Below are 72,089 nucleotides of genomic sequence, written 5' to 3' on the forward strand. Positions count from 1 at the left end.
AACGTGCCCAGATTGTGCCAACTCCCAGTATCAAACAGTCTGGAGGGTAGACCCTGGAGCCAGGATGCCTGATCTGCTGGCTCGGCCCCTGCCACCTGTGTGACCCTGCACCAGTTTTGTAACCTTTCTATGTCTCTATTTCCCTCAAGGGTGCAGTGGGAATAATTACAGTATCCACAACCTCATGGGGTTGGGGTGAAAATTCCATTAATATTCATAAAGCTCTTAGTGCCTAACTCAGCAAGCAATCAAAAGATTTTTTTTTTAACGGAATAACTAGATATTCCCTTTGCCTAGGAGTGGGATATTTAGATCTCTTTAGGAATTCTTACAAAGGCAATTTGGTCCATATATTGGTGTCTCCATGAGGGCATTCCTATTCCACTATTGCCACACTTTTAGCTTGCTTTCTTTTCTTTCTTTCTTCCTTTCTTCCTTTCTTTCTTCCTTCCTTTCTTTCTTTCTTTTCTTTATTTCTTCTATTCTTCCTTTCTTTTTTTTCTTCTCCTTTCTTTCTTCCTTTCTCCTTTTCTTTCTTTCTTTTTTGGGGGGATGTTATAAAATTAGTGCCAAGTTTATAACAGGTACCCAATAAAATTGTTGGAATGAATAATGGGTGAAGCGTGCCTGTGACTTCATTTCTTAATACTATAATGGAGGGCTGGAGTGTAAGTGAAGACCTGAGGCATAAGTACCTCCCTGCACACCTGCCGGAAACTGAGATCATCACCAAGGACAGAAACTGATTCTAAGTCCAGTGACCAAGGAAAAAGGTTCTAATGACAGGGCCAGTGGCAGCTGACAAGCAGAGACAGCTATCTGTATTGGGAACAACGCCTGGGAGTCAGGCAAACGCTTCCTACGTGCGGGCTCTTTCATAGCTGGTGTAATGTCTGTGAGGCTTTGTACCTCCTCTGAGACACCAGGGATAACACTAGAACTTTCCTCGCAGGGTCTTAACCCCGCTATCTACTATGCTGGGCAAGTCTTGTACCACCTGAAGCTCAGTTACGCCTTTCTAAAGACAGGATGCTAAAACAGCGGGTTCTATGAAAGTGCTCTGTGATCTGCATAAAACAGAACAAAAAGGAAAGTTAAAGGCGTTGTCATGTCAGAATCAGAAGAAAACATAGGGCTAGCCCTAAGGAAGATGCTCTTTAGATGTCGATGATACACAAGCCCAGGCCAGGTTTTAGAAGGAGATTGTGGCATCTCCATGTGGGGAGAACCTGAAGGAAAGGAGAAGGGACATTTCTGGGGAAGGTGGTGATTAAAGGGACTCTGACTTGCTTTTGGGCTCTCAGGTTCTGTAATTATATGGCCTCGAAGGAATGCACTGGGATGATGGAGAGGTTCCCGTGACGGAGTAGGTGTCACCTCTCCTGTGGCATCCAGAGGCACGAGGGGTGCTGGGATGTGAGCGAGGATGGCGTCTGGAAGAAACAGAGAAGCTAGAGACCAGGCTGGCTTCACAAGACCTTGCTTGATGGGTAATCTCTTTTGTGAGAGAACAGTCTATCCAGGGGCCGTCTCATTTTAAATACTACAACCAGGTTTTGTAGGGCCTGAAGCTTATATAATTTGGGGTCCCCTCTTTGGACAAAAGATAATAAAATTACACTAAAAGTTGAAATGAAGAACAGCTTCTTAAAAGGTATTGACGTAAGTGAGGGAGTCTGAGCTTCATTTGCTGCCTGGTAAAGCAGCCTTGCCTACAATCATATTGTTATCTTTGCTTTACGGATTGGGAAACTGGGGGCACACAGCTCATGAGTGGCTGAGCTGGAGCCAGCTCCTAGTCAGCCACATTTGCATGCCACAGCTGTACTTACAAAAGGAGGAGTCTCTGTTCTCAGCTGTGTAAATATGGGATGGCTGGGTCCTCTTCTTCCATGAGGGGTGTTTGTTCCTGACTCAGAGAATAGCTAAATACTGAACATCCTCGTGTGTGAGGGTTTGAGAAAACCTGGATGCCTGCCCATCTTCCAATGTTTGGAGGCTTGATTATGGGAGCCTTAAAAGAGGGTAACTGACAACACTGATCACCTATGAGTAGTATTAAAAGCAATAATGCTTATGGCTATGATAAAAGCTGTAAGTTCTCGTGTCTATAGCAAGAGTCAAGAACATGGCCACAAAAGGAATCTGAGGATGTGCAAGATGCCAGGGACCAAGTCCAGCTCCATGTTTCTCCAACTACAGAGGCCCAGAGAGGGTAATTCACCTGCTGAAGGTCACACAGCCTCCAGTGGCATCACAGGAACTGAGAATTTGCTCCTGGAGTTCCAATTCTTCATTACCTACATCATCATTGGGGTTCCAACTCCACAAAGCATCCTTCATTTACTTCCTAAATAAGAACAAGAATGCTGCTTTCAAGAGCTGAACACTTAACCACGCATTTTGATTTTTACTTCATCTCAAAGGTAAACAGTCTCCAAGTATTTTTTTTTCATCCTAAATGATGCTTAGAAAAACCTTCAATCATGGTCCTTGCAAAACCATTCGCTATTTATTTCCTGGTGCTTTCTGCAGTTGACCAAAGAGTTAGCCCAGATTGAGGGGGGGAGGGGAGTGTGGTGAAAAGAAAGTTACCATGACCTTTTGCTTTGCTGTGAGTAAAGGACTTATTTTCACGTCCTTTTTATTAACTCTTGTATTAACTGTTAAAGATCATTGTCTATGACAATCCTTAAGACAGCCTGTCTCCAGTACGCTAGCTACATCATTCCCACAATCCCACCCAACAGATAAAGTTTACTGGTGACGAAAGTGATTATTCTTCTCATTTCCTGCCCTGCTTCTCCTTTTTCTCTCCTGGCTACCTCCCAGGCTACTGAAAAAAGCTGGTCCCCGAAAGCTAATAGAGCCATTTGCTATGATGGGAATGTTCTAGATAGGCACTGTCCAACATGGTGGCCACTGAGCACTTGAAATGTGGTTACTGGGACTCATGTACTATCATTTAAATTTCATTTTATTAATTAAATTAAAATTTACATAGTCACATGTGGTTAGGGGCTATCAGATTGGACAGTATAGCTACAGAGCATGTCCATCACAGAATATTTTATGAGACAACATAGATCTAAAGAATTTACCCCTGAGCAAGAGCCCTGAGAGTCTGCCCCCTGTCTGGCCCAGAGCTGGGCTTCATCTTTTGGGCCAAGCTGAGAGATGGGCTTGGGGAGGGATTCCTGGGACATCCGGTGAAAGGAGTTAGGGCATCGGTTCTCAACCTGTGGGTCGCGACCCCTTTGGTGGTCGAACGACCCTTTCACAGGGGTCGCCTAAGACCATCCTGCATATCAGATATTTACATTATGATTCATAACAGTAGGAACATTACAGTTATGAAGTAGCAACGAAAATAATTTTATGGTTGGGTCACAACATGAGGAACTGTATTTAAAAGGCCAGAAGGTTGAGAACCACTGAGTTAGGGGGAGGGTGGAATCATCTCCTGGGTCCTCATACAATAAAACCCAAGAATACGTAACAGAGAAGAGACCCTGAGTCCCTGCTGCCCCTCTTTACAGATGAGAAAACTGAGCAGCAGAGAATTAGTGACTTGGCAAAAGTTAACACAACCAGTTAATAACTGAGTCAATCTCCCGACTCCCAAGCCAGTCCACTTCTCCGGTAAAGCGCAGACCAGTCCTGAGACACATGGGCAAGTCATTCTTCCTTTCATCCTTCAGCATATCCATGCATGTTTCTTCTGGGCAGGGTTCTCGTGTGCAGGACGAACATGGTGGGGATGTGAGTTGGTGCCTCTTGGTGGGGAAGGGGGAGGAGCGGATGGGGTGGCCTAGCATCCCCGTTGGCTGACCCAGTGTTAGTACTGAATGTCCCACATCCCAAGAAGCAGCTCAGTCCAGCGCAAATCAGAATAGTTGTTCGCCCTACAACTGATAACGACATCACCGATCTTTCAGAAGCCAGAGGAAGCAGAGAACCAAGGCAAGTACTACACTTGTGTGAGTGGCTCATGCCTTTGCTGTACACATTTGCAGAGTTTCCTGGGTAATATCCTGGTATTTTTCCCTTCATCTGCATTCAATTGTTCTTCTCCACCAGCAACCCGCAGGCAGCCCTGCTTTTAAATGGACCATGCCTCCTTGCAGAACAGTACATCTTAAAACACACGTTTAAAACACCATAACATGATTTTAAAACAGAGATATGGAGTGATTAATCCACACTGTAGGACTCTGTCTGGAGGCTGAGACCGGCTGTTACAAGGTGAAAGCATTTATACAGTCGACAGTCATCTGCAGCAAACCCTGCGTTAGTGGAGGTCTGGGGATTTCTAACGGCCTCTTTAAGAATCCTGTTTCCACTGGAGTCAGTCCCAGGCAGAAGCATTATTGAAGACCTGCCTATGGCATCAATTGTCTAAAGCCCCACGTTGAGGGAAACAGCAGAGCATAGCAGAAAAAGCCCAGGGTAAGGAGACAAGAATCTAGGGTCTATTTTTAATTTTGCTATAAACTGGGCTGTGTGACCTTGAGAACGTCACTTGAAGTCTCTGAGCCTCAGTTTTCCTCACGTGCAAAAGCGAGGTCCCAATGCCTGCCCCAACTGCTCTCATGGGGAGATTGTAATGACGCGAAGGCTTTGAAAAGTACAAAGCATTACACAAGGACAGAGCCATAGTGCAAGGCCTCTGATACATCTAACCGGCCTTTGGAACATGTAACTGTAAGCACAATTGCTGGGCCCCGAGATGAACCTTCACGGAAATCGCCCGCCTCCCTGAGGAACGAGAAAGGAGAAGCATGAAGACAGGAAAGGAACAGCACAAGCAAGCACTGGTCCAGAGAGGATTCAGCAAAGGTCGAGGGAAGTCAGAAAAGCCACATTTCTCATCGTGGCATGTTCTTCTGTGACAAAGACATGACCACAAAGCGGGTCATTTAAAACAAAAACAAAACAAAACACCAGAACAATGGCAAGATCCCAACAAGACAGAAATATGCACAAGACACTTAATTCTATTAATGTGTATTTGTGTATGGAGTCTCTAGCCTTGGAATGCATGTCAAGACCTTTCTTTCTGGCTAATTCTGTTTGCACACAGGACATCACGGCAATTAGATTGTCCTCATCTGAAGCCAAAAGGAGCTCCTTTTTTCTAGAACTTTTTTTTTTTCTTTTACCATGGCCCCATATTATTTCTGTCACAATAATATTGCATAACCACCACCAAAGCTCAGTGTCACACACTAATGAATATTTATTTTTTTCTCATGATTCTAAGGGCAGTTCTGCCGATCTTGGTTGGGCCCACACTTGCACTTGTGGTCAGCCATGGGCTGGGCAGACAGATCTGTGATCTTGGCTGTGCTCTCATGTCTGTTAGGGGTTGGCTGACTGATGCAGATTAGAATCATCTGGGATCTTCTCAGATGAGTTAACAGATGAAATACAGGACACCAAGTTCAATTAGAATTTCAGATAAGCAAAAAATATTTTTTTTAGTACTAGTGTCAAACTATATATAGTATATTTTATATAGTTTACATATTAACTAGAGGCCTGGTGCAGAGTGGGGTCCTTCGGCCTGACGGGCGATCAGGGCCAATCGAGGCCGTCTCGCCCAGTCCCTATTGGGATAATCGGGGCTGACTGGCAGGGGGAGAGGGGGCGGGGAGACTGTGGGAGGGAGGTTGGCCAGCCAGCCTGATTGGGGCCGATCGCCAGCTGGGGGTAGAGGGGGTGTGGGAGGAGGGATTGCAGGAGGTTGGCCCACCGCGCAGCTGCTGGAGGCTGGCTGTAGGAGTGCACTGACCACCAGGGGGCAGCTCCCGCATTGAGCATCTGCCCCCTGGTGGTCAGTGCATGTCATAGCAACTGGTCGACCAGTCAACTGGTCATTCGGTCATAATGATCACTTTGGCTTTTGTATATATAGATTGTATATGTAATTTAAAATATATACATAACACATCAAATACATAATAATTTTTATAATGAATCCCAAATGTTTGCTAAATCTGGCAACACTACCCATGTGTCTCCCCTGGCCCTCTAGCAGGAGAGGCCTCGCATATTCCCACAATGGCAACCAGAGAAACAGCAGAAGAAGCACGTGCAGGGCTCAGGTCTGGGCTCAGGCTGGCACGTCTTGCATGCTATTGCCAAACAAGTCACCAGCCCAGTCCAGATTCAAGGACTGTAAAGTCACATTGAGAAAAACATGGTTACTGGGAAGGTGAGAAATCAGGGCCATTTTGACAGTCAATCTACCACAATCCCCAATGGCAAAAATCACCACCAAAAGACATCGGCATAAAACCCGACAAGAAAATGTACTCAACTCTCACTCACCCTTCAACTCAAATGCAGAAGAGGAGTGGCTTGGTGAAGTGTTTACAGGAGAAGGCCCATTCTACTCTGACTCGGCAACTTCCTTCCCTTTGTTTCCTTAGGACAACCACTTCTTCTCTGGGGCTCAGTTTCTTCATCTATAAAATGGTAAATTTGCACTCTCGGGGCCTTGCAGCTCTAAGATTCCATATTCTTGAATATTTTAACTCGAACCACTTGCCTTCCTCCATCATTTCCCTGCAGCAAAGTCTTCTGGCCTAATCGACTTTATGACTGTGTTAGCAATGCTCTAACTTAAAACTGCCCATTATGGCCCTCATTGACTGCTCCTGTATTCAAAGTAAATTCAATCACCATTACATATTCGATAAAAAAATGGAAATCTCCAGGCCAAGGGGACATCAGCTCCTGGCATGGAAAAAGGCTCTTGAATAAATAAATCTGCTTTGCCCAATATTTCCCCCTCTTGATTTGAAGAGGGATAGTAACCCTTTTTCTGTCATTGAATTAATTTGCTAGAAGTGGCTGTAATTTCTATATAAATCCTGAGATTGTTTCTAATTTACATGCTGTATATGAATGTTTATGCATGTGGTGCCGGCCTAATGTTCTCCAGGGATCTTCTTGGAAACTGTATGAATCATGTAAACAAAATTAGACTGAAATAAAAAGAATGTATGATATTTTCTTCACTAGTACTAATTTTTTTCTAAGTTTGGTTTTCTCCATAATGGTCTTCCTGCTGACTTTAATTATATTTATGGCACAATTATCTTGCGCTGGGCACAGCCTCACGTACCCGCTGCTCATTTGGCGTCTGTCTGGTTTCGGGGGTTGCCCTGCAGACAGAGAGGTGCTGCGGCTCATTTGCTATTTGTTCTCTTTGGGGCTGGTGAGGAAGGCGGGGGACAGAAGGCATTATAGTGGCATCTATGTGGCTTCTTCTCTCTGCCCTGTCCCACCTCCCTGCTTTTTGATGAGGATGAATTCAGATCATGGGCAAAACTGAAACCAGGTTCGGGAACCTCTCTTTCTGTGGCATCCCCAGAGTGCCATTTGAAGACCATTATTGCCGTTAATTAATGCTTTGCCAGCTGTCTGAACTAATTTTATAGCATTTATGTATGCGCATGCATTGTCCTTCAGTCCATTTTGCAGACTAAACCAAACACAACAAATGTGAAATATGCAGGGAAGTCTCTGATCTCTGCTTTGGGCAAGAGGCCTGCTTAAGTTGAGACGCTTCAAATGTGCAGAATCACAGGGGGGCTATGCCCACCTCGCTGGTTGGCAGGGATGTGGCCTTCTGAACCTCTGCCTTCCTGGGACAGCCCTTCAGGACCAGTGTCACAAAGAGAGCAGGCAGCCGCTCCTATAAGGGGGTCAACATCAGCTCAGTATTCTGGATGGGAATGTCACAGCTCTTTTCAGAAAATTAAACTGTCCCAGGTTTCTCCCATTTTGTCAGAAGTAGGTGTGGACATCTCCCTGGGGCCCTTTCTGTGTCTAAACAGTAAATACTGTCTTTGTGAGTGTTTTTGGTCTAATTACTGGGGCTGAGCAGTCACAGTGCCTCCTAGAGACTGTAGTACTCGTGACATGAGAAGTTTGCATTGGCTTATCTTCAAAGTTCCCTAAACCCTGGGGTTGAGCATTGTGGAGTGTTTTGTCCTGAGTAGCTTGCTTTCTATCACTTTGTCTCTTTTCCAGGTTAACCTACTTCATACTGGGTCATCCCCATCAAGCCTTTAACCATCCCCTTCCCAGAAAAGCAAGGAAAAGTATCACCTGCCTATGATAACGTAGGATACAGCATACGGGGTTGGTTTTTGCTTAGCGTTTCAGCAACAACAACACACAAAAACACTTTGTTTTACACTGTGAGATGGAGAGAGAGAGAGAGAGAGAGAGAGAGAGAGAGAGAGAGAGAGAGAGAGAGAGAGAAGAGAGAGAGAGAGAGATAGATGTGACATGGTCCTTAGGAAGAAGGGAGGGGCCACCAACGTTTATCCAGCACTTACAGGAGCCAGGCCTTGTGCTGTGTCTCCTTTCAGCTCCGCAGCTCTGCATCTCTGATCATTTTGCAGACGATGAATCTGGACTCGAAGGAATTCAGTTATCTCTAGGGGAGAAGAAATACAATGGAAGAGAACGTACCATTATTAAGTGCCACGCCAGGCCGTCCCCGCCAGAAATGCAACAGAGGCGGGAAGAGAGAAAGATGAGCACCAGCGGAAGTCGGTGGTCAGGGGAGCACATGGGAGGCTTCGGTCAGAGCTGGGCAGCTGTTCATCCCGTAAAAGAACCTGAGCGAGGAATGGACAAAACATGCTCTCCAGGACAGCGAGGGTGTCGGCCTGCTTGAAGGCCCAGGTTGGTGTGGGAGCAAGCTGGTGGGTTTGAGGGTCCACATTCCAGCCTGCATTTAAAATGGGAAGTTGGCCACATGGCTGAGCTGTTCCAAGGGCTCAGAGAAGGAAGCAGTGACCCACAGGGACACACAGTCACACAGGTCCTTCTGCCTCTAGGGAGAGGCACACAGGTTCTTCATCTCACCAGAGTCCTTTCTAGACACATCGGGGCAATTGAAGTCAGCACATGGTTGTGCACGTAAACACTGCTACTCCCCCAGGCAAGTAGTAAAGGCAGTGCCCACAGTGTGAGGGTAAAGCTGGACCTTACTGTCCGGGGGGCACGAGAGCAAGCATATTGACGATGGCAAGAAAGCTGTCTCCCAGCCCAGCATTACCTTCCGGAGGCTGCCCTCATTCCCAGGCTTCTGTAGCACATTGCAATTAATCCTGATGCATTTACGTTCTAGTCCAATGCCCCGCACATGCTATCCTGTTTACTCATCTGCCGTTAGGACCGTGAGAATTTTGGGAAAGATGGGAAAGAAGCAAAGTATTTGGGGGAGATAGTAAGGCAGAAATGCCTTTTTTAGAGTTTTCCTTTTCAATATTGAATCCATTCGAGAAGAATGCCATTTCCAAGGTCAAAACGAGGTCACATAGCCTGACTTCCTTACACCCACAGTGTAATAACCTAAAAATAAAAATCAATTCTTGTCTGAGAGTTGTGAAGAGCTCATAATTGCTTTAGAGTGAAGCTCAGAATGACGGCGCCTTCTCCGCCTTCCATTTCTTAGAGATGAGAATGTCATTTGTCAAGTCCGAGGCACTGTCGGTATGAGATTGCATGGTAACCAAGTAGAAAAATCTCTGTTTAAGATGAAATAATTCTCATCATTATACTCTTTAGGTAGAGATGAGGTCCCTTCTGTAATGCCGCCTATAAAAATGGCAGAGAACTAATACGAACCAATTGTGGGTTAGAGATGTTTTCCCTTAAAAACAAATTGGTTTACAGTCGTTTTTCTCTCTGCTGTCACGGTAGTATTTTGAATCAAGAACTTGCTTTGATTTTTATAGAAAACGGGTTGCCCCTCTCCCAGCTACTGAATTTCTCTCTCTCTTTAATCTCAAGATCAGATGGGTTCGGAGCTTCATTACAGCACCCGCGTTAGCTGTGAGCCCGGCTGGGTGGAATTTCTGATTTGTTTGCTTTATTAGATTTTTGTGCCATTCAATAAGACCTTGGACTTCTAGAACACTAATGTGTTTTCCATCATAGCTACCCATCCATTTGCATATGTGGGTATTTGTAATAGGGACAGCTCTCCATTTTTATTAGCACCTTCTTATAGAAGTGTTCAGCCTTCCAACCAGTTTTTTTAAAAAGCCAATTCCTGGAGTTTTCATGAAATTTTAAAGTACCTATCAAGAGTCTTTTAACTGTAAAGATCAGCCTTAAGATGGAAATGGAAGAGTCCATTAAAATCTCATTATAGGAAGAGCAATTCTCTGCCACTTTTTCTTAATTCCACCCCCACAGAAATGTGACTGCCCTCCCCCCACCCCCCGCCGATATCTATATGACCCCCTATTAAATCCAAGGGCTGGTGTGGGAGGTGTCAGCGGAGACACGGGCACGCACATGCTGTGGTCTGCTGCTCCCCATCCTTGCCCACCACCCCAACCCTCTTCATCCGTCCTCCACCCACCCCCATCCTCACAAAGAGGGCTCCACAGCCTGGGAGAAACAGAACATTCATCCCAAACCCTACTTTCAATAAAAATTTAGACATTTCCACAACCTGACTTCGTTTAGACCCAGCCAACTTTCTGTTAAGCCCGGTCTGTTCCGTGAGGCCGGCTAATTAGCCTGCCTGTAGCAGAGGTGCTCGCTTTTTATTACCTTCAGAAAACAAAGCCAGGCTTGAGGAAGTGTTGGATGTAAGCTGTCTCCAAAACCTCAGGAAGGGAACCCCCGCCTTCCACACCCCCTCCTCCGCCCCGGGAAGATTTGTGGTCTGGTTAGAAGGACCATTTAGATGATGAAAGGAACCAGTGGACAGCCCCTGATTTATAACCAGTGTGATTTTTTTTAATATCCACCAAATTAATATTTTTATGTCTGTTCCCCCATCAAGTTGCTTCGGTTTGAATTTCAACGAGGGGAGCCTGCCAAGATCATGTAGTAAAATGCGGACTGGATCGTAAATCCCAGCAGGGGTGGGAGAACGCAAGACAGATTGCCAACACCTTCAGAAAAAACACAACATTTAAACAAAAAAGGCAGGAATTTGCTTTAAAGTACAACAGGCCCAGAAGGGACTGGGAGAGACACACGTGGGAAGCTGGTTCGCCTTCCCCGTAGCCCTTCTCCGAGGACTCCACCCCACAGAAAGCCTGGCCGGCGGGTAGGCGGGCACACTGGGCTTTCCACCCAGAGCCGGTGATGCCTGTCCCGGATGTGTGCTAGAGATAAGGCAGAGGTGCTCTCAAATGAGCACCTTCCCCAAAGCCGAGCCTTCCTGCATCCCTCCCTGTCGAGTGGCCACTTACACAGCTCATCAAACTCGCCTTTCATTAGGTGCCAGGCCAGGGAAATAGGCGCAGCTGGCAAGACGGGGTTTGAAGCTGTAAGAAGAAAGCCATGTGTTTCCTTCCTAAGACTCAAATCATTTCCCTACGAGGAATAAAGAGCTTTTACAAACGTTCTGGATGGATATGTCTTTCAGGGAACAAGTTGATTACTCTCCCCCGCACACACACACACACCCCAACTGGGTACCAGCGGGAGAAACAGAAGCCCTCATTTGCTTGGTTTTATAACAGGTTTACTACATGTGAGCATATATGGAAAAGTAAACACCCTTATAACCTAGCTTATTAATACACCGATTTGGATAAACCACAGGTCAAATCACCTCAGCTGCAACATAACCGCTACCCCCAGGGGAGGCCCGATATCACTCGGCTGATAGCCTATAAAACAGACGCTAGTCCTGTCTGTCAACGCGGCCATTATAAAGGTGTTTCCCTAATCCTCCTCGGTGGACAGCACTAAATCCTGGAGCGATGGTGTCTTTTCTCCTGTCACTAGCCTATCTCCGGGGCTCAGGACACACAATTCGATCCCGGGAGCAGGGACCTGCTCTTAGCAGCTCTGATGAGTGACATCTCCAGCGTCACCACTGCACCGGAACTGAGTTTCACAGAAACCCATTTGCAGGCCCAACTGCCCTTGCTCATAACACTGTGCCCAGAAGCCCTTCGGGCTGTTGCGTTACCCACTCTGGGTTCAGAGCCCAGTCACTGCTGAGACTTGGGAAACCTCTGAGCAGCCAAAGGTGCAGCTCCCCAGGGGAGCCAACAGAGAGGCGGGGCTGCGGGCAGAACCCAGATTGGGTCCTGGTTTGCGGTTCAAAGATATGAAGATTTTCAGTCATGGATATTTAATTACAACCATAGAAAGGGAATATATATATATATATATATATATATATATATATATATGGTTTGTATTTAGTATTTTAGCTTAATAGTCTAACACTTTAGCGAACTCACACAAGTCCCCACAAGGGAGATACAAGTTTCACACAAACCCAAAGTAGGTAAAAAAAAATTTTTCTTAAACAATAAATTGTAAGAACAATTACCAAACTTTGAATAAGATTGATAAAGTTAGATACTAATACTGTAGCAATGTTGCTTTCCTGGATTTAATCATTGCACTGTGGTTATGAAAATGAATTTATGAAATACACGCGGAGGTTTTTAGGAATAAAGGGGCGGCAGGAACACAACTTGCTCCCAAACCATTCAGAAAAGTGTTCACACACACACACACACACACACACACACCCAATAACGAAGCAAACATGGTGAAGTATTAACATTTAAGGAATCTGAATAAAGGGTCTACAGGAATTCTTGGTACTATTTTTTGCAACTTTAATGTGAATCTGAAATCACTTCAAAATTAAAGGTTAAGCCAAAACCGGTTTGGCTCAGTGGATAGAGCGTCGGCCTGCGGACTGAAAGGTCCCAGGTTCGATTCCGGTCAAGGGCATGTACCTTGGTTGCGGGCACATCCCCAGTGGGGGGCGTGCAGGAGGCAGCTGATCGATGTTTCTCTCTCATCAATGTTTCTAACTCTCTACCTCTCTCCCTTCCTCTCTGTAAAAAATCAATAAAATATATTTAAAAAAATTAAAAGTTAAAAAAATAGCCTTTCTATTTAGGCCTCCAGAGATACTGTTTTTTCTTTTCAAATTTTCATTCATTTTTTAATTGAGGTATAAAAGACATATAGCCTTATATTGGTTTCAGGTGTACAAGATAATAATTCAATATTTGTGTCTATTGTAAAACAATCACCACACTAAGTCTAGTTAATTCCCACCACCATAGTTACAAAATGTTTTTCTTGTGATGACAACTTTTAAGATCTACTCTTAGCAACTTTCAAATATGCAATGCAGCATTGACTACAGTCACCATGCTGTACATTTCATCCCATGACTTATTTATTTTACAGCTGGAAGGTTATACCTGTGACCCTTTCATCCATTTCACCCCCTATGCGCCCCCCCCACACCCCTGTCTTATTTAAAATAGAAACCTAAGAGAGTGTATTTGTAAGTCCTTTATTTGCTTCCCCACATCAGCCTAAAAAAGGATTTACCATTTTGAATATCTTTTAGAACCCTTCGTCTTTTTAAATTTCATTTTCAATTACAATTTACATTATTTCGTATTAGTTTCAGGTGTACAGCATAGTGGTTAGAAAATCATACCCTTTATAAAGTGATCCCTCCTATGTAGCCAGTACCCACCTGGCACCATATATAATTATTACAATATTATGACTACAATTCCTGTGCTGTACTTTGCATCCCCAGAACTATTTTGTAACTACCAATGTGTAGTTACACTGTTGATCCCTTCGCCCTTTAGAACCCTTAATCTTGAAGAAAAACAGAGGCTAGGGGAGCCAGCGACAAGACTGGCAAAATACCAGTTGCTACCAGTTAAGCAAATATTCAAGAAAGAGGTGTTCTGGAAGCAGAGGACCTGAAATCTCTAGGCTTGGAGAGTTCCAAACGATGGAACAGGACCCCTGTGGCCCTCGGTCGCCTCATCTTTAAAATGGGCATAAAGGTCGGGCTGTGGTGAGGACAGCGGAGGAGGTTTTGTCTCGTGGTGTCTAGTCTCAGCTCTCCCACTCCTCCCAACCTGGAGTCTCCTTGTCTGGAGCAATGGGGTGGCACCCATGCCATGTGGTCGGGGTCACAGTGGACCCCAATTTTCCGAGTGTCAGTGAAAGCCCGCTGGGGAAAGCAGTGCTGACTGTCCTCACCCCCCTCTGACAAGCCTGTCCCTGTATCTCTTTCTTGGGTAATGGAAACATCCCAACCACATGGCTTCCTGCTCTCATGAAATCCCATTCGGGCTGAAGGCCTGCTGACATTGATCAGCCCGAACCTGCTTTTCAAAGATTTCCACTCACTTTGAGTCAAACATGTGGGTCCCAGCCCTGGGCTGAAATGAAGACAGTGCTTTCTCTTTTTGACCAGAAACACCGCTGCGCAGCCACTGGAAACGGATGCATCTGAGTCAAAATGTCTGTCTGTTCCCTACACCCTGTAACACCCAGGCTCCACGCAGTGCGCACGCACACATAGGCACGTACAAGTCAACCCCACACTGAACGTCTAAAACCCACCACTCAGCAGGCACCGCCTCCATTCTGGAACTTCTGGGATGTAGACAACGTCCGGTCATGGAGCGCGCGTGTGGCTTGGCCCGGAGATGAATTGAGACGCTAATCCCGATGCACAACAGCACCTCCGGTCACAGGGAAGCGCGTCTCCGCAGACGACGCACATATAAATCACATTTATTTTCATAGCACATTTAAATAACATTTTGACCCTGGGGATTTTTTTGCCAAGTAATGAAGCATCACCCAATGAGAGTCTGCAACGTTGCTCAGGTCTGTAAAGCCCCTCACAGCAGAGGAGTAAAACCTGTGATTTATATGGGTGTCATGGGTGGCGTAGGGGCTTCCTTCCCTTTGCACAAGACACTGCTTTGCATTGGATTAGAGATGAGATTTATCTGCAAAATAAACAAAGAACTGGCCCCTGTTTTCTCCCCTAATCACACCAGACGAGCTATCAAACACACACGCACTCAACAGCTCACACCCACCGCTGCACGCACGCACACACACACACATACACACACAGGTTTATTATTTGAGAGGAGAGAAAACAATCTTGATAAAAGATGATCATTTGTCCACCGATGAATATTCGTGTTATCAACGGTTCCTTGCAAGAGGCGCCTAGTGTGTGGGCTTCAGCTGTCCCTCTGCGGTGATGTCTGTCCATGTCAACGTGGGTGCCTGAGACCAAACCCATGTGGAGGGAAATCAAATCTCCTCCACACATTGCAAGGTGGGAGCACTTCCTATTCACCTGCCGTGTTCCCTCTTCCTGTTTTGAGGGAAAATATGGCGATGGGTGGTTGCCCCTGGTCCCTCAGAATGAACTGCAAATTGTTCTGCTGAAACCATCATGAGTTCTTACTCCATTTCCCCCTCCTTCCCTTCCTACCTTATTTCCTTATTCCCTTCCTTCCTTCCTTTATTTTCTTGGCAGCCATATAGTTTCTGGAACTCACCAGGACTCTGTATGTGTCTTAACTTGAGGCTACTACCAAGCTCGCTAAGTGGGAGCAGGGAAATATGTAAACTACATTTCAGTGGCGCATGACCACGAGGGAAAACGGGATTTATCGTGCACGGATTTGGATATGCTATAGTTCATTCTACATCTACCAGAATATTTCAACTCCATCCAGAAAACACTGAATTACTGAATTACGAATAATAACTCATGTTGCTACGGTGCTTTACAGTTAGCAAAATATGTCCGTATACTATGTATTATTATCAGCCGGTCTTCAGACATACTTGAGTGACTGGTAGGGCAGTAGGCAGGGCATATTCTTGGCTGTATCCTTGTGCTTGGAGAAATCACTGTTGCTTCAAGGACCCAAAAGTACTTTCCTTTCCCCCCCTCAGGTTTATGTGTTTCAGAATCACTAGAGAAACCCAAAGCATAAAGGCGCAAACTCTAACACAGAAAACCATTCCTTGACTAGTCAAGAGGAGATGATGGATGGCTGGTGGCATCCTTGAAGGCAGGGATACTAAGCAGCCGGTTCCACTTGAGGCAACCTGGTCAGGATCTTAGATGCTACCTGGATCTTTCTAAATGAGAGCTATTTTCCGGAAAAACACGTTCTCATGTTTACTGATGGGCATTCCATTTCTAGGCCAAAGGGTGAACTTTTCATTTGCTCAAATCTGACTTTTGTGGACTGGGAAGACGCTAGAGCAGTGGTTCTCAACCTTCTGGCCCTTTAAATACAGTTCCTCATGTTGTGACCCAACCATAAAATTATTTTCGTTGCTACTTCATAACTGTAATGTTGCTACTGTTATGGATCGTAATGTAAATATCTGATAAGCAGGATGGTCTTAGGCGACCCCTGTGAATGGGTTGTTCGACCACTACAGGGGTCGCGACCCACAGGTTGAGAACCGCTGCACTAGGGTATTACTTTGCGCAAAGTTTCCAACACGTAAGGAAGAAGATAAATACGTTTTCACATTCTGGTCTAGATTCCAACTTTGGAGCAAAGAAATGCCAGCCCTGTTGTCCCCTTTTCCTGGGCAGAGTCAGGTCAGAGAAAGTCCCAAGCCACAGCAAACGTCTGAATGTAAATATACTCTTTGCTTCTTGTCGTGTTAGTGTCTCAAAATTGTTCTGAAGTTGCAGGGCAGCCATCCATACAGCAAAGGGAACATTTTAGTTTATAGAGAGGATTGCCCCAAATTAACCTTTTATAGAAAAGCAGCATTGCCTAGCCAGACTAACTCATGATTGTTGGAGAGGGGTGGCCTGACCCTAATAGTAGGGTCACCCCCTGTGGTAGTTTGTCTGGAGTTCTGGCTTATGCGATTGCCCCGGCTAAATTATTAATAGCCTCTCACTTTCACAATCGTCCCAGTTTGGATGCTAAATTATATAGTCATCCTACCTAAGAGCTGTAGGAAAATGAAGAAAATAAAAGAGTTGAAGTAGGTCATATTTTTAAGGGCACTGAAAAACAACCTGCAAATGAAACTGAAGGAGTGAAAAAAAAAAAAAAAGGAATATGTGCAGTCAGCTCCATGGTTCAGGCACAGAGCACTTGGTGAGATTGTATCTGTTTTGCTCGTGTAATTCTAATTATGAACCAATAATGTGGGCTAGAACTAATTTCATTATAACCACTAGTCTGCAATCAAGCGAATGCAGAGAATCATTTGTTGAGTCACAAGGCCCAGATGTAGACGAACTCAAGGGCTCACGTGGGCGGCCAGAGAAAGGCCCATCACTTCACATCTCCTCTCATGTGGGTGTGGGTGGCAGGTGGGAGGGCGCCTGTCTGCCCGGAGTTGGGCTGGGGAATTGCAAGCAGATGGAGATGGCATCCTAATTAGATTCTGAACAGTGTGAAAGCCGGGCTCACGGGATTCGCCCGCCACCGACCCAGCACGCCTCCCCACCTGGACCGCGCCTGGCACGCCCCGGGGGGCGGGGGCATGACCCATGTGCCCCTAGCGATGGGTAAACTCTGGCTTCAGCAAAAGCCTGGTGACGTTTTTCAATGATGGGCGTTTGGTTTCCCCTGAAGGAAAACGAGGCTGTGCCTTGTTACTCCCGCTGGCAGCAGATGCCCTGGTTAAGCATCAGTGTGTTACCTGATCCCCCTGGTAACCACCTGGGTGCCAAGTGCGCAGCCAGCGCCCCCCAGTCACGATGTCGGCATTTTACACTGAATGTGCTTAGTCCCGGGCAGGGCCCTGCTCCAACCAGCTTGAAGCTGACCTCTTCCCATCTTTCCTCCCATCAGCGGTCCTTACCCGACAGCCCCTTTTTATAGCACCGGCCTTTTCTCTCCAGAAATGAAATTCATAACCTACTTAAACACTTACGTTCAACACCACCACCAAATCAGTATAACACTCTATCGGTCCTTTGTGCTAAAATATAGCGTGCCCCCCCTCCCCCCGCCCCGAAAATGTATACACATTTTAACAGTTGATAGCTCGATTGATGCTTCCTGCTTTTCAGATTTAACCCACTGGAATTAATAAGCATTCAAAGTGTGTATCCATGATTGCCCTGTATATAGAGGCAACACGTACATGTTCCAGTCGAGTCTGAGGCGTGGACGCAGGGAGACATGCGGGTGGGGGACTCGGACGCCGTGGGCAGCGCTTGTTGGGTGCAGCCGAGAAAACTTAGCGAGGCTCTGAGCACGGCCGAGGTCGTCTTCTCGTCACGTCCATGGTGCTAAGCTCCGAGGGCCCACGATAAAGCACCGCAAAGGTAAGCCTTTCTGTCTCCATATCAAACCAGGCTCCGGCCATTAGAAACAGGCTCCCCTCCGGTGCCAGACCGTCTGCTGGGACGGGACGGGACAGTTGTGCCGCAGGGCAGCCCTTTGCCGGGGGCCACAGGCGGAGCTCTGCTCCTGGGATTGGATATTTTCTTGGCCTACAACTCCTTGGCGTGGAGAGCCGCTGGGGGCTCCGGCAGGCGGGTCCCTCCCGCCCGCCGCACACCCTCGCTGAAAAGCTGGTTCCTTTGTCTGTGTGGCGCCCGCTGCTACCATGTCCTTGAGCCTCTTTCCCATCCGGCCGGTGTGGTCTTCCCAGGCCACGTCCTCCAGGGAAGCGTCCCGACTCCTCCATCCCCGGAGGCTCATCCTGCAGGCTCGCCCCCTCGCCCGGTTTCCATCCCAGGGACTGGAATGGCTGGTGTTGTCAGGAGTCTGCCTCCTGGGCCCGGGGCTCCTGAAGGTCAGAGACCCCGCGATGCCCCGGCCAAGGACAGTCCCTGCTCGGGGAGCCACACAGGCAATACCTGCAACCTGGGTCAAACTGACTTCCATCCTCACAGAGAGGGCGGGAGAAGAACCCCCCCCTCCCCATCACATTTCACAATTTTGGCTGCAGCACTTAGAGTTCAGCTGGATTCACCAGGAAATAAGTAACCACCTCAAACTCTTAACAATTACCTTTCACCATTGTCACTTGCCAAATATGTGTAATGTAACTCGTTTCCCATTCCTGGAAATGTAAGTATCCTCACTGGAATAAATTGCAACAACATTTTTAATGAAAAAAATACTGTCTTTTACAGTATTATTTTGTCCACAATCTTCATTCTTAATTTTATAGACTAGCTCTGTGTCTTTTATTTAAATGAATAGGTCTCAAAAATAAAATAAAGAATGGCTCAATTACTGCACGTGATAATTAATCTCGGAAATTAAAAACTGTCCTCTGTCCAACTGATTTACAAAGAACCTCTTAATGGGGAAGAGAAACTGCTTAATAATCTGCCTTCTGAAACAAAAGCCAATCATGTTTTGGAGGTGAAAGAGCCTTTTTTTCGAGATAACACATGGTTTCAGTTTTTAAATCTTATACCAGGGTGAGTGTACTGATTATTGTGACATTGTGGTGGAAACCCAGTTGAAAGGGATCTGAAAGAAAAGACTTTCATCCTCTACTCGCTCTCAGAGTAAGCCTGCCCCCCCTTCCCCTCCCCCTGCCCCCCCCCCCCCCCCCCAACTCCCAGACTCATAAATAAATCAGAATCATGCTAATGACTAGAGCCTGGTATTTTCAGGCTTTGACAATTCCAAGGACGAGGCACCAGGGGGCACTACAGGACCACGTTTGTGACTTCAGGCGCCATTTTAGCCTTGGATTTTTGGAAAATAATTTCTTGAAAAAACTGTTAACCTTCTGGGCCCCGGACGCGGTTTTATTTATTACTTTCAATATGCTATCACCACCCGTCTTAGCTAGCCATGCATGGAAGGTTATGTTAAAGGACAATGCCCTGAACAGGGAGACACGATCAGGCTGCCTCTTCCTGCTACCTCCCAGTAATAATGCTGGTGTGTGTGTGTGTGTGTGTGTGTGTGTGTGTGTGTGTGTGTGTGTGTGTGTGTGTTATTGTTAGCTTTACAACTGAAGACACCATTTAGGAAAGCCATAACTAAAATGCAGAGGTTTCCCCCTCAAAAAATAAATCTTGATGTCTCGGGCAAAAGGGTGCTTTCATCAGTATTACCTCTGTAACGATCTCTGTTCACTTATTAATTCAATATCAGCAAATATTGATTGCAGCCCTCCATGTGCCAGCCCCAGATATGCTGTGAGGCGGAGCCATAGTGAGGTTCCTTCCACTCGCAGGAGCCAGGTTTCCTCGGAAAGCATCAAAATCCGCGTGTGGCAGGTGACACTTCTGTTGAGATTATTTCTCTTCCCGCTGCTCTCCAGAAATACATATTTTTCCACAGAAAAATAGTAAAAATCACTGCTTTCTTGAGGTTAACAGTCTCAGACCGAGCACAAAGGCTTAATGCTTTCTTGCTGGAACTGTGTGCTAAGGGACTGAATTTTCATTCATTCGTCATATAAAACAGATGCTTGTGGGGTTTTTGTTTTGTTTTTCGTTTTGTTTTTTTCTTTCAAAGGCCTATGCTGATTAGAATTTAGCAAGAGGTGGAGGAACACGCCACCACTCTTGGCATCTAATGGGACATGTTTTCTCAGGGACTCCGCTGGCCCTGCTTGGCAGCCCCGGCACCCAGGGTTGGTCAACCTGGGATACACAAACTCAGCAGGTTTCCATCACTCCACACCCCTCCATCTAGTCCCAGTGGCTTGTAAAAACGAGGTGAGACTGTACTGTGACATAGATATTTTACATCCATTATTTCATTTAATGCTCACAATGACCACCATCTCCCCCCCACCCCCCAAGCCATCCCCATTCCAAGCTGAGCAAGCTGAGGCTGGAAGAGGTTAATTCCTTGTCCAAGGTCATGCAACTAGTATCCAAACCCAAGTACATCCACTTGCAGAAAGCATGTGCCCTCTGCTACCGAATACAGGGGTGGGCAAAAGGTAGGTTAACAACAATAATAAATAATATAATCATTAATAAATAATAATACAAGGATAATCTGTTTTATGTACTCACAACCATAAGCTTATTTTTGCCCCACCCTGTATAAACTTCCCAACGACTGAAAATGACTGCTGTGTGCTTGCCTAAGCCTGTGGTCGGCAAACTGCAGCTCGAGAGCCACATGCGGCTCTTTGGCCCCTTGAGTGTGGCTCTTCCTAAGCCTTAGGAGTACCCTAATTAAGTTAATAACAATGTACCTACCAATATAGTTTATGTTTAAAAATTTGGGCTCTCAAAAGAAATTTCAATCGTTGTACTGTTGCTATTTGGCTCTGTGAGTTTGCCGACCACTGGAAACCCATCCATTTTCTTCTTGGGCACATAGCGGACTACATTTCCCAGCTTTCCTTGCAGTAAGGTGTGGCCTTTTGAGTCGCTTCCTGCCAGTGGGATGTGAATAGAAGTCAGACACCCCACTTTCACAATCCACTTCCCCTCTCTGCCTGTCTCAGTCCAACAACTAACTTTGAGACCTTGGGGGATGGAAAAGCCACAGAACGAAAGACGCTGTGTCCCTGAATTACTGCATGAAGGTACCCACCAAATACTGACATGTAATGCTTCTGTGAGCAAGATACAACTTCTGTTGTGTTAAGACACTGAGTTGGAGTTATTTAGTAAATACTTAGCCTTCAGTAAGTAATACACAAGGAAAGATTACGGCATCCATGAAGGCTTCTGCCCGCCCACCCAGGGGCCCTGGGGTCTTGCTCTAATTCTGCGATACTGAACTTGACACAATCTTCCTGGTCAAGAGGAGAGTATTGAACCAAGTGACCTTGATCCGAAAAAGTCCTGTAATTGTGTGGTGGCCCTCCCTCCCCCGCTGCTCACTCTAAGAGGTGGGAGCAAGGTTGCCTGGACCCAGAAGGACTTGGCCCAAACTCTGACCCGCCCAGTTTTACTTTTCACAAACATCTTTCCTCCCCGCTGCTGGGCAGCTACAGACAGATCACCCCTCTCCACCTCGGCAGCAACAGGAGATGTAAGGTGCACCAGCAGGAGGCGGTGTCTCCGAATGGCTCTGCCCTGCCAGGTCATCAACTCGCTGCCCTCTCCTGCCTCCTCCACAGCCTGTGTGGGAATATAAGCATCTTCCACCAAGAGTAGGGCTGACGGAGACCAAGACCTTAAAGCTGTTGGGCATCAGAACAACTAACAGAAGGACATCTGCTCTTTGAAAGCATTGATTCTTCTAATCATGTCCCTTTGACATCGATAAAACACTACTCTCGAGAGACTAGGAATATCTTGAGTGGTTCAGGCGATATCATTTTCTGCCCCTGAATAGGATGTGCTCAAAATAATGTCAATATAGACACAGGAGGGACTGAGAATTTCAATTGCACAGGCTCCTGGCCAAATCAAGAAAGAAGCATGTCATTTGCAGCATTGGTGATTCCAGCTGGGTCTCCTACTCGGAAATTAATCCCGCCCTCTTCTGGTCTGTCCGGCACTTCCAGAGAAGAGATGTGCAAGCTCACACTGCATACCTTGTGTTATGAGTTCTGTGCCTGAGCTTCTGCCCCTCCATAAACTCCCTGAGGTCAGGGATCTTGGCACTTTCATCCCCATGGCTTCACTGTGCCCACGGCAGAGGTTTGCTGCATAAATACCATTGGGGTTTCTAGAAAAACCAGTGAGACTTGAGGCAAATTGAGGGTAAAAATCCAGGGCTCAGTTGCAGCTGATGGCAGTATGTGGCTGTCTAGATGTGTTAGAAAAGAAAGGAGCAGAGTAGGGGCATAATATGTGCTCTTAATATTAAAATTAAAATAAATTTGATTATTATGGCAGGCACTGTTTGGGGGCTGGGCACTGATATTCTCCTTCCCCTCTTGTCTGTAACAAATGACTCCCTGTCTGACCTGAGGAGGAGGGGCTGGGGTGGGTAGGTGGCTGACTGACCCAGGCTTGGCCATCCCTCACAATCGTTGGCCAAATAAAATCAAGACCGGCATCAGGATTGTTTAAAGCATTAGCACCCGACTCAACCCAAATTATAAATTACCATAATTACCAAGGGTAAAATCCAAGGTTAATGATGAAACAAATTAATGTATGCTTAAAGTATAGAAACGTGTTCTATAACTATATAAGATGAAATAAGGTTAATTAAAGTAATTTTAGAAATATTAACAGAACCAGAGTTCCAGGGAGTGCAGGAACATTATCAGCACATTTGAATCATAAAAGGATTTAAGCAATTTATAGAGGCATGGATAGAGCTCGTATATTTATGAAGGTCAGAAAAAGAATACGCTAGCTTTTGTGTGTAGGAGCCAATTTTGTTTTTACATACCGTGGCATTACGATATATAAGATTTAAGCTGCTGCAATATTATTTGTAGATTTCTATTCATGAAAGAGGTTACCTTGCTTATCGAGCAAATAATTGATTATGTTTAACCATTCACACATGGACAGCTGCTTGTCGATCCTGTCACGTGAAGACCTACTACGCAAGCTGGTGGTTCATCACATGTGGTGCTTCTCTGACTGCCTGGGCGAGCACAGCTGAAAGGAAAGCAGCGCCATTCGGCTGTGCTCCCTCTGCTGTGATCGATAAGGGGAAGGTACGGCTACCATTTTTAATTTTTTAAATGCAAGATTATCCTGGAGTAAATTAACCTAATCACACAGTGCAAGTAAATTAATGTCAGATCATTACCTAAGAGCAAAAATAATATTAACCTAGAGAATCTAAATCCACTTCTGACACAAATTCAATTTTTATAGGGTCGCCTTGACAGTCTCTTCTGGATTATATGTGTTGCTTTCCGGCATTCGCTGCTCTGCTAAGTGGAAATGTGGGGAGGAAAGACACAAAGGTTCCGGTGGTGCTGAAGAACTGATCTAGTCGCATCACAGTGCCACACCTCCTCACTACAACACCGTCGGGAGCTATGCAAGGCCAGCCGGCTATCAATTCCTCCAAAGGAAAAGTCTTGCCTGGCTGGTGTGGCTCAATGGTTGAGCATCCACCTATGAGCCAGGAGGTCAAGGTTTGATTCCGGTCAGGGCATATGTCTGGGTTGCAGGCTCCATCCCCAGTGTGGGGTATGCGGGAAGCAGCCAATCAATGATTCTCTCTTATCATTGATGTTTCTATCTCTTTCTCTTCCTCTTTGAAATCAATAAAAATATATATATTTTTAAAAACACAAAGAAACAAAAACAGATGTAGAGACAGAGAAGCATTGATCAGATGTTCAAAACTCAGAGGGAAGGTAGGAGAAGGTGGAGGTGAAGGGGAGAGATCAACCAAAGGACTTGTATGCATGCATATAAGCATAAGCGGTGGATGTGGACAACAGGGGGTGAGGGTGAGGGCAGGATTGGGGGGACGAGGGGACATTGGGGGGATAAGGACACATTTGTAATATCTTAATCAATAAAGGGAAAAAAGAAAAAGAAAAGGTCTCAGGGCTTTTGCTCACATGGCATTAAGGGGATTTTTGCCAAAGCAGCCCAGCAGCTCTCATGTGGAGAATTTGGGTTTTCTGGCTCTTGCCCCTTCCCTCTGCACCCCTGTCCGCCTGTCTCCTGCAGCACCCCAAGGGGCCCGGCCTGTGATTTCCCCAAATGGAGCCGCACGGAGGTCACAGTGACTGGAGGAAAGGCCCTGAACTCCTAAAATGTCTCCTCGGCCTGCATAGCTTTGGAAGTTGGGAAACGCATGTTGCAACCTTGAGAAAGGCAGCGTAAATACAGAGCGTGCCAGCTATTTGTTTTCCTGTCGATGAATGCTCCAAGTTTGGACTGGACACCCTCCAAGGACTGAAGTCGCCTCGAAAAGCAACATGTTAACCCTGAAGCCTTCAGCTGCTGCCCCCCTCCGGTTCTGGGCTTCTCTCTCTCCCCCACAGACAGTCCCAAACTCTCTGGGTGTTTGCTCGCTGTGTCTGCTGCCCTCTGATGAGTCGGTTCCTCTTTATAAGGCAGAGCAAACCAGGGCCAAAGACAGTGAAGGAAGCAGCCGAAAGTACCTGGTGGAGGAGCTTTTGAGACCTGTAGCAAGGCTTCCTGGAGCCCAGCTCCGACGTGGTTACTAAAACTTGCTCGGATCATGGAAGTGAGTCACCTATTTAGAGCCAAACTTTTCTAGCTTCAAATAGTTGTCACACATGCTATTGCAATTGTGCTTTTCATCTTATATCATAAACCCTTAATCTTCTCCTTGGAAACATAAATTCGCATTACAATTATTTCTTTGTTTTCTGAACACAAGACATATAGTATATAATAAACAAGTCTAGGTAAAATGATGATTTGAAATCCCTTAATCACTCTTTCTTTTTAGCGTTTACTCTAACCAACTGTTTTTACCATTTAAAATTTTTAAAGTATCTTTTTCTAATTATAAAGTCATTACATTCTCTTTATAGGAAGCATGGGAAATGAATATAAATAAAAAGTATTATTTGTAATCTCATCACGCATAGTTAAGCATGTTAACATTTTGGTATATTTTTTTCTCTGCTATCTATACTGTCTGGATGCTGACTTTTTTCATTTGACCTTATATCATAAATATCTTCCCAATATTTATTTACTATTAATAGTCTTCAAAAATGAGATTTTTAATGACTTCAAGAATATCTCACCATTGGAATGCACCATAATGTTCTTAATTAATCTCCTATTGTTGATATTAAAGGTATCATTCCAGTAAATATAATTCCATGTAAGCCTTTGGTCAGATCTCTCATTAATTACTCAGGGTAGATTCCTAGAAGTGGAATTACTGGGTCAAAGTGTAGGAACAGTGTTACGATTAATACGTTTTCCCAGACAGTTTTTTCCAAAGGATGCCTATCAATTTATGGTCCCACCAGCGGTGACCAAGATGCCTGTGACACACACTGAGGAGTGGTTTTTCGTCTTGGCCAATACAATAGATACTTCTACTGTTGAAATAAGTGATGTGGCCCAGCGGTGGGGAAGGCCGAAGACTGGGAGTCAAGGGACCTGGGCTTGAATTTGGACTGCCATTGCTCAGTTCTGTGACTTTGCAGAAAACCCTTGGCGAAAAAGATGAGGATTTGGCATGGTGTTGACTGCCCAAATGAAATAGTGAAAATGCTTTGTAAGTGTAAAATGTAAGGTGTCCTTATTACTGCAAGGTGCCTACACATTGCTGCTAGCACTCAAGAAAAATTAGGAATTGAGTATGCAAATTATTCAAAACAAATGAAATGTTATGGAAATATTGCTTTAAGATTCCCTTTTAAAAATAAGAGGTGACTTTCTTATTAGTGTATTTCCTCACATCTCTTTCTGAATTCACACACACACACACACACGCCTGAAATCCCAGATGAGCCTAACTATACTGTCTGAAATAAAGTTGAATACTGTCTTGGATTAAGCAGCCTAACCCAATAGTTAATATTTCCATGGGAGGTGGATTCGGGTGTAAGTGAGATTTAACGGAGGCGGCATAAACTTGGGAAATCTTCCTATTTTAACCACCGCAACCCAATAGAAAGCTTTCCCTCCAGTCGGGCCACTCAGTTCCAGTCATTTCAACACAGGATCCTCCATCCGTATTCTTTCCTTCTCCTCATTGTAGCTGTAGCTCCTTCAAGGTTTGCCCAGGATTACTTTCTCCTGAAGTCTTTCCCAGTGACCCGAAGTACAGAGAGCAGAGGGCTCTCCTCTCCCAGGATTCTCACCTGTGAACTCACAGGCCAGCTTTGGACACCCTGCTCTGCAAGGCCCTTTCGTCACTTCTAAGGCACAAACGTGTCTGTGGCGAGCTGGCACGGCCATGGCATACTCAGCCCCACATTGGGCGCCTTATGTGCCGCGCCAGCTCAGCCAGGTCCAGTGACCCTGAGAGGGGGCGGTGAAGGATTGAGAAAAGACAGACAAGAGAAGAGAGCTGGGTCTGGGTGGGACGCTGTCCTCTCTGATGGAGAGAGACAGCACCACGGACTACAAGCCGTGTCTTTATTTTATAGCCAGATTCCACGAGGCAAGGTAAGGGTGTGGTCAAGATGTTTACAACATTCTGGTGGGTTTCGATCCTACTCAATTACATGCACCTGAACTCTATCAAGCCCACATCGCTCAGGCACGTGGGGCCAAGTGTTCGGACCATAGGTTCCAGCTCACAACTACAGCTGTTGGCTATAATTGTGCTGGGAGGGCCCTGCCTTCCAAGCTGGGACTTGCACGTGGCCACAAGAGGACTGTGCCCTCTCATTAGTCCGAGGCTTGAACCTGTCCAAACACTGTAGCCACTCTCCACATATCTCCTCCCCATCCACACTGTAAACAGGGAGAGAGGTTCTTCCTTCCCCTTTGCAGCGACGTGCACACCCCTGGCCCTAAGTTAACTCTCCTCCCGAGGCTGATAAAGAGAAAGTTTTACCCGGGACCAAGGAGTCACTTTCCCAGTAACTCCCACTGGGGAGACTTTCTCTAGACCTCATCCCCCTTGGTGTGAGGGGGATGGAGGGCAGATCGGTGCCTCCAGCCGCATTTCTTCTGGGGACTATTTTTCCTCATTAATTTATGCCGACGGGATAAGAATAGCTCACAACCCAGAGGCAAAGGCTAATATGGGCAGTTTTGTTCTTTCCTCATTTTTTCCCTCACCCTCCACCCTCCTTGCTAAATATATATCCCCTTTCTGATTAAATGTCGCTGTTTTTTTAGAAACAAGCCCAAAGAGGCCATGTTTTGGTATAATCATTATGATTCCCCAAGAAATACTAGTGTTCTGAGGGCAGCGATGCCATATTCACATTTTGAGAGGTGAATCTTGACTATGTTTTTTTCAGTGCCAACTCTAGATTCATTCCAATTTCCAGAGGCTTAGGTAGGGCATATGTGATTGTAAGAAACAGAAAGCTGCCCAAATTATTCATGTCAAAAGACAGAGTAGAGGTTAAGGGAGCTGCACGAGCCTTTTGCGGCACAGGGAGCTGGAGTTCTGTGATCTGTAAAGGAAACACTGGTTTCGAAAGCAGGGCTTTCTATGAAAGAGAAAGACTTTCTGTGCTGGACTAAGGAATCCCTACAATAACCTATAATAATAAAAGCATAATATGCTAATTAGACCGGACGTCCTTCCTTTCGGACAAAGCTGCAGCAGGTGGGGGGGGGGGGGGCGCAGCAGAGGTGGCAGAGGCCCCTGGCTGTGGCGGTGGCGGGCGGGGGCCGGGGCCAAGGCCCTTGCACGAATTTCATGCACTGGGCCTCTAGTAGAGAAATAAAATTCTTTACTTCTCCTAGGCAACTGATAGGGTTCAGGGAACCTTTCTAGGTATTGAGAGTCCCCACATTACAGGGGGAGAAGGTGGCCCAGGCCTGGTGTCAGCTCTGATGGAGTACACAGATCGCAGCCATGTGTGTCTACAATTGGGGCATTAGGTCCTGGGCACTGACCCAAGACAACTTTCCTCAGACTTTACAACACAATTACAGAAAGAGCATTTGGCAGCTATCCTGAGAAGGAGTTCTGAGAAAAAGCGCCACAACCCAAACTATAATTGCATCCGAAAATTAGGTCAAAGTTGTCAGCATTAGTTGAGGACCTAGAGGCTAAAGTCAGAGCACTGGGCAACCAATCCGTAAACAAATTCACTAGTGGTCTTCTTCAGAAACTAGTCCATGGGCTCTATCTGCTCTGCTGGTAACCATGTTTCAAGACAATACGTTAGGAGCCAAAGCTGAAATCTGAGTTTGCCCTCACCACCACCAAAGCAAATCACTCCACAATCCAGAACTTTCAGCTATTTACGTTTTTCCAACCCATTTCACATTTCATTTTTATTTTAGTGCCATTTTAATTTTAGAATCATCTCAACTTTTTTTTATATATAACTACTGAAACAAAGATACTAGATAAGGCTGTGCACAGCTCCCAAAACCGGGCTTTCCACAGTTTGGGGGACAGAATAGCTCTACCCTGACTCCCAGATTCAGTCCACACTCCCATGCTCCCCACATCCTTCAAATCTGCCCTCCGACCTTCTCAGGTTCCACAAACACACACAAGAGGAAGCCGAATCTATTGCTGATGTCACTGATACTGAACAAAAGAAGAGGCAGCAGCCTGCCAAGATTTCGTTCCAGTCATGAAATAAATACTGCTCCTGGCTGTGGCCCTGGGTGATAGACCAGCCCCAGGGGTTGAGCTAACAGGATAAACCCTCCTGAAGCCGTAGACCTTGCTTCCCAGGTACCACAGCTGTCGAACCTGAGAAAATGGAAAGGAAATACAGCAGTCCCCTTGTCTATCAGAAATTCTCCTTCTGCTGCAATCAAGTGAGATGAAACCCGTGAAAGGACTTTGAAAATAATAAAGTGTAAGGGAGGCCATACAAGAAGTATTACAAGGGGTATCATGTCACCTATTTCAAGTAAGAGTTGGATACATGTTATCACTAACATGTTGAATTCCAAGTTTAAAAGAGACAATTAAAATCAAACCAAAGCCAGCCTATGGGAGAGGCATAAGGTCTCCAACAGGTCCGCATGCTTACCAACATTCCCAGCTTCCACTGCAGTTAGTCCAGAGCCAAAGACTTTAAGCAGGAGGGCTGATGGGCTGTGCCTCACTTTGGTTCAGAGTACTTAGCAACAGGAATGTGTCCACACTTGCCTGCCTCCTTCTTCAGTTACCTTGGAAACCTGGATCCCCGAGTCACTAGATGGAGGAGTGCCTTCCAACATGAAATGCAAAACTTAGTATGAGGGCTAAGTCATCGAGGTTCCAGTGTTTATTTAATATCTTAGCATAATAAAGACTATCTTTGAAAATACACTGACTTTTAAAAGTTTATCAGGACACAATAAAAGAAAGGGATTGCAAATGGTGTAGTTCTTGTACTAGGTCTACACCATCAATGATCTAGGTATTAAAGCAAAAAGAGTCAAGCCCAAGTCAGCTAACCCCTTATACAGCGAATAAACTTCAAACCTCGTGGGTCAGTGGGTCGGTGGATTAAATAAAACAGCTGACTTTGGCACTCAAAGGTCTCATTCTGATCCAGTCGTTTCTTCTTTCTAAGACCCTGAGTAGTTTAACCTCTTCTCTCTGATTTGGTTTTAAGATGTAGGGAAGGACCTGCCTCAGAGGGTTTCGGTGAGCAATAAAAATAACTGTAAAGCACTTTCCTGGCACAAAGTGCTGCATAAATGCTTAATGATTTCCTTTAATGATATCATGGACAGGGAGGGGTGCTGTACTTTCAGGTGAAATGTTTTCATTTGAGTTATAGCATGTAATACGCTAGATGGCAAGGCCTGATGGGTGGCTGAAATAAGGATCCTTTGTTTTTTTGGAGCCCGGATAATGTAATCATTTCTCCTTCATCTCCAAAAATTGCATCTAATTAAACACATGCAGGACTCAGATCTCCCAGAGGAAGCTAATGATGGCCTGCATAAAGAGAGTAGACTGTCCGGTGCCATGAATGAAGGCCAGCAGCTTTGTTCGTGAATTCTGCTTTGGACAAAAAGTACTCAGGAAAAGTGAAAGAAAATATTGAGCTTTCTTTTCCCTTTCTCCTTGGATTTAGACAACATAGGCTTATATTATACCGAGCCCAGGTCAGAGTCTCAAGGGAAAGTCATTTACTTTCTAATGCAGGTAGTCACATTATTCTCTACAGCAGGAAAGAGAGCATTCGGTCAAATATATCCATCCATGATGGAGAGGCCACATTCTTGTCTGCAATTATTATGGCCAAAGAGTAAAAAGTAAGAGGGAAAAGGCAGGGATGTTATATATAAATGTTATTATAGAATCCTTATATTATTTTCTATATATGTCATAAAATGAGTTTGAGAAAATCTACCCTAATGTTTGTTTGCAAACATCGAAAACTGTTCACATAGATGCTTCCACCTCTGAGTCATTCTAATTCTCAAATGCCAGACGTGCCCCTCCTCTTCCCATGAATCCTCTCACAGCAGCTACCATGTACTGAATGCTTACTTTGTGCCAGATTTTGCACTGTGCAATGAACCTGATCTCATAGACTCCATGCAGTAATCCTATAGGCAGGAAGTACTTATCCCATTTTATAGAAGAGGAAGTGATGCTCAGCAAATTTAAATAACTGACCCCAAGTCATATGGCTGGTAAGGAGCAGATCCTGGATCTAAAGCCAGTCTAGCTGCTCCCACAGGGGAGTTTGGAATTTGGACAGAAAGTGGGGCAGACTGCAATTGTAAATAGGGTTGCCAGAGCAGGCCTCAGGGTGAATATTTGAGCTTCTTTGAAGGAAAGGCAGTTCGCCTTGTGGATGGCTGAGGGAGAACATTCCAGCAGAGGGAACAGTTAGTACCAGGCCATGAGGTAGGAGCTGTAAGCTGGCCTGTGTTGCGGAAGCAGAGTGAGCAAGAGGGAAAGGGGAAGGGAAGAGGTCAGTGAGATAAGCGTGTGGGGGCCATTGATCATGCAGTCCACTCTAAGGGCCTGGCTTCACTCTAATTGAAATGGGGTGTCCCTGGAGAGTTGTAGGTGGAGGAGTGAGATGATGAGATTTAGGCTTTAAAGGGATCACTGGTTGCTGTGTTGAAGAACAGACACACTGTCAGAAGACCCATCCGGAGATCCTAAAGTATCTAATAGTGATGCTGTGATTTAAAAAAAGAAATATATATTTGGTCTTCAACCTCTTCCTGGCACAGAGGTTCCTAAAACCCCTAGAATTTCCTAAGTGATGAGAGGGATTAAAGGTTGGTCATGTTACTGAGGTGACCTTTGGAATGCCCCCAGATCACCTGAGGATGGGACTCCAGAGGAACCACCGGGTGGTAAAAGGCTTGGAACTTCCAGTCTGACCCCTTAACCAGCCCCCTTCCACCCCACCTCTGGGGAGGGGAGACGGTTGGAGGTTGAAAACATCACCAATAGCCAATGATTTAATTAATCGTGCCTACGTAATGAGGCCTCCGTAAAAATCCAAAAGGAGGGGTTTGGAGAGCTTCTGGGTTGGTGCACCAGAGGGCATGGCAGCTGTGCGCCCTTTCTTGTGCCTCACCGAGGCATCTCTTCCATCTGGCCGTTCCTGAGGTACATCCTTTTATGATAAACTAGTCACCTGGTAAATAAAATGCTTCCCTGAGTTCTGTGAGCTGCTCTCACAAATTAACCTACCCAGGGAGGGGGTCTCTGGAACCTCCGATCTATAGGCCAGTCAGAGCACAGGGGACCACCTGGGCTTGCTCCTGGTCTCCAAGGTTGGGGGGTGGGGACAGTCTCGTAGGACTGAGCCCTTCACCTGTGGAATCTGATGCTATCTCTGGGTAGAATGGGTCACAATTGAGTTGAATTGTGTGGACAAAGAAGGGGCCACATTCTAAACCTGACAACGTCAGGAAAGGCTCGCATGGTGGGTCTTACAAATCAAAGATACCACACAGGGTGGTCTGAATGTAAGAAGTCCTAGCTAGAAGTGGGTCATGGCGGGGAGTCCTGTGCGAGTCATGTGACTTTCTTGTATATTGTCTTTGTGCATCTAAGATAACATGCCTTTGAAATGTCAGAGTAATCTTCTTTTCCAGACCCCTCGAAGGCACAACCGCAGGCAGCAGCGCACTAGACCACACTGCTATCTTGTTCCCGACATACCATCATACCATCTCTATACACTGTAAACGTTTATTAACTACCTTGTACCCATCGATGTAAAAGAAGTATGTTCTCTCCGTTTTACTTTTTATCCAACTCAGAGATCTCCCCACTTTGCTTCCTCCTGCCCCCTTAACAGACCACCAATGGATTTCACATAACACTCTTTACATCTCCTCCTTTGAGTCTAACATATAAAATTAGCTGCAAAACTGCCATTTTCTGGAGCATTTTCTCAATCTGTTGACATTTTGCTTCCCCACTGTTGTCATCAATTTGGCTCAAATAAACTCCTATAACACTTTTTCTTAGGTGGGGCATTCATCAGCAATTGTAAAGTACTCAGCTGGTCAAACAGTTACTTGTTGGATGTGTGGGGAAACCTCCCCACTCCCCCACCAGACACATACACATTGGAATTGGGTCCAGATTCTTCACTAACTGAAGTAATCCAGGTGACAGATAAAGGTGACACAGACCAGAGTGGTAGCAGAGAAATGGCTGGATATTGGATGTATTTTGAAGAAAGAGTCATAGATTGTCCTGGCAGACTGGAGGGTGTGGGGAAAGGATGAAGAAAAGGGAAGAGTCCAAAATGATGACAAGGTGTTTCGCCTGAGCAGCTAGAGGGCTGAGGTTGCCACTTCCTGAGCTGGGGGAACTGTGGGTGGCGCTGATTTGCAGCAGTAAATTCAGGAGTCGGGGGTGGTCATGTTAGAGATGCGAACCTGTCTTGGGAGGAAGGTCTGGGCTAGAGAGGTGAATATGGGAGTTAGCTGATATGAAAGCCATGAGACTGGACGCTGAGTACACTAAGAGGCTTGTGCTGTCTGGTCAAAGTTGGTGAGAATTACCCACCCATTCAACTGGAGAATTTCATTTCCCCAAATTGGTAAGAACAGGGAGGAATGATTAAGAGCAAAAGGGTTGCCTGAAAATTAGGGAAGCAAATTTAATTTTTACATTTATTTTTTCTCAATTATGGTAATTGAGCTTTTGGCCCAGGGCCCCAGGCCTTTGTACGGAATATTCACAGATGTGTGGGCAAGGAACAAGCCTGCATTTCTTGTGTGCATGAAAATGTTGGCACCAGACAGACCCAGAAAGTGCAGTAGGCTTCCAGAGGCCACACTCATTAAGTAGTGTCACCAGGAGACCAAGGTTCATGTCTGCAGAGCTGGCCTACCATCTGACAGCCCTGACACAGGAGAGAGGGGACACACAGATCCTTGGTGAGAGACACCTAATTAAGTCCCATGAAACCTCTATTACACTGGCAGATATTTATATTGAAATTTCTACCCCTTTGGCATCTACCATCATTACCATCATGAATAGGAGGTGGAGGACCTCCCACTACACTAGCACCTCAAAATGGTAGGATTCTGAAGGTAGCAGTGCCGATCAGTCATTACTGCACTGGTTCACTAAGCAGCCATGGAAAGCCAGTTCAGCTCCACCCCCGTACAAGGGAGAAGGGAGCCTGTCCTGTAAGAGGCAGCTGGTATCTGTCCCAGGAAGACGCCTGCAACCCTTGCTCAGCCAAAGAGCCACCTTTTCTCAGTCAGCTTCCCACTGACCTCCCCTCTGCATCCTGTCATCTCATGCTGCCGACACAACCAACTGAAACTTTAATATATATATATATATATATATATATATATATATATATATATATATATATACACATTTCAGAGAGGAAGGGAGAGGGAGAGAAAGATAGAGACATCAATAATGAGAGAGTATCATTGAATTGCTGCCTCCTGCATGCCCCCTGCTGGGGATTGAGCCCACAACCCAGGAATGTGTCCTGACTGGGAATCAAACCGTGTCCTCCTGGTTCATAGGTGGATGTTCAACCACTGAGCCATGCCAGCTGGGCCAACTGAAACTTTTTAGCAAGGAACCCAACACTATTCAATTTGCCCTCTTAAAGTAAACAAACATGCGTTCAGGAACTCGCTCCATTGCTGCCATGGTTCAGAGGCCCTGGATGGATTTGCTTCATCCCCAGAGTTGCAAGCAGTGAAGTGTGCAGGGTTCCATACTGTACAGCCATGCAAACCAGATCCCAGCATTCTTCGGCTCTGCACCCTCCCGATGAGCACTTGGGTGTTTCCTTCCCTCTACAGGGCTCCAATTGCTACATATCAAAATCTTTCTCCCCCTCCTTCTTTCTTTCTCTCTCTCTTTGGTCAGATTACACAAGGCAAGGTCTACAATTGCCTGATCACCCAGATGTTGTGTGAGTGAACCCGACTCTCCTTGCTTTGTAACTCTACATTCCCCCCGGTGAGCTATAGATGGGAACCCTGCGTGCCTGTTTCCACAGGCCAGTCCTCTCGTTCCAAGCAGTTCTCCAAGGAAATTCTTATTCTGCTGGCATCAATGCGGCTGCTGTAATTGCTCATAAAGCCATCCTTGGGACTTTGCGGCAGGCGCCTTTACTAAGCTCTGTAATTAATTCTTGGAAAGCCTTAGAAGGAGCTTGTTCAGAGCACATTTAAATCAAAAGCAGGCTTCCTGTTGGCCCAGATGGAGCCCTGAGAGTTTAAAACAGATAATGAAGCAGGCTGAAGAACTCTCCTAACAGCCATTCATTCCTCCAGCAGTAGAATCTATGCGCCACCCAAGACATAAATAGCATGCCTGGGCCACATGCTGTGGCAAAGTTCACTGTTCTTCCTTCCCATGCAGAGGCTTTGGAGCATGAATTTTAACTATTGACCAGACACTTGCTTGATTCACATTATTTTCTTTAACTCGTTTGTTTGCTTGTTTGTTTGTTCATGGACACAACTGAGGTTGTTTTGATAAAAACATTTCAGAAAGATGTAGGGGTATGGCGTGTATCATGAGCTGAAGAGGGAGACTAGTCAAGCTGGTTGATGGGCCCTTCTCTATATGCATGAGCTCAGTGTGCATAATAGTAATAGTAAAAGCTACAATCTATTGAGTGACACCTCTGCCCCAGCACTCTTTGACTCTTGTGCACACATTCTCCTAAGAGCTCCAATGAGCCCCTCCATTGTACAGATTGAAGCCTGGTGTTATGTCAGCATCTACCACAGATGGCTTCATGAGGGTAAGGCAGAGTACGGCTTTCTTTCTCCGTGCACAAATAAAACTGCTCTGGGAAACCACAGTGCCTGGTAGGCATTAAAGACTCAATGCATGTGCTTATTGACTCAGTGAAACTCACACTCCGTCACTGGTTTTAAAAGGGAACTTGCCATTTCTCTATAGCGCTGGTTCTCAACTGGGGCTGATTTTGTGCCCGAGGGGACATCTGGCAATGTCTGGAGACATCTTAATGGTCACAGATGAGAGGAGGGCTCTGACACTGTCATCTGGTAGGTAGAGGTCAAGGATGCTGTCAAACATTTTCCAATGCCCAGGCAGCAACACCCGCACAACAAGCAAAAGTTCTCCGGCTCAAAATGTTAACAGTGTTGAATTGGAAAAACCTGGATCTATAACCAAGGTCAACCAATAGATCATTATTTATTGATTAATGTTGAAATTATAAAATGTCAAACCCAGAAACCAAAATGGTTAATCCAGAGGCTAAGCCATTAGCTTGCATACTAGAACTGGCCAAAGACGTGTCCTTTACATTGCAAAATCCAGACAAGTATCTAGCACAAATATTAATGCTACACACTTTGATTTGGGAGATATCTGAGAATAATTGGGATGCCAAGTCCCATCACACGTATGGGCATTCATTTTGAGATATCACACGAACTGTGATAAATACTGGCTGCCCCTTGGGCCTGTACCAAATCAGAAGAAAATATCAATAAATTCCAAAGAACCAATATCATAGAGACTATGTGGTAGGTCCACAATAATATAAAAATTACAAACCAAAAATGAGACCAAAAAGTTTAAAAACTATATTTTTGGAAAAGGAAAAATACACCTCTAAATAGTTCTTATATTAAGGGACTCACACTTTATCCTTTGCTTTTGTCACTTAATAATTGATCATAAACATTTCTCTCATACCTTTACTAGTAAAATCTGTTCTAAAATATGATTTTTTAGGGCAGCATATGGATGGCATCTGATTTCTTTAACCAATTTCTTATTTACGCACATTTACAGAAGTCTCAAATTTTAGCTATTATAAATAATGCTATAATGGACATGAAACATTAATATTTTTACCTCATTGTTCCCAAATGTGTTTTTCACCATTGAGTTCTTCTTCAACCCAGGTACATGCCCTTGACCGGAATCGAACCTGGGACCCTTCAGTCCGCAGGCCGACGCTCTATCCACTGAGCCAAACCGGTTTCGGCTCCATTGAGTTCTTCTTATGTTTCTTAATTAGAATGTTTCCAACTGGAGACCAGTTTTACCACAACTTCGTCTGAAGGAAGAATAGCCACTAAAAACAACAACAAAGAAAACTCTTGTATTTTAGATCTTTCCAAAAATATCACATTGCTCAGGAAAACATTGAGCCAGGGGATAATGGTTTGTGTCACCATTTCAGAAAGAATAAGGAAAGGGGCAGTACTGATACTGCATGATCAGATGCCACCATTATAATTTTCAGGCCTCACACATCAATATGCAAATAACATGGGAGTCACTTCCTTTGCAGGCTGCCGGCAAATTGAAGGAACAACTACATTACTGAAACTAAGCCAGCTAGAACAGCAAGGATGATCAATCAAACAATGATATGGGTTTCATTTCACACCGAGAAAACAAGCATTTCTAGATATCCACATATCATGGAAGACAATTCTGGAGACAGGAAATAAATGGGTAAAGCAAATCTAAGAGGAAGAAAATTGGATGAGGTTCATCAGGACTGAAAGTGTTGGCAGTTCCAGGGCAGGGGTATTAGCTGAGTGACCAGGTGAGATGCACGTGAATACTGACACAGTCCACACTGCCTAACTCTGAAGGAAGTCACATGCAGCAAACTGCCTTGGCTCAAGCTTGGCAGTAGACTTGGGTGGCCTTGGCCAAGTTCACCACGCCATAGCATCTCATAGGGATGTTATGAGAATAAAATGCAAAAAAAAAAACCATATGAAGGGTTGTGTGTGCCCAATAAGTATTAGTAATTATTACATAAACTGTGAAAGATTAAGGAAAGCCAGATGGCCAGCTGGGGAACACGAACAGGAACTAGATGTTGTTACTATGCCCCTGTGATTAACTCTGTAGTTCATTTTGACACAAGGACATAAATTTGCTTCTACAACCACTTTTAAAACATTCTAAATTTAAAGTGCCATGAAATTTATGTGCACGTTTCTAGTATAGAGTCTAGTCGCTTAAATAGATACTCAATGTATCGTGGCAAGCCGAGCTGTGGAACTGAGACCATAAGGCATAGGTGCAGGTAGACCAGCGACTTTAAGGGACATGAGATCAGGTCACCTGGGCCACCTGGAATGGGCGGCCTCTGATTGGAGGGTGACTGCATTCTTTTAAGTGGTGAGGATACAGACCCACTCTCCATGACTTGGCAAAAAATAATAAAATTGGTTTATATTTGCCAAATGCATTCCCTTGATGATGGCTGGATGCCAAAACATTGCTTTCTGGGGATTTTTGTTTTGTGTTAAGAGTTTGGCTTTGAAATATGGAAATTACCCTGAGGAGAGGCCACTCAGTAAGAACTGACGATCTCTTAGCATTATCGCCTATGGAGATTCCTTTCCACCAAGCCCACAGAACCCTTCCAGTTTCCACCAAGCCCACAGAACTCTTCCAGTTGGAGACGGCTTTAGTTTCCTTTCCATCGGAATTCAGTCTACAATGGACCTTTTTTTGGTTTTAATCCTCACCCAAGGATATTTTTCCATTGATTTTTAGAGAGTGGAAGAGAGAGGGAAAGACAGAGAGAAATATCAATGTGAAAGAAACACATTGATTGGTTGCCTCCTGCACGAGCCCTGACCTGGGTTTGGGCTGGGGAGAAGCCTGCCACTGAGGTACATGCCCTTGACAGGAATCGAACCCTTTGGCCTTCAGGATGACGCTCCATTCACTGAGCCAAACCGGCTAGGGCTACAATGGACCTTTTTTTGACTTCGTTATTTTCCTAGTGAGTATTTTAAAGCATCTTATTCATTTACACAATTAACCAACAGGTAAACCATCTTTCCCTTTCTGAAATCAAGTCTGATCCCTTTGTTCTTAAACCCCAAATATTATAATCCTAGAAATTGTGCATGAACAAGACTTATATTTCCAGAGATTTTTTTAACTTAAAAAAAAAGTGCTGCTTATGGAGTGACTGTCTCCCCATGAATGGAGACTGCTTTCTGCCCAGAGAAGCGAAGGGGAAGCGAAATGGTTGCCTGGGGTTTGCTCTTTGCCCCCTCCCCACCCCTCCCCAGCGTGACTTGGTCTGTTTTGCACCTCTGGTTAACAGCTGGATGCTTTGCCTTGGCAGAGAAATGTATTGTCTATTTTAATGCTGACCTGTGACGTTTTATCCACATTTTAAATCTTTTATCGCCTGTGGCTCCTGGGAGCCTTTCCCTGTTGTTAGCATTTATTTTTTTTCTGATTGGTATTGATTCTTTATTTTACCAAAGGGGTAGGAACCTACTGCCCAGTTGGCGTGATTGCAAAGAATTTGACTGCTGTTTTCCTCCCACAAAAGAAGTATCTATAGCCATTTAATTATATAGTTTATTTTTAAAGCAAGAATGAAAGGATCACCTTTCACTTAAATTCAGCTCAGCATGTTCTCAGAATGTTAAACATTCTCCGTCCCTTTGGATATTGAAATGGGAGGCCTCATCTGAAAGAAAATCAATGCTTTGGGTTATACCCAGTGTAACGTCACAAGCTTTTATTATATCCTGTTTTCTTTCTCCTGATAGAAATAGAGTGCATAACCTCACATACTGTCAGAGAGAAATAAATATGCTCTGTGGGAAAAATAACTCTCAGAACAAATCCCACACCTTCCTTCCATCAGACACAGACTGCGTATCATGGTGACTCCAAAACACCTTAAATGCCCAGACTGAAGCTGTTCCTGCATCTTATACCCAGAAGATAACAAGGTGTTCTCTGGCAGTTGAAGTGAAATATAATAAAAAATGGTATGCACAGGTAAGGTCCATAGAGGATAAGCAGGAATAGATGTAAACATTCATGTTGTCAAAGGACAAAATGGATGTATCCAGAGATAGTTGACCATCTAGGTTAGAGAGAAATGTTTCTTCAATGGGGAGTGACCCGTTCTGGGCCACCTGCTCCCCAACCACCTCCATTCACACACGCCACTTACCCGTGGGCTTGGTTTTCCAGGAGTCTCCACCTTCCAGAAGCTCTGAAGCTCCAGCTTACTGCATGAGGCTGTGGCAATTTCAAAGGCTTCGTAGGTGGATGAGTCACAGGGGGGAAGCTTGAGGACCAGAGGCTGAATCCTGCTGATGAAGGGGAGACTCCTCTGCACACATGGAAAGGAAGTCGTCAGTCTGGTGCTTCCTGTGTTCTTGTCCACCCCAAGGAACAGACTCAGGTCTTGGGTTCTCTGGGAATGGTGGAAGCTTCACAGTGTGGCCTACAGCTCCCAGTCCTTCCGGGTCTCTTCCAAAACTCACCCACACCCTGGACTCTCCAAAGAGAGTAGTAGATACCTATGTTGGGGCCAGGATAGGGAGCTGACTCAGATGCCTGCTGCACATCTCCCGCACTGTCTGGACAGCAGAAAACACCAAGACACTCCCATTTGGGGGCAATTTCAACAGCTCTGCCAGCTGACTCTTCCTTCAGGGGAAAGGGCGATTCCCTGATGTCTAGTGGAGAGAGAGACACACAGATCTGGGCAGAGCTAGGAAAAGAAGAATGTCTTGCCCTAACCGGTTTGGCTCAGTGGATAGAGCGTCGTCTTGTGGACTGAGGGGTCCCAGGTTCAATTCCGGTCGGAGGCGTGTACCTTGGTTGCGGGCACATCCCCAGTAGGGGGTGTGCAGGAGGCAGCTGATCGATGTTTCTTTCTCTCTCATTGATATTTCTAACTCTCTATCCCTCTCCCTTCCTCTCTGTAAAAAAATCAATAATTTTTTTTTTTTTTAAAAAAAAGAATGTCTTTACCCATGTCTTCTAGAAAGATGTGGCTCCAAAGGCATCCATTGAAGCCACAAAGGTGCTGGGGGGAGACACATTATGGGTGATGCTTTCCTGCTATTTTGCAAATTTTTGTGATGGTGATTTAATCATACTCAAGTCTTACCAGCTTAACTGTAGTTAACATGTATACCACATCCAGTAACCCTATGAGGACTCGCTTGTCCAACTGAAGGAGAAAGGAGCCTCAGCTATTTGCTCCCAAGAGAGAACACTTTCTCGGCCACCCTTTTGGGCACCACCATTGCTCCTTAGTCCAATAAGAACCTACACTTGAGTTAGATCTTGAAGGGTTAGAATTTGCCAAGTGACATAGATGGGGATGGCATTCTCCGAAGTAGAAAGAGCATGTGCCAAGGTATATAGCTGTGAAAGGGCAGAGCCCATCCTGGGAAATGGGAGCCATTTGCACTGAACAGGCCCAGCAGTCATTTATTCCTTTGCTGTTCTGGACGCATGATTGCTTTGGCAGCAGCCACTGGGAATAAGGATGAGGGAAAGGATCAGGACCCACTCGGGATTCTAACCCATTCTGTGACACTCAGGGAGAGGATTTCTCCCCTTTTACGTGAAAGGAAATCTTAGTCACAACCACGGGAAGTATATGATATGAATTCTAAATAACATAGCTTTCTTAACTACAAGCTCCCAGCTCCAAGAAATATTTTATTTCTTTTTAAGCATATAATTTGTGATGGCATCAGGAAGAATAAGGAGAAAGGCTTCTTTCGAGTGTAACCATTCTTGGCTGGAAACTTCCCAATCCAGGATCCACCGAAAAAGAAGTGTTGGGAGAGAAATGTCTGCGTGGACAGAAGAACTTGGGAAGCAGGTGTGTGGAAGGATGTGGTTATCTCGGCTGTTATCATATCAAACATCTAAGGATCCAACCGTGAAAATAAATGGAAATTATGTTAACTCTCAAAGTAAAGATCCTTAAACACACACACATAAATGTCAGGGCCCACAAACTCATTCATACTTTCAGATGTTTACGGAATGGCCAGGATACACCAGGGACAGTAGGAGGTGTTGGGATATAACAACAACAAAAAAAAGGCACAGTGGCTCCCACCGCCTGGAGCTTATCACAGAAGCCAATGTGGCGAATGTTCTAGGTCTTGTGCTACAATATATGTTCAATAAGTCATATTCCAGAAACAAAAAAACCTTGTAATCTGCATTGGAGAGGATGAAATAACTTAAGAGAGTAAACATGTCCTGCTCTTTCCTGTTTTTCTATTCAGATTCAGGTTTTCAAGGTAAATTATCCAAAATCAATTACACAGTGAAATGCCTAAAATAACTTCAAATTCACTGTTTGGAAGCTAGAAAGACGAACTGAATTCAAAGCTCAGTTTTCACAGGGTACAGATAAATCCTGACTAACTGTTAACATCAGCTGGTTTAACAGCCGGAGTGGGTCTTACTGAACCATCCTCTTCCTTTTCTCTAATCCCCAGACACGACGTCATGACACCCTATCAAACCCACCCTCAGTGGCCTTTCCAAGGCTGCATCCGTCCTTTCCTCTCCCCGGAGCAGGCGCGCACATGCTCTCAGCTTAGGAAGGCTGAGAAAACCGAAGGCGTGTTTCCCATAGCACTTCAGCGCATGGCCAGAACTTCACTGTCAATGTTGACTCACAGGGAAAGAGTAGCCAACCGGAATTGTAGCTGAAGAAATGAACGGCAAAGCCAGAGCTTGTCTGCAGATGCCAGTTCTTTTTCTGTGCTGTTACGGGGTTCCTCCTCACCACTAACGTGGAACACATCTTGTGGACAGCACGCAACACAATCAGAAAAACAATTCAAAAGGTTCTCTCGTTAATGGGGACATTTCCACCGGTGAAGACGAACCCAGGTCCAACCCAAGAAGTTGTGACAGACACAAGTCCCCTCCTAAATAGGTGAGTGAGAATGGCACCTCCAGCCCCTTCTCATGAGCCCCCATAATTAATGTCTGCAGTTGTCACATCCTTTCTTACAGATGCCCTAACCCCAAGCAGGGGGCTTGTGTGAGAACCCTCCAGCGGAGACACCCGATGATTTCAGCGTTGATGAGGAGCTCTTGAAGATAATCGTCTCTTCCTGTTTCGTCCCCTAGCAAGATTTCCCCTTCTTTAATTTGGTCACAAAGTGGTTTCCTTTTAAAAGGACTATTCGACTTTTGTAAAACCCACAAGAAGAAGCAGAGAATATGCACGCACCACAGAAAATGGGTACTCAAGTGCTAATAAATTTCATTGTCCTCTCGTCTCCGACGCTTCCACCACCAAACAAATCAAGTTCATCTGAAATCTGAAGTCCTACTGTCCTTTGAAATCAGTCAGCTCTTGTTCAGAAAGGGAGAAGGGCAGGCGGGGGGCAAGGACGCCAGAGGGAGGGTTAACCACTCAGCCCTCCCCAGCCCCTAAAACAAAAGGTCATTTACAGTTTAAGCACCAAGAAACACAAGCCTCGGCATGGGACCTGGCGCAGACTCGCTGCCGGCTCTTCTTGAGACGGAAGCTTTACTTCACTTGTCAAACCTAAGTTTTATTTATAAAACGGTGTGAGGACAATGTCCAGAGTTTCATTAGTGCTTGGTCAATGTTGGCAGAAATGCTTTTAATAACAATTATTACAATCGTGGGTAACTTTATTCATGTTTTACCGTGTACCAGGCACTAAGAATATCAATCTGCTCACCAGTTCTGTGAAGTAAATACTATCATCATCATCGGTTTTAATGACTAGACCCCTCGAAGGAACAAAGATTAATAACTTGCTCAAAGTCACATAACTACAAAGAGACGGAGCATACTTGAACTTAGCACAGCCAGGCTGAGAGGGGTACAGTCCCATGGACCCTCCTGCAATGATTGAAATGTTCTGTAATCTAAGCTGTTCAACACAGCGGCCCCTGGCCACGTGCGGCTGCCGAGCTCTTGAAATGTGGCTAGTGTGACTGAGAACTTGAACTTTTCATTTTAATTCATCTAAATTTAAACAGGCACATGTGGTTAGTTGCCACCATACTGGACAGCCCAGCTCAACAGGCTACACTGTTAACTACCAACGAGTAAGCACACCCCTGTGTGGACATGAGACCTCAAAATAGGATAGTAATAAAATATTAATTTACTTAGACATGTGGCTGAATGTAGGAGGGGAATATTATCTCATTACTAGCAATATACTATTGCCATAGTCATATCCTATCTCCTTCTCCATTGGAACACACTTAATCTTTTAAAGTCACAAATTATATTGTGCTAAAAAGTCAAACAATCAAAAGTATATAACTTATTAAGTGTAAATTCTCCACCACCACCCATCCCAATCCCCTTCAGACCAGAACACAAACTCTATGTCTATTTTGATTATTGTTCTACATTTTCTTTACTGAAACTACATATCATCATCCATCCATGTTGAATGCATACATATCTAGCCCACTCCTTCCTAATAACTATTTTGTACTATGGCTGCACCATAATTTATTTATCAGGTCCTCTATTAATAGACTTTCTGGTTAGGTCTAAAATTTTGCCTTTAAAAATAATACGGCAATGAGTGTACAATCACGTGGAGTGGCAGCTTTGGAAGACTGCTCCTAAAAGTGGTTCCACAGACATTTTCCTTCGTCTGCTCAAAAGATAGCCCCTCCCCATGTCTTCTTCGCTAACAGAATTGATTTGGTTCCGGGTCCACCTCCACTCCTCATGAGTCAGAATGAAGTCCTGATTGGTGTAGGCCAGCCACAGGGTCCCATTCTCATTGGCAGTCATTGGTTCGTGGCTGGGCATCCAACTCGATTCCGCCCAATGGGAAATAGCAGAAAGCAGATGGGACCTTGAAAAGACAAGGGGCTCAGGGACATTCTTCTGTCACATCTAGAGCTGTGCAGCCTTCACAAAGCCATGAGAGGACTTAGTCCGAGAATGAGGCAATGAAGCTGAAGATGGCAGAGGGGAAAGGTGGAAACCACCCGGGTCCTTAATGCCCTGGTGAACTGCCAGATTAACCAGCCCTACAACCTCATTTCTCGGAGCTTCTTGTAAAGTCAAATAAGTTCGCCTTCCTTTCAGCCAGTTGAGTTTGGGTTTATATTACCTAGAGCCAAAGCTATCTTAACCTAATACAAATGGAATTACTGGTTGAAAGGGTATGCATGCATTTTTTTCTGATAAGCATTCTAAAGTCATTTCTGTTTAACCTTTTAATAGCATGATGCAGAAAGGAACTCAATGGCTTGGATCAGTTTCGATGTTTTGGATCAAAGAGCTTTGCTGCTTCATTAGTCCAAGGGTATCTGAACAGGTCTTCCATCAGTAGCCCCTGCTTTTTGATGCACACAGATGCTGCTGCAATAAACATAAAATAAGAAATCTGGCTAAAGATGAGAATCTTCCAAAGTTGTGCTTCCCAGCCCTTCTGACACGACACGTTTTAGGGCGCATGGGATAAATGGATAATGCTATGCCAAGCTGATGGTTTTCAGCCCAAGGGTTTCCACTGCCCTGGGTCCTGCCTGGCCTCCCTGAGGGCAGAGAACAACACTTTGACCCACCTGAAACCCATCTATGGGGCCTGATTGTGATTTGCTACTCCTGGGAGATTCATCATTTTTTTAGTTCTAAGCAACATATTTTTCCACATTTAATGTCTCTGAAATTAGGATGCGTCTTACAGCTGATGCACACCTTACAAGTGCTGTGAGTCAGACAGCAGCCATCGTCTCATTGACATTTTCTCCCTTTGCACCAATTCAATCTGGAAATCTTCTATTGGTTCCTCTGAGAAGCTCAAGACAGCCCCTGCATCAGGTGGAGTTCTTTTTTTTATTTTTTATTTTTTTAATTCATTTTAGAGAGGACGGGAGAAGGAGAGAGATAGAAGCATCAATGATGACAGAGAATCATTGATCAGTTGCCTCCTGTATGCCCTACACAGGGGATCAAGCCCACAACCTGGGCATGTGCCCTGACTAGGAATTGAACCATGACCTCCTGGTTCATAGATCTATGCTCAACCACTGAGCCATGCTGGCTGGGCTCAGGTGGAGTTCTTGTTTGATGGGCCCAGAGTTTCATGTTGAGATGCTGGAAAAGTTCTAGAAGATAGATAGATGGTGGTCATGGCTGTACAACAGTGGGCATGTATTTGATGCCATTGAAATGTACACTTAACAATGATTAAAATGATAAATGTCATGAGATATATATCCTATCTAATAAAAGAGAAACACGGTAATTAGTGTACAACCACTACCCTTCCCATTGGCTAATCAGAGAGATATGCAAATTAACTCCCAGCCAAGATGGCGGCCGGCAGCCAGGCAGCTTAAACTGAATATGAGGCTTGCTTGCTTCAGTGACGGAGGACTCCAACGTTCCCTGCCTGCCTTGCCAGCCTCTGAGCCTGTAGTTTGAAACATTGTAACAAATATAGAAGCTAAACAAAACCCCAGAAACCAGCTTTCAGCGAGCTGGGATCTCAGAGCTGGAGTTGATACAGAGTTTCGATTATAGAACCTAAACAAACCAGATACCTGCTTTCAGCAGCTGAGGCCTCAGAGCTGGAGCCAGGCTAAAGCTGGCCCAGAAAAAAAAAAAAAAAAAGAAAGAAAGAAAAAAAGGAGCAGTTGGGAGCTTCAGTCCCAGCCTGAAAACAGCCCTCAGCCCCTCACCCAGACTGGCCAGGCACCCCAGGGGGGACCCCCACCCTGAAGGGTGTGTGACCAGCTGCAAACAGCCATCATCCCCTCACCCAGGCTGGCCAGGCACCCCAGTGGGGACCCCCACCCTGAAGGGTGTGTGACCAGCTGCAAACAGCCATCATCCCCTCATCCAGGCTGGCCAGGCACCCCAGTGGGGACCCCGACCCTGATCCAGGACACCCTTCAGGGCAAACCAGCCAGCCCCCACCCATGCACCAGGCCTCTATTCTATATAGTAAAAGGGTAATATGCCTCCCAGCACCGGGATCAGAGGAGCCGTGAGGCCTCCCGGCACCGGGATCAGCGTGACAGGGGGCAGCACCCAAACCCCCTGATCGCCCTGCGGCTCTGTGTGTGACAGGGGGCAGGGCCACAACCTCCCTATCGGCCCTGCTCTGTTCCTGACAGGGGAAGGCGCCCCAACCCTCTGATCGGCCCTGCTCTGTGCGTGACAGGGGGGAGCTCCCCAACCCCCTGATCAGCCCTGCTCTGTGCGTGACAGAGGGCAGCACCCCAACCTCCTGATTGGCCCTGCTCTGTGCGTGACAGGGGGTGGCGCCTCAACCTCCCCATCGACCCTGCCTTGAGAGTGACAGGGGGCGGTGCCCCAACCCTCCAATTGGCCCTACCCTGAGCGTGACTAAGGATGGCATCGCAACCTCCCAATCTGCCCTGCTCTGTGCATGACAGCGGGCGGTGCCCCAACTCCCCAATCGGCCCTGCTCTGAGCCTGACCAGGGGCTGCACCTAGGGATTGGGCCTGCCCTCTGCCACCTGGGAGCAGGCCTAAGCCAGCAGGTTGTTATCTCCCGAGGGGTCCCAGACTGCGAGAGGGCACAGGTCAGGCTGAGGGATCCCCCCCCCCCCCCCGAGTGCACAAATTTTTGTGCACCGGGCCTCTGGTATATATATATTACTACAACTTTTTTTAAAGGCTCAGCATCAACCTTGCAGAAAGAGGTTCAGGGGCTTAGATGCAGAGGCAGGAATGGGGCACCCTTCTCAGGAACTCTTCTTTTTGACTTGTGCTCTTAATTAAAAAAATATTTTTTTATTGATTTCAGAGAGGAAGGGAGAGGGAGAGAGAATCATTGATCGGCAGCCTCCTGCACACCCCACACTGTGGATCAAGCCCACAACCCAGGCATATCCCTGACTGGACCTTCCTGGTTCATAGGTCGACGCTCAACCACTGAGCCACACCTGCCGGGCTTGATTCTCACTCTTGATGGCACAGAGGATGAGACTACGTGAAATGGTTAGACCTTGGAGGACTGTGCATATGAAGGGGTTCTAGGACTACTTCAAGCAACTTATTTCTCTGATAGCTTTCCTTGTTAGGTACACACAGGTGGGACACAAGACAAAAAAACTCTGGTCTGGCAACTTTTGACAGTATTTGACCCTCCAGATGCACTCTCCGCCCTTTCCTACCCCCTGGAGGCTGATCTCGGTGAACTGTATTGGTCAGGCTCCTTGCTCTGGCTTCTAGTTGGGTTCAGCCAATAGGAGGCAATGGCGGAAGCCGGGAGAGCATGAGGAGAGGTCAAGGCTGTGGTTGGCAGTGGCTGCCTTCCTCCACCCAAGGCCACAGCTCTGGTCAGGCAGCTCTGTGCTTCCTCTAATCTGTTCTTCACCCCTGGTGGCCTGGGAGTGGTACCTGCTCCCACAGCTGCCAGCCAGGCACCTCACTCCTCCTGGTTGGTTTCCCTCAACCCCACCCACACCCTTTGTAAATATCCTTTTCCTCAAACCCTCTTCAGTGCCCCCAGCTTGGGAGGGTGCTCTTTGTTTCTTGCTGGGGTTCTGATTGATTTTTTTTAAATGCACCACTAAAAAAAAAGAATTTTAAGAGGAAAAAAATCTATACCTACATAAATCTAAAATAGATCTTTTTAAAAATTGAAAACCTGGTGATACATAAGCACCGTGACATAGTTTAATTAACAGCAATGCTTCTTTCTTAGTGGTGCATCTTACAATCATTGTCATACGATCTGATGAGCGAGGGTAAAATCTCCAATAGGCCATAAAGGGTTAAAGAAATGTTCCCAATATTACACTTCCAGAATTAACCTGGGATTATAGCCAAGCAAGTTTAATATTTCGAAATATCATACACAATGCAGCTTAGCGCCAATTTTATTCCCCAGGCGAATACCAGCAGCAAAATGTATGTAAGGGCCTCAGGAGCAGGCTCCCTGGGAAGTTCTTCCGTGTTGCCCCAGGCCCCTCCACCCCCATCCCGGGCACCCCACTGTACATCACCCTAATAGCTTCATAACTGGCTAGTCCGCCTCCAAACAATTCACCCTTCCCTTTGCTGCCAGATGTATTTGCTAAAAAAGCAGAGCCGATCTGGCCATTTCCCCGCTTAAGATCCTTTAGCTGCTTCCCATGGCTTTCAGGATGAAGTTCACATTCTTTAACATACCACACAAGGCCTTTCAGGGTCTCCTGCCAATCTCCATAGCCTCATTTCCTGTCGCTCACTTACACGTGACGTGTACGCCTGCCACACAGAAGGACTCGCTGACTCCTAAACACACCATACGGTTGCACATTTCCATGAGTCTGTGCTTGCTGTTTCTTTGGACTAGAATGCCTTTCCCACCCTTCATCCACCTCCTCCTCAGCCCTCACTATTCAGCTTAGTGACCCCTTCCTCTGGGAAGCCTTCCTGGATATTCCAGGTCGACTTACCGGTAGTTCGCAGCACCCTGTGCACGTCACACAACCTGAAACTGCTTCCATCCAGGGGCTTGCACCTGGTGGGAACTCAAAGGCTGTTGACTAAATGCATGGGTTTAGTCATTTTCTGCTTCTATGGCTTTCTTGTGCTGTATCAACCAGGACACTTTTTGAAGAAACTATTCTCTTTCTCAAGAGTCAATTCCGCCCAATGACAAAAGTGGCTGGTAGAGTCAAAACAGCAAAATAATCCCCAAAGCCATGCTACCACAGGGCCCTGGAGATGAACCCCACACGCGATGGGCAGGCTGAAGGTCTGCCCTGAGCTACCCCCCACTTGTGTGCAGTGCTTTTAACCTTGAGCCTAGACTCCCAGGCTTTGTACTGCGCTGGAATCAGGTAACTGGAGTGATTGGTACCCAGCACAGCATAGCTGCTAAGGTCCTGGACTCTGGACCACACTGCCTGGGTCTGTACCTTGCTTCTGCCACTGACGAGCCATGTGCCTTGGGCAAGTTGTTATGCCTCAGTTTCCTTATCTGTAAGATGGGAATGATATCAGCAGTACTGACCAGAGTAAGTGACGTAATATATGTGAATGCTTACAACAGCGCCCCGCACAAATTGCGTGCTGTCTTAACTACTAGCTGCCCCCACCCCCCCTATTGAATGGAGAAAGGAGAGGCAGATCTCTGGGAAGTTCTTCCGTGTTGCCCCAGGCCCCTCACATCCTACACCCCACCCCCCGGGCACCCCACTATACATCACTCTAATAGCTTCATAACTGCCTAGTCTGCCTCCAAACAATTCACCCTTCCCTCTGCTGGTAGAAAGCTACTGTTGGCTGTCCTAGTGCCCATGTACGCAAGTCCCAGATCAGAATCCTGAGCCCCGTGTCTAACACTGCGGGGTCTGCTGAAGGGGCAGCGTCCTTCCACCTGGTCCTTCTAAGGCAGTGGTTCTCAACCTTCTGGCCCTTTAAATACAGTTCCTCATGCTGTGACCCAACCATAAAATTATTTCCGTTGCTACTTCATAACTGTCATGTTGCTACTGTTATGAATCGTAATGTAAATATCTGATATGCAGGATGGTCTTAGGCGACCCCTGTGAAAGGGTCATTCGACCGCCAAACGAGAACCACTGTTACGGCTACCGAAGTGCACACATTTTTATTCCTCACATGTCACACAGAGCGGTGTGCGCAATGAGCTCTGCCTTGTTCTCTTCCTGCCCGCAGCTTTTGTTAGTTGTAAGGTTTCTGCGTCTGGAGTGGTTATCCATGAAACCTCTCTGGGCAGACAGCCACACGATTAAGAAAAATTTAAGTCAAATAACGAGAAGTTTAGCAAAAAATAAATAAAAGTAGTTCCTGAAATTACATGTAACCTAGATCGTGGACTCCTCTGTCTCCTGGGGATCCCAAAAGATATGTGTCCAACCCCCACTCCACGATTCCAAGGATGTTTGAGAGCGCCTGGCAGTTCTTTGGAACAAACACTCAAGGTTACCTAGAATCTTGCTGCTGAAGATGGGATTAGATGGCACACAGGCGAGGAACCAGCAATGTGGTTCCCTCACCCCTCACGGAAGATTTTCCAGTACCTCCCATTTTCCAACCTTTGCAATTGAAATTAAAAATGCTTTAAAGAAAGGGGGGATGTCTACCAATGCTTTGTGAAAGTTTTTGCACCCATTATTTGGTTTATTCATCCGAAATGTTGAAAACAAAGACGGGAGGGCCTGGACCCCACAAAGCAGGCTGCGGGTGAAGTTGTCCTTCGGCCCCGAGCCCCGTTCTAACAGCACCTGCCTCCCCCGTGCTCCCTGCTCTCCCTTCCCCAGCATGCTTCCATCCTGGTTATATTTTTATTGGCTGCCTCTGGCGGTATGACCAAGAGGACTGAAATTTTTGGCTTATTTTACTCACTGCTGCATCCTTAGCATCTAGAGTAACACCTGATACCCAGGCGGTGACAATACACAGGTTGCTGAATGAACTCTGAGACAATGCAAGGTTTTCAGTAGCATCCCAGACTGCCCATGTTCCTAGCTCCTACTCCCTCATCTCTGCACCAGAGTTAACCGCGGCCCTCTTGTCTGGTGAGTCTTATTCACCAGTGGTCACAAGCAGGAGACAAAGCAAAGGATTTCTCAGCAAATCACATAAGCATACGTCAATCGTCAATCCAGATACAATCACGGCAGGGGCTCCAGACCTTACCCTCCTTTGGGGGCTCTGAGGCTCATCTCTGCTTGGGTGACGGCTCTCCCAGTCAACCGCTCCCCCCTTCCCTCAGAGAGCCACATGCGTTCTCTCCCAGATGGTTTAAGATTTGTCGGAGGGCCATATTTCGAGTCTCTCGTGGACATTTAGACACAAAACTCAGGGGAGAGAATCCTTTTTACAAGCAAGCACATCTTACATCTCAAATGAATACAAGGACATGAGTTCGAGTCACTTTATTTTACGGCACAAATATAACTCAGCCACCTTTTGGGTAAAGGATTGAGAAAATGAAGCAAAACAGTCACTGACGCAAGGTGGGAGGATGGGAAACAGCTGCGTAAAAGAGGACACAGGTTGGTCCTTTTCCCGGTATCACCCCTCTCCCAGTCGGCAACTGGAACAGAACCAAGTAGGAAGATGGTGACTTTTTAAAAATCAAGAACCTCTCAGAGACACACACAGGCACCCTTCAAGCTTCAAAACATCCCACAAATTATGTCAGGAGTGAGGCCCTCCCTTACTGTATCAAACGCATGGCACAGCAACCATTTCCTTCTTGGTCACCACCTGTGCCCAGTGCCTGGCACCCAGCAGGCACGCCATAAATATTTGTTGGATAAATGCCATTGTTAATAAGGAGTTTTTGCAATTCCTTGGATCAATCAGCTCTCCAGCCTAAAGCTCATAAAATCAAAATAGGTCAATGTCGATGGAACTGGACTAGAATTCTGGGCCAGTCCCTGACCCACTGCACAGAGCGGTGGGTCTATGGCTAGGAACTCCCCACCCAAACCCACATTCCAACAGGGAGAGCAGCGCAGTCTCCAGGCAAAGTATCTCCACCGCCCCAAAGTGTCCGTAAACCCCCAACCCCCACCCTCTCATAAAACCTATTTTAAAAACCAAAAGTGAATCGGACCTAAATCAGAAACAGGATTGAGAAGAGACTGCCAAACTCAACCCTTGCAGGATCTCATTTACCTTTCCCTTGAGTAAAAGGACCATCATCCCTGGCTTTGCACATACATTGCCTTCTAAGGTAGAGTTTAAATTCCTGTAAGGAAGGCACTCCACACCCACACACCCATTAATAAACACGTAGCTCTCCTCCCTCAAGTGAGGCCGGTCTTTGGAGCACCTTTTAAATACTCTTGAAAAGCCCAAAGGTTTGCTGTTGTTGTTTTAAACCAAAACATTCTGCAGTCAGGAGTCCACCAAGGTAAGATGAAGTGAGGGAGATCTGGGACGATTTTGTTCCCATTTTCATGGTTTAACCCAAGGGCCTCAAAGGAGTGGGCCAAGTTCCCCCGAGCACCCCTGGGACCCCCTCTGGCCTCGCCCTTCCTCACCCCCCTGCCCCCCCCCCCCCCCCCCCGGGAAAGGCGCAGCGACGTGGCCACCAGAGCTGTCCTGTCTGAAGTCCGAGGCATCGATGCCCAGGCGGCGGCGGCGGCGAGCACGGTCCCTGGAGACAAAGTTCTGTAGTGCACTGACTGCTATCATACTCAGAGTCGGAGTGTCTCAGAACTTTGCCTCAAAAGACCAAGCAGACGTCTTCCTCCCGCGGCTCCTTCCTGCAGGTGTGCTCCCCACCCCCGCGAAGACAAAGAAGCTAACTCCTTAAAAGCAATTTGGCCCAGGATGCGCCCGTTAATGGAACGGGTCATTAATTATGGAAAGTTACCGCCGCAGTCAGCAGGAGCAAATGCCCCACAGAAATGCCGCTTGAACAGCCCGGTTCGACCAAGTGTAGTCGCAATGTCACAGCAAACGGGCTGCCGGAATCACACCCGCCCTGCCCTCCCCTCCCCTCCCCACCCATCCCGACCAGAACCCATCCCGCACGCACCCCACCTCCCCCGCAATCCTGCTGTTTAAACTTTGGCAAGCGGCTAACTCCCTAACTTGTGGCAACTTTTTACCTTCCTGTCTGGAGAGTTGGTGGGGGAGGGGGGCGCACTAGGATGAATTCTCGGAGCTGGAAGAGTTTTAAAAGGGGGAGCAGACAGGCCGGGAAATGCCCCGCAGATGGGACGGCCCAGGAAAGCAGGGCTCGGCGGCGCCTCCAAGCGTCTCCCCTTCCCCCAGCCATTCCCGCTGCTTCATCCCCGGTCCTCCCGCAGCCCGCGCCCGGCCCCGAACTCGGATCCCTGCAGTCGTCTCCCCTCCGCGGGCTTCTCCCTGCCCCATTAGACAGAAAGCTTCCCGCGGACCCCCGTCTGCACTCAACCGTCCCTCCCGCAGCGCCTGCAACGCTGCCCCTCGGCTCTCAGACCCCGCCCGCACCCCGGCCCCGGCAGCAGAAGCGACCCCCTCCCTCCCTCCCACCCCGACGGCCCCCTCCCCCTACGTACCGCGCGCACAGCTGTTGCACCCGTGCAACAGGTCTGGAAAGTGTCTTCCCCGCCTCCCCGCCCCCCACCTCCCGCCACCGTGCCCTCCCCTGCGACCCCCCGGAGCCAGGCCCCGAGCGCAGTGGGCAGCGTCCCCCCGCCGGGGTGCGCGGGCGGCTGGCGAAGTGCGGGGCGCGCAGAGGCGCCCGGGGCTGCGGGCGGTGGTCGCGCTCCGGCCCCCCTCGGCCCGGCGCCCTCCCGCGTGGCCCCGTCTGTGCCCGCCGCCGGCTCCCCGGCCGCCCCTCCAGCGCCGGCCGCCAGGCATTCCCGGCGGGCTCCCCCCTCGCGCTCCGCTCCCTTCCATCTTGACTTTTGCCGACGTGGAAATTTTGGGTTTGGAGACGACCTGCGCTCTTATTGGCTGCCGGCGGGCGGGGTCGGAGGTCACGGCTGCTCTCGCTATTCCGCGCCAAGGGGAGCCGCTCGGCGGCTCGTGTCAAGTCAGCAGGTTCCCTCCGCCTCCCCTGGGGTCACGTGCGCCCCGGGCGGGCCCGGGAGCCGCCTCCTTCTGCACCGAGAGCGCCGCGCCGCGCGGGGCGGGGGCGGGGCGGGGGCGGGAGTGGGCGGGGCGCGGGGGCGCGGCCGGCCGGGGGCGGGGCTGGGAGGGAGGACGCTCCAGGTGGCCACCTGGCTGGGCGTCCGCTCCTCCCTCCCGCCCACCCCCTCCGCCGCCCGACCCCTTCTGCCTCCGGCGACAGCCTGCTGGACCTTGTCCCCGGGCAGCCCCGCGGGGCCTAAGGAGCCCGTGTTTTGCAAGGTGCCGCTCAGTGCCCACTCCCACCGCAGCCCTTTCCGCCAGACCCCACTGGAGCCCGGGGTGGGTCTGGGGCTCTCCCGGGCTGGGAGAGAGGAAGCAGCGACGCAGCCTGCAGGGCAGAGTGCGAAATGGAAACCTTGGGGAAGGCAGTTTCCTCAGTGGCAGGGAGTTGAGAGAACTAGTAGAGAGATTCCCGGGAAGAGAATTCTAGGACAAAGCAAAAATCAAGAATTCATCTGGGTTAGAAGTATTCCCTTTTCATTAACTGCCTACCCATTCCCCACCCCCCAGTAAAGAGGCCAGATGCTGTGTCCATTCTGATTTTTTATATATATAAATATATCTAGGAGGATGTGGGCAAAAGGCCGGTCCCTCTCCACCCGACCTCTGCGAAGTCCTGGGCACCGGAGAGTGGAGCCCGGACACATGCTCCTGCACATCTGGGTGGAGGTGTGACTCGGGAGCGCAGAAGTCCCCGAGAACTCGCGGGCTTGTAAAAGGAATCAGTTCTTAGCGTGGTTCCCCAAGCACGTCAAGAAGGTGCTTGTCCGGAAGACAGTGAATGGATGAATGGCCACATGACCAGGATGTCTTCCTCCTCCCCCCCCCACCCCCACCCCCCTTTCCCCGGGAGAAGAGGTGACAGCTTCGCGACCGTAGAGCCCAGATGACAAATGCTGACGCTTTGATGGTTATTGTAAGATCTGCCAGCTTCTGGTCACCAATAAAAAGGAAAGGGGCTGCATTTTTAAAAGATATCTTTTCCAGAATTGGCCTAGTTATTTTTTCCCTTCGTGTAATATCTGTATCATCTTTGCAATCTTCCCACCCTAAGTCTGACCGAATGATACAGAAAAGCAAAAGGAATTTTCACGGGAAGAGTCTTACCTGTACAATTCTTCCCCTCCTCTCTTCTTAGTTTACTCTCTCCTTCTCCCCATTTCCCACTCTGGAAAGATAAATCTTTGCTCCTTCAACTGTTTGATCCTCAAGGATCTGTCTCTCCCCTCTCCGTTCTCTCCCCTCGCCACACTCGGTTGTTTACCTGACCCGTCCCGGGTTTGCAGGGGCCTCCCCCAGGCATTGTCTCCTCCAGCCCCCACCCCCTCCTGGCACAGGCTTGCTTGCGGCAGTGCTTGCTGGGCCTCCGAGTGGGTCCCGGCTCTGCCGCCGGTCTGTTGTGTGCACTGGAATATTGATTTTTCAGTGTGTGCGCGCCGGCTCCGTAAAAATCAATATTTCAGTAGCTCGAGCACAGCGCAGGGCAGTGTAATGGAGCCGGCCTGCTGATGTAACGTGCGGGGTCCACGCTGCGCGATTGAGGTCAGAAAATGGCAGTGTTTTCCTAGTCCATTGTTTGCTTCAGAGAGAGGGAAGGAGTTTGCACACGGTTGCGGACATCAGATTCCAGGACAAAGTCGCTTTAGTGCTGTTGGGCAACACCCAAGCCAAGTTAGAAAATGACAGAGGCAAAAAGGGTGATGATGGAAAACCCAATTACCAGCTCTGAGAACTCCTACATAAAACATTGAAGGGGGTGAGGGGAATTATTGTCTTCCATCAATTCTACCAAATTTCATTTACAATGAGAAAATTAAATAGGCTCACTCTAGGAAAGGGCTAAAGTTTATTAATAATGAACCTATGATTCATCAGCTTTTAAAAATATTTTTTATTGATTTCAGAGAGGAAGGGAGAGGGAGAGAGAGATAGAAGCATCAATGATGAGAGGGAATCATTGATCAGCTGACTCCTGCATACCCCACACTGGGGATGGAGCCCACAACCCAGGCATGTGCCCTGACCCAGAATTGAACTGTGACCTCCTGGTTCATAGGTGGGTGCTCAACCACTGAGCCAGCTGACCGGGCTAGATCACCATTAATTTACAGTTCCTCAAATGTGCTTCTGATTAATGAGGTTTCTGGCATGATTTGAAGACAAAACAATCTATAGTGGTTCCAACTTGGGGACTAGCCTTATGACATTGGCAGCAAATGTGGAGGGATGCTGGGTTTGGAGTCAGGCCAGCAGGTTCCGCCCAGACTAGTCTGTTGACCCCTCTGGCCCACGGGGGCTTTACCTATAAGCCAAAGGGTTAGACTAAAGGACCTCCAAGTGCTCTCTAACTCTAACACCAATGACCCTACCGAAGGGATAAGATAACGGTTACAACCTTCAAAAACAAAAATACAGCTAAGTCGAGTCTATAGGATAGATACACAAAGAAATAGATTAACGCCAGAATTGTTGCAGAAATAGAAGGTAGATATATGTTCCTGCCATAGTTGTGTGTTTCATTTTCTTTTAAATTATATTCCAGTGCAATCTTAGGATGTCTAGGAGTTTTTCCTAAAGAAAGTATTAATATCACTAGAAAGGTGTTTATCACTGTCAATTTTAGAAATATTGAAACATTAGAAACAATCTAAGTATTCAATAATAGGGAATTTATTAAATAAAACATGGTAATAGTATATTTAGCCAGTGGAGCACAACTATCTACTATGGCGGTACTGAATGCGAATTAACATAGTGTGAAAGATTTGCATTTATTGAAATGTATATATTACTTAAATCTCTATCAACCGATCTATATCGCATAGTGGTGAAGGATATGGGTTCTGGAGCCAGGTGGCTTGAGTTCAAATCGCTCTCTACCTCTAGCTCTATGGCTTTGGTCAGCTTTAAATGAGGTGTATTCCTTTCCCATTTCTGCCGTAACAAATTACCACAAATGACGGCTTAAAGGAACACAAATTTATTATCTTATAGTTCTGGTGGTCAGAAACCCAAAATGAGTTTCACAGTGCCAAAATAAAGGTGTGGACAGGGTCATGCTCCCGACAGAGGCTTAAGGGGAGAATCTGTTCTTTTACCTTGTCTAGGGGCCGCCTGCATTCCTTGGCTTGTGGTCTCTTCCTCCATCTTCAAAGCACAGCACTCCAATCTCTGCTTTTGCTGTCACATCTCTCCGATGCTTACGCTCCTGCCTCCTTTTTAAAAGGATCCGTGTGATTACGTTGGGCCCACCTGGAGAGTCCGGGATGCTCTCAGCATCTCAAGATTCTTCATGACATCGGCAAAGTTCCTTTTGCCATGTAAGGTAACATGTTCATAGGTTCCAGAGATTAGAAAATGGACATTTTTAGGAGCTGTTATTCTATCTGCCATGTTGGACTCAAATCAATCACAGTGTCAGCAGAGTTGTGGTCCTTGCTGGAGACTCTAGGGGAGAATTAGTTTTCTTGCCTTTTCCATCAGTGGTGCTCAACCTTCTGGCCCTATAAATACAGTTCCTCATGTTGTGACCCAACCATAAAATTATTTTCGTTGCTACTTCATAACTGTAATGTTGCTACTGTTATGAATCGTAATGTAAATATCTGATATGCAGGATGGTCTTAGGCGACCCCTGTGAAAGGGTTGTTCGACCGCCAAAGGGATCGCGACCCACAGGTTGAGAACCGCTGGTCTAGAACCCGCCTGCATTTCTTGTTCCTGGTCCCTTCCTTCCATATCAAAGCCAGCAATGGTTGATGGCATCTTTCTCAAATTCTGTCACTTCCACACACTTCTGTCTCCTTCCACGTTGAGGAACACTTGCGTTTGCACTGGGCTCACCTGGATAATCTTCCTACTTGAAGATCAGCTCATTAGCAACCTTAATTCCAGCTGCTGCTTTAGTTTTCCTGTGCCATGTGATACAACGTCGTCGTCACAGCTTCCTGGGGTCAGGACAGGGACTTCTTTGGGAGGCTACTATTCCGCCTGCCAAGTGGGTGACAATGGTGACAATCTGCATCATAAAGATGTGGAGAAGAGCAAACAAAACAAGACATATAATGTGTTTAGAACAGTGCCTGGCACATGGTAAGCTAAGCACTCCATACTCATTCGCTCACAGTAAGCTGTCCATCATAATCATCTATTACAGTTTTTATCTGGAAATAAAATGTGGACTATAAACCATCATTGCATTGGAAGGTGGGACTAAAGCTGATTTTGACTGTCTTCATTTTGCTCATGTTTGTTTTTCCTCTTTCTACCATGAACGTGTGTTACTTGGGAACTTAAATTTTTTAAAAATAAAACCAAGACAAACCAATACAGGCGGTTATCATAGTGTAGTGGGAAAATAATTCGATTTGGGTTAAGAAGTTAGGTGCTCGCTCATCTCAGCGCTGCTGCTGCTGGCACAGATCCTGATGCCAGGCAGCTTGCTTTGCCCTCTGCGTTTCAGTTTTTCTCATCTGTCATATGACAGGGAGAAGCTATACATTCACCAGGTCCTTCCAGTTCTCAGTGCCATACACCTAAACTTTTAAAGACTGACAACTGATAAATGGTAAAGAACACGGCTTAGTATATATAAAAAACCACCTACAGAATCAATTAGGAAAACGACAGCCCTGTAAGGAAAGGCAGTGGGTACAAGGCAGAAGCAGGCATTTCACAGGCAAAGAAAAACAAATGGCAAATCAGCATAGGTAAAGAGGTTAAGCCTCATTAGTAACCAGGAAATGCAATTTAAGACTTCAGTGAGATATCATTTTATACCCACTGGGTTGGCAAAAATTCAGAAGTCTGACAACATAAACAATTGGAGATGATGTAAATGCATGGGAATGCTTACCCAGTGCTGCTGGGAGTATAAACTGGAACGACTACTTTAGGAAATAATTTGACATTAGCTCGGTTTGTTTATCGTGTAAAGTTGAACATTCACATACCCCGAGTCCAGTGTTTCTACCCCGAGAAACCCCTGCACATGGACACCAGATGTGTATAAGAGTGTGCCATGACATCCAAGCACTGAAAACAGCCTGCTGCAGAACGGATAAATTGTGGTCTATTCACATGATGGATTGTTATACAGCCATGAAAATGAATGAACCCCAGCTCCTCACATGGTTATGAGTGAAGCTTAAAAACATTATATTAAGTGGGGGGGGGGGGGAGCAAGTTTCAATAGAATACAAATGATGCCGTTTTTATAAAGTCAAAACACCAGCTTAAGGATTCATAATAAGTGATAAAAAGCGAGGAAACAGGAAACAGAAAATGTAGGATAGTGGTCATTGGTGTGAGCAGAAGGGAATAAAGTGGGAGGATGTAACTGGCAATGTCCTAGTCCTTAAATTGGACGGTAGGCTCAAACATGTCCATTTTATTGTGCTTCATAACTTGCATACATGTGGGATATGTTTTTGCATGTACAAACATTAGCTTAAAATGATTTTTTTAAGAAAGAATACTGGTTAGGGACTTCTGTATTCTGACCCAGGATGCTGGACCTTCTGTGGTTGATGCTAATCACTTAGATTTCTGTCAAACTCATAAAAGTGAGTTCTTCATTGCCTGATTGCAGTTCTGCTAGTTAGCCTTCGTAACAGCCACCTACATCTGGGCTTGTGCAACAGTTGTTTTCTGTTTATCTCCAAATGAACCTCATACTCCCTGACAGCCACACCCCTCGGGGGCAGAAGCAGTCCCTCCGAAAGTCTCTCGCAGCTTGCCCTCTGTGTCCCCGGACCCAGCCATCATTTTGGCCCCTTCCACATTAGGAACTGAGATACATGGTTCATAACTATCCTGCCCAACTCAGGTGAATTATTAACTCATGAACAGTCTTAGTTCATTTGTACTCCCCATCAGCCCCCCCGGGATTATTTTGAAGCAAATCTCCAGTATCATGGGGTGCAGATATTGTGAATAGATCATCATGACCAGCAATCTCAAAGACCATGAGAGCGTTATTAATGGCAATATTGAGTACAGTACCTCTTTGCAATATTACAAGCTATTTATTTTAATCAGCTAAATAAACAAGAGGCCAGAGTTCTTCACACTTACAACTACCTTTAACTTCCCAGCGGAGGGCTTTCTTGGGTAAATTCAACATATGGAAAATTATTGCAGCACTTCATGGTTGAGGGAGCAATGGATGGACTTAACTTTTTGAAGGTTGATATTTCTTCAATCTTGCCATCAACGGAATATTGAAAGAGTCAATGAAATAACATCAAGTCTATTACAATAGTCTTACCTGGTCTCTATAATCCATCCTACATAAACTTAACTTCCTAAAGCCCATATGGGCCTATTCCTGTAATAAACTTGCTCTGCCTATTATGCGCAGAGAAAGCATAAAACCAGATACCGGAGGGGATTCAAAGATGAATCAGACAGGGCAGTTGTTGTGTAATAAAGAACCTGTCGGGTCTTTGTCCTGGATTCCTGGGAGGGATTTTTCCAAACCCTTGAAATTTTCCAACTGATGAGAAAGCCTTTGCTCTGCACAGCAGGGGCCTGGACCACATCGAGTTTGTGATAATGAGATGCCTGAATTTATGATAACAAGATGCCTGAATTTATGATAACGAGATGACTGGCAGTGGAAAGACCTACCATGTGATTAGCAGGGGTCCTCATACTTTTTAAACAGGGGGCCAGTGCACTGTCCCTCAGACTGTTGGAGGGCCAGACTATAGTTTTAAAAAAAAAACTATGAACAGATTCCTATGCACACTGCACATATCTTATTTTGAAGTAAAAAAGCAAAACGGGAACAAATACAATATTTGTATTTGCATGTGGCCCATGGGCCGTAGTTTGAGGACCCTTGGATTAGAGGGTCGGGGCTTTGATCCAGATGATATTAACCTGACCTCCAGTGAAGGAAGAGGGACAGTAGATTGAGTCTGACCACATGATTAATTCTTCGATCAATCATGCCTGCATAATGAAACTCCAATCAAAATCCCTGACAGGACACCCAAAGCTGGGGTGAGCTTCCTGGTTGGTGAGCACGTCAATGTGCCTAGACTAGGCTGATGCGTCCTGAGTCCAAACTGAGAGGACACGGAAACTCGGCATTTGAGACCCTTGCTCTGGGTGTCTCTTCATTTAGCTGGTTCTGATTTATATCCTTTATAATAAAACTGTAATCATAACCATAGTGTCTTCCTGAATTCAGTGAGTCCTTCTAGCAAATGATCAAACCTGAGGAGGTGGGAGGAACCCGTGAGTTTGTAGCTCGTTGGTCAGAAGTGCAGGTGGCCTGGGACTCTCCTGCAGGGCAGCTTCACCCAGGACCACGCCCTTCACCTATGGAGTCTGCCCAGCCCTGCTCGGCAGTTGTGGGTGAGAGCAAGGGATTGTATGGAAAGTAACCTCACAGGGTGATCTGATCATAAATTCCTATCTGGACAGGTCATGGTGGGTAGTCACGTCCCAGACATACAACTTCTCTTCTGACAGGCTTATCTTTGCCTTAGCAAATTCTGTCCATCGTTGCTGTGCATCTAGGTTAACACGCCTTTGAAATCCCCTCCTTCTAAAGCGCACAAGAGGTAACCTGATCTTTGCCTTGCTTTCTCACATCTTCCTGTAGTCTTCCTGATGTTCCCTCCTCAACCTCAAGTGCACAAAAGAAACTGAAACTGTTATTCTCAGAATCATTTATCTCTGTCTCTTGAGATCTCACTTCCAGGTGCATCTTCCGTTTGGCTCAAATACATTTTCATAAAAATTCTCTATAGGTTTGGACATTTTTACACTGACACAGTATCGGACATAGATACTAATGAAAATTAAAAGTGTCATGTGACAGTTACAGATGTGCTGTGGGAAAGAGAGGAGGAAAGGAGAATTGCAGTTGGGGACCCTGGAGGAGGCATTGGGGGGAAGGTGGCCCTGGCCTGGAGCCTTGAGAGATGCGTGAGATTTGGACACGCAGAGGAAGTAATGATGAACACCATTTACTGTGTGCTTCCTCTGCTCTGCACCAGGCTTTGCTCTACAAACAATAGTTTCTTTAATAAGCACAGCCCTGTGAGGTTGCACTGACACTGTCGCTGAGAGCACACGGAGATCAAACTGGCAGGAGTTGCACACCTGGTAAGTGGAGAACTGGGATTTGAATCTAGACAAGACGAGTTTAGCGCCCACACCTGTAATCATCACACCTGACTGCCTTTCAGGGAGAGGAAAGAGCATTCCAGGAAGAGGGAAAGCAGAGGCAGCAGCCGAAGGGAAAGGAATCATGCCGGATCAGTACTTTGAATGCAGACTAAGGGCTCTCCACTGGGCTCAGGAGGCACTGGGAAACCAAGGGCGCTCGGGATGGAGCTTTGTGTGGGGTTCTGCGAGCGTCTAGGCACGCAGCGGTGTGCAGAACTACCTGGAACGCCTGGCTCCCTCCTCCCCGCCGGGGCTGCCCCTCCACTCCCAAAGGACGGACCGCCTTCCACCTGTGCTCAGGCTGCGGCGCCACACTGGGGGCTCCAAGGAGACACGACGTCATTCTAATTTTTAATCTCCACAGCAACTGGCCTAAAGCACACTGTGGGCACAGGAGTACTTACGGGACGATCTGTTGTACCATAGCAGTTGCCAATATCTGACCCTTTTGACCAACAAAAATAGCAATTTTTTATCGTTTCAACCTATTAAGACACTGTATTACAGTATGCTCAGCGAGAGACTAATATTAAAATTCAAGTACATTATTATTATTAAAGGCATTAAAGTAGGCATTAGAAACTTTATAAGAAACTATTGTTTGGTTAGAAACAATGTACAGAAGTTAAATTAGTATATATTTTAATATGAAGTATATTGTACACAATACATAGGTACAGATATCTAATATAGATTGTAGAATATATGTGTGTGTATAAATAAATGTGTGTGTGTGCAATTTGATCCTGATGTCAAGTCAGAAGCTCAAATTCCATTTAAATCAGGTTTATAAACTTGAGTTAAAGCTCAGTACATTAGATCAAAACTGAAGGAGGAGAAACAAGAAAATTAGATCAACTTCATTCAATAGTTGACACTAGATAGAGTCTTTCATGGAGGATTCTTTCTCAGTGGGTAAGCTGGCTTCCGCCAAGAAGCTAGGAGATTTTAAAAGCTAGGTATATGTCACATCACAGATGCTGCCATCAGTCAAAGGAAGACCAGCTGATGTGTGTGTCTCATAAGGCAAAAGAGACCTGCCCCGTTATGAACCTCTTGCTGAGCTAATGGCTGGTTTCACAGAGGGTCAAGCGTCAAAGCTAAACCCCAGGGTGGCATCATCTGTGCAGCTAAACCAAGAGAAGTCATCCGATGACCCAGACAGCCTAAGTCAAGCAGGGAGCATGCAGCCCAGACTTGCAGCCACCCCCAAACTTCCAGCAAGGAGTTTACACGGACACAAGAATCAAGCTCAAGAAGTGGGGTTTGGAGTAGATTGAAACCCAACTCAAAATTATTCCCAGCAAGTCTGTCTAGGGTTGAGCGTGTTTGTTTCGTTCAATTGAGCAGGAGAGTGTAAGAAACCATTTATTCCTGAAAGCAGTTCAGACCTGCTTGTTGCTTGCTGACTCTCCTAAAGCAGACCTACTAATAGGACGGATTTTTCCTAAAGATTCTTTTCAAAATAAAGTGCTCTAAACTAAATTCTCAATAGAGATCATTGCTTCTAAGCTAGAGGAAGTAGAGACGCTGGACTAGCCATGTAAATCCTGTGACTTCCTATTTGCACACGAAGGATGCTCACACACAAGGTCTGAAGAAGGTAAGACCAAACTGAAGTGGAAAAGGATCCCCTTAAATTAAAACAAAATATATTGATCAAAGGACATCAGGTGTATCTTACATTTACAACCGTTGGGAAATTCTGTCTCTCTCTTTCAGTCTCTCCATTTTGTGTCCTGTGGAAATGACAGTGTATTCCTAAGAGAACTGTTCTTTTACACCAGGTTCTCAGGAGTTATCTATGAGAGGGAAGATTATCTTTCAGAGGAAAGAGAGATTTCGGGGCTCAGTTGTCCAAGCTGGATGTCTTTCAGGGACTTCTCTCCAGTTGCTTGCAATCTGACAAAACACGGTGGCCCTGCCCATCGCCAGCTGCTTACTCTTGTTTTGCTCCCTCCCCTCCCTCTGTTCCTTCTGCTCCTCCAGGAGGAAGAGCCTATTTTCCCAGAAGCCTCTCTTGCCTGAAGACATCAGAAACCCCAAGGACACAGGAAGGCCACATAGCACAGACTCTATCGAGGCCAATACTAAGCTCTTAGAACCCTCTCCTGGTTTTCAGTCTACCTGGTGCCTCATTTCCTGTTTAGATTTCCATTGGGGCTAAGAGGTCTGGACTAGTGCCTATTTCTTGGCCTTTATAAGCTTTCTCCCTTCTTGTTTCTCCCCGCTCCAAAGAGCTTGCTCTTCTTCTTTAGCAATAAAATAATAATATAGCCACCCTTCAGAACTATATGAAGTTACACACCAAACCTCACACTCAGAGCTCCCCACCCTCACACCCTCCTTCTGACCATCGACATGGTATATGTTTACTCAATGTTTTCTCCACACTCTCCCCACTCCCAAAACTGTAAGCTCCCTAAGGCAGGGACTTTGGTTTTCACTGCTGTGTCCCCAGAGGCCAGCACACACACACACATCCTAGGCATTCTATAAATATTTGTTCAATGAATGACTAAATGTGCCTAGGTTAGGATGATATAAACAAACTTGCAGAAAACAACTTTTCTAATGCTTTAAAAATTACCCAACGGGTGTTAAAACTGTCAGGGACTTGCTGAGGCCATCCCTCAACATAATAGCGAAAAAAAGACTTTTGCTCTCACATATACCGTAGCCTGAAATTCTTTGTGGAATTTATTTTTAAAGAAACAATCTGTTAGACAAATATGTGCACCCTTTTTATTTAAAGAGTATAAAATACGGAGTCACAGCATCAAAATCAATGATTTTTTTCCCCCTTCATATGCCACAACCACCACCAACCTGATATACCATGGAAAGTAATTTGATTCTGTTTTTGGAGAAAAGTCACCTCCACCAAAAATCTTATGATTAGCACATATGCCTTTTTAAGTAAAATCCTTTAAAATACTGACCACAGAATCACATGGTACTTTCTAAAAGGTTCTGAATAAGTCAGAAAATTTGTTTCTTCTAAAAAATGAAAGAAGCCGGCTGGAGAGGCTCGGGGGTTGAGCATCGACCTATGAACCAGGAGGTCACGGTTCGATTCCAGGTGGGGGCGCAGGCCCAGGTTGTGGGCTCAATCCCCGGTGTGGGATGTGCAGCAGGCAGCCAATCGGTGATTCTCTCTCCTCATTAATGTTTCTGTCTCTCTCTCTCCTTCTCCCTTCCTCTCTGAAATCAATAAAAATACATTTAAAAAATAAAAAATGAAAGAAGAGGGAAAGGGAGGAGAATGCATTATAACCTCACCTAATCTTCCAGAATGACTCACTTTTTATAATATTATTTCTCCGTGTATTTGTCAATGTCACAGTAAAGGGTCTGCTTTACAAACCTACAGAGCGGGGGAACTCTGCCCTGGGTTCACTCTTGCTTCTTCAATGTGAGCTGCACTATCGGAGTTGGTACTGATGCTCAGGCTTATCTCTACTCACTGATGGGATTTTGATGGCACGAGTCAATGACGACAGCCCTCCCACGGGTAGCGGAAGCTTTTTGCATGATGCTGAGCTCCAGACAGTCCAGGGTTCTGCGCCTCCCATTTGGAATCCCAGCTCTCTTTTGGTTTAACAGGCACCATTCAGATGCTTTCTCCTTGATGCTACAAGTAACAGTTTCAACCAATCTCATGATAGCACCTATCAGAGTTTTCCAATAGATAATTTACACCCAGGACCACTGCTCGCCCACATGGCACTTTTGTGCAAATGGGGTGGTGGGGGGGAGACACCCCTTCCTCTTGGGGAGTCAGAGAAAGACAGGGTAATACCAACTGTATTTTCATAAAGTTTAGGGAGAAAGTTAGGGCAGGGGAGGAAACTCGCTTTCCCTCCTCCTCAGCCCACATCTCCACCATGAAACAAGAGAGGGATTTTTCAACAATCAAAGTTTTTTGCTATTTAGTTCAAATGCAAGATATAGCTTGCTAATAATAGTGAGTTTTCCTGGAAAGACCAAATCTCTTCCAGAATAACTGGAATCAGGTCAGCGTTTTGTGTGAGAAAGGCGTTTTCAGAGACCAGGCACTTGATTTTGAAGTGCATGCTCTGCAGGTTGCCGGCCATTCAGTGATCTCTTACTTTTTTAGAGTTGGTCTTATGCTCTGGGTTTGCCACGAGAACAAGAAAACTGCACTGGTGCTTTCTTCTTGATTTCTCCCGTCTGCATGCTCTTTGTGGAAGGAGGGAGACAGCGAAGGGGAGAGGGGAGAAACTGAGGTGTGGGAAGGGGGAGAGGTAGCTGCTTCTGGAATCTCAACAGTATCTTGGAGAACAGAGTCCAGATGAATTAGAGCACTGGATGCCTTTCTCCCTGGTCTGGGCCAACAGTGGTGATGGAGTATGTTCTCGTTCTCTCTCTCTCTCTCTCTCTCTCTCTCTCTCTCTCTCTCTCTCTCTCTCTTTTCCCCTTTCCTGGAGGCTAAAGGCACTGCCTGACCAGGGGAGTTATGCATGCTTTTTTACTCCCATTTCTCAACAATAATCAAAGCCAGCAGTGGGGAACCTCTGGCCGGCGGGCCACATAAGGCCCAAGAAATAATTTTGTCTGGCCTTACCAAGACATTAGGGGTGAATTAATTAAATGTTTGACCAAATATGGCAGGCTAATTTTTAAATTGATAATTTTGTATGGCCTGAGATTGATGTTATAAATATCCAAATGGCCCTTGGCAGAGAAAAGGTTCCCCACCCCTGCTCTGAGCACTTCGATGATGCACACTGGTGTGCATTCTCGATGGCTGGGAGTGCCTGTTTCAGGCAGTCTTCAGTTTTGACTCTAGAGACAATCTCTTTCAGTGCCTGCCAACTTCTTTGCCTTCACCTCATAGTAAGAAAAAAAATTTACATTGCAACCCTGTACACACATACCTACATAAACATAGACTTAACTGAAACAAGAGTTTGGAAACATTTAGTCATATAACACGTAATGAATTCTAATATTTTCTCTTTTTTTTAATGCTGATCACAACTGACTAAATTAATTTCACTAATAGGCCAGGGCCCACTGGTTGAGAACCACTGATCTATTTTAATTCCTTTATGTTATAAAGTAGGAAACTGAAGTCAAGAAAGGTTAAGTGACAAGGTTACACAGCTACCGCCTAGTGGCAGAACCAGGACTAAAACCCAGGCAGCAAAATCATCTAACTTAACTAATGACTAATAAGAATAGGTCTTCTTGCAAAACAATGAGCAGGTGCTGTGCCAGTGCTGTGAAGGGTGCACACTATTACCTAAACATAGATTTTTTTTTTCTTTAATGGTGGAAAATTAAATCACTCAAAAAAGAACAACATGGAATGCCATCCCCCAGATTCTCACACATATATCATTTTCAGTTGCAAACTCCAGTGTAGAGAGCCAAGTGTTTCTATATATTGTTTATATAACTATATATGTGTTGTTTGTTTTACGAATGTTTTAAATTACATCTGCAACTAGGCTTCCTTTGGCTGGCTCATGTAAACTTCCTGCCACTGACATCTATAATGCAAGAGAAAAAAAAACAACCCCCGAGCAACCAGTCCACCCAAAAGTCTTCAGCTAAGCCTGCTGGGTCAAAGAAGGGTTGGTGGGCATCTTTGTGACCAAAGGGGGGCCTCTCAGTTTCCCTCGGGGATGCGGCTGAGGTATGAACAAGAGGGTGGGATGCATCTGAGAGGAACAGCCATGCAGCCACGGTGTGAGTCAAGAATCTCAGCAAAGCCGGACAACCTCACAGCCCATCATTCTCAGATGGTTCACCCTCAAACGCTACCCACACAGTAACTGCCATTGGTTCTGACCTCATGACCCCTCCAAAAGTGGTATTTCCATTAAGATAAGTTAGTCTTTAAGAATGAAGCCCGAAACTTCAGCAACCAGTAGATTTTCTTTCAATAAAGGCATGCATGTCTTCCTGTTCCACCTATTTGTCTCCTATTTAAAAAAAAAAAAGTCTGCTACAGCCAAAGCAAATACTTTCTTTCCTACCAGCAGCAGGGCTAGTCTCTAACCTGCCCCGGATACGGAACTGAGGATGCAGCCGATTTTGCCCACGGCTTTTTCTTTTCTTTTTTTTTCATTGATATGGTACCGTTCACCGGTTCACGTGTCAGCTGATGAAAGCAGGGATGACCTTTTCCAACAATTGGCCTCCTGTCTTTACACTGGCTTTCTGCAGTTGACTGGGAGCCTTGAAGATCACATTAAGGGCAACTTTCAACCTATTCCTGTGAAATGGCAACAGAACAGTAAGTGACACCGAAGTAAATGGACGTGTGTGGGAACACTGAGGAATAGATTTAGGCACTTCTAGGTTGGGAGGGTGAAAGTGTCACAGCTTGTTTCTGAGCATGTTCCAGTGGGAGGAAAGCATGCTTTGGGGTAAACATATGGACCACATGCACAGAAGCACTGAAAAGTAGGCATGAAAGTTACATATGCAAAAGTACCGCAGAAATTCCTGCTATGATCATTACGAAATTACCTAGGAGTGTGGGTTTCTGGCTCACTTTCCAAGCTATGCAATTCCTTTCATAAAATCCCTAGGCGGCGTTATGCCTGCCCCTTGGTCTGCATTACCTCAGCATAGCACAGTGAATGCTTTGTCTCTTCCCAGAACTGACTGCTCGGGCAACTTGGTAAGAAGCGATTCCTTTGGGGGAGATAGGAAGAATAGATCAGAGGGTTTGATTATAACCCTTAAGAATCAATTTTTAAAAATTGGTATATTTCTGTCTTAAATCATGCCTAACTATGTTTTGGCAGACACATATGGATGACTCTTGCAATGGGCAGGCTCCCATACCCATATTTATGGCAATTATGTCAGCATGTAATCCATCCCACTGTCTATGAAGAGATCAACAATTGCAAGTTATCATTTCCTTCTCATTACATCGCTTTACTTCTTTTCAGAGCCTGACATCGAAATTGCCATGGGATGGAGAATAATCAATCCTCAGAAGAAAATGAAACAGCAGCTCTTATAGCTGAGTAGAAGGGTGGTATAGGTAATGTTTCATTTCTCATCTTGTCTTTGGTTGGTGCAATACAACACAACAGATTCAGTATTACCAAGGAGGAGGCATTTCATAAAGATGACTACCAGGATTGCAGGGAAGGGGTGCCATGAGCTGGATTTGCTACTGATGACACTAGTAATTCAATGGCATTAAAAAAAATGAGTACCATTTCCAAAAGGGATAAGTACCTTTGAAGAAATAATATTGCCTTTTGTTTGACTTTCATGGTCCAGTTCATCCCCAACACATAGGTGCAGTAAAGAACCTGTATCCGTAATATGAACAATAACTTCCTTCAACATCAGTCCCAGGTAAAATGAAACCGGCCAGGGAGAGCACGACAATCTCTCTGATTTTAATAGTTAACAATTCTCCAAAAAAACAGACTTGTGACTGTAGTTATTCTAGCAAGTTGGCCATTTATATATGGTCTGTGTCCAAAAATTTTACTTGTATATTTGGAATATAGAGTTTCAAGTATAGGTGCCCACATACGCAATATAAAAATGATAGGTTCCCAGACCAGCCCATAGACATCTATTTCATCATATTTTGCCGATGGTGTTGAGAGAGACAAAGAAGTATGCAGGATTCAAAGAACAGAAGTCTGCCTTCGGAAGACAATCTGTGGCACAAGATCCAAAAACAATGTCCTTAAGATTTCTACCACTTCCAGGAAGGGAGGGAGGGAGGGGAGGAGGGAGGAAGGGAAGGAGGGTCAGCCATGGTCTCCAACCAGGAAACAGACAAAGCTGAGTAGCTACTAGGGGTTGGTGAGGCATTAGCAGCAGCAGAAAGTTACTATCACCCTGGAGTGGAGGGTCAAAAGGAGAAAGTGTTAATAGAACTGGAAGCCAGATGCCCTGTGGAAGCTGGAAGCACAAAAGGCCTGTTCAGTGGGGCCTGGGGCCATGGAGGACATGGGGGGGGGGGGGGGGCAGAGAATCTATGGATTCAGAGATTCAGATAATAACAAGGAGAAATACCATGGTTTCTCTCTTCTTCCCACCATCTAGTCACCATTGGTGCCTTCTATTGACCTAACCCAGCCAGAAACCAGCTGACACAGGATCCTAGGAAACTCAGCCTTCAGGGTCAGTTTCCTGCAACACAGAGTAAAGCAGGGAAGGGCAACGAATGAATGTGAGGGCTTACAGGCCAGGTCTGGCACACTAGCCAACAACTAAAAAGAGTGGTGGTGGGGAGGGGGGGCGGGCAGGGGGACTAATCTCAGTCCTAGTAGATTGAACAGGAAGCGGTTGCTTCTTAGTTCTCAGAACAAGGACCATGCATGATCTACACGAAAAGTCAAATTATGAAACAACAAAGATAACACTACCAGACATCAATATGAAAGATGCCAGAACATAAACTATGTCACTTGCCTAACGGATTATCATGAGATGGGGAGAGACCACGTGGGCCTGGGATTGACTGGGTTCTAGTTCAGACAGAAGGAAGACTGGGATGAAACCAGGGCTTCTGGGTCAGAGCAGGCACCATCAATGGAGACAAACAGGTGTTTTACTGAGTCAAACCCTACACACTCACAATGAAACCTGAGGTAAGATATTGGTCTGCTTGGTGGGGGAGGGGAGCAGGCAAGTAACCCATGAACCTGCCACAGATGGCCCTCGCCTCAGCTAGAAGGCACACTGCAGGGCGTTCAAGGACTAGGCAGGTGCAGGAGCATTGTAAACTTTGACAATGAACGGAAAGACAAAAAGGAGCTTGCAGGGTGGCAGGTTTCTGCAAAGGACCTGGTTTGAAAACAGAGAAAAGAGATACTAGAAACTAAGAAATGGTGATGATTGTATGGCAGTGCGCATGTACATAATACCACTGACCTTGTTCTCAAAGAAATGGTTAAGATGTCAAATTTTATGTTATGGATATTTCATCACAATAAAAAAATGTTTAATTATTTTTTTAAGAAGATATTACAATGGCCAAAAGCCTGCATGAGACAAATCCCCCACCAGTCTTCCCCTTCAGCCCTCAAGCTTCTCAGGGAGGTATTTGCACCTCATTTGTCTTAGAATTCCCAGGGCCTTGAACAACCTCTGACATTCAGTAGGTGCTCAGGGCATAGGTGTTGAATGAATGAATGGGCTGAGGTGAAACCGCATTGAATCGGTGAGAAGAAGCACCCTGTAGGACGCAGGGAAGATGCTCTGAAGTGAGGTGGCAGCCGTGGAGGCTGCCGGAAAACCCCAGGGGCAGCCAGACCTGTGTGGGCAGAAAATGAGATGGTGCTTTTTGAGCAAATATGCAGAGTCATAAATAGCAGAGGCCTATGCAAATGGCCACAGCTGCACAGTCAACACATTCCTGCCCACCAAACTCTTCCCAGCTGTCCAGCTGTCCACTGTCTCACAGTGGGCAGGGGCTGCCGCCCAGAGTGGGAACCCACTGGGTGGGAACAAGATCATCACCACTGCATTAAGGCTTGATAAGGCTGTTTGTAAGGGTTTTGCCCTGAAGAGCTCGGGCTTCCAACGTTACCTGCCTATGAAAGTGTCCCAGCCACTGGGCTGGTTATAAGAAAACGTTGAGAAATGACCACTGTGTCAAGTATTTAGGTAACATACAGCATGTTTCCTGTAGGAGTTTTTCATGTGATCCTCTATTTCTAGGTGTACCTGACCTTCTCCTTGAGAGAGAAAGGATTAAAGCCAGCAGTACACCATCGTCTTCTGATCTGTATGGTGCCCTTCACACCACTCACTGGGGCCAGGATGAGGGTGAGGCCTTCAACAAAACCAACGAGAAGGCAGTGCTGCTTACTAGCATTTTGAGAGAA

Source organism: Myotis daubentonii, chromosome 10, assembly GCF_963259705.1.
Source record: "Myotis daubentonii chromosome 10, mMyoDau2.1, whole genome shotgun sequence".
NCBI classification, from domain to species: domain Eukaryota; kingdom Metazoa; phylum Chordata; class Mammalia; order Chiroptera; family Vespertilionidae; genus Myotis; species Myotis daubentonii.